At 40.2% G+C, this 60,948-nt stretch overlaps 4 protein-coding genes across 4 annotated transcripts; 1 reads left to right on the top strand and 3 right to left on the bottom strand.

Moving 5' to 3' along the window:
• Window positions 1-1,426: 1,426 nt before the first annotated feature.
• Window positions 1,427-6,634, bottom strand: LOC131262377 (histone-lysine N-methyltransferase E(z)). Its single transcript, XM_058264372.1, has 6 exons — window positions 6,325-6,634; window positions 5,383-6,257; window positions 3,169-3,269; window positions 2,058-2,775; window positions 1,796-1,978; window positions 1,427-1,726 (listed from the first exon to the last, which is right to left on the bottom strand). Exons 1-6 carry the CDS (start codon window positions 6,444-6,446, stop codon window positions 1,500-1,502), a joined length of 2,226 nt encoding a protein of 741 aa, XP_058120355.1. The 5' UTR covers window positions 6,447-6,634; the 3' UTR covers window positions 1,427-1,499.
• Window positions 6,635-10,058: 3,424 nt separating this feature from the next.
• LOC131262383 (protein DPCD) lies at window positions 10,059-10,921 on the bottom strand. The gene is made up of 2 exons (XM_058264379.1): window positions 10,303-10,921; window positions 10,059-10,235 (listed from the first exon to the last, which is right to left on the bottom strand). The coding sequence occupies exons 1-2, from the start codon at window positions 10,804-10,806 to the stop codon at window positions 10,110-10,112; spliced, it is 630 nt and encodes a 209-aa protein (XP_058120362.1). The 5' UTR covers window positions 10,807-10,921; the 3' UTR covers window positions 10,059-10,109.
• A 1,358-nt stretch (window positions 10,922-12,279) lies between these two features.
• On the top strand, window positions 12,280-22,347 carry LOC131264485 (centrosomal protein of 164 kDa). Its single transcript, XM_058266783.1, has 6 exons — window positions 12,280-12,421; window positions 12,524-12,635; window positions 18,323-19,475; window positions 19,524-21,191; window positions 21,371-21,713; window positions 22,064-22,347. The coding sequence occupies exons 1-6, from the start codon at window positions 12,343-12,345 to the stop codon at window positions 22,345-22,347; spliced, it is 3,639 nt and encodes a 1,212-aa protein (XP_058122766.1). The 5' UTR covers window positions 12,280-12,342.
• An 11,379-nt stretch (window positions 22,348-33,726) lies between these two features.
• Window positions 33,727-60,642, bottom strand: LOC131262379 (plexin domain-containing protein 1). Its single transcript, XM_058264375.1, has 8 exons — window positions 60,515-60,642; window positions 38,603-39,288; window positions 36,092-36,284; window positions 35,802-36,020; window positions 35,565-35,719; window positions 34,986-35,058; window positions 34,545-34,921; window positions 33,727-34,229 (listed from the first exon to the last, which is right to left on the bottom strand). Exons 1-8 carry the CDS (start codon window positions 60,603-60,605, stop codon window positions 34,161-34,163), a joined length of 1,863 nt encoding a protein of 620 aa, XP_058120358.1. The 5' UTR covers window positions 60,606-60,642; the 3' UTR covers window positions 33,727-34,160.
• Between the last annotated feature and the right edge of the window lie 306 nt (window positions 60,643-60,948).

A 60,948-nucleotide genomic window follows, 5' to 3' on the forward strand; every position in this document is an offset into this window, starting at 1 on the left:
ACACTAGCGCGATTTGTGTGACAGATTTTTTGTATGGAGTTCGGCCCCCTGTCAGGCGACGTCGCGATTCGTGACGGGACGTCGCGCAGTAGTGTGGACCCCGAGTAACTCGGGTGGGTTCATCCCGAACAAATCGCCTTGATTTTTTTAGAAAAATGAAGGAAAAATTTGACAATCGTTCCGGGTTTTGTTTATGTTTACAATTTGCCATTTGTTGTTTCCAAAGTTCTTTCCGATAGCGTAAGAATGCCGTATTTATCCTGTTCAGCTGTTTTTTCCATAAATAACTCATGGAATGAGAAAAAATGCGATATAATGAAGATATTGTCGTTTTAACAAACACGTTTCTTGTAGCATTGTAGCAACAAAGTGTTAACATATGTACCTTTGTACGACCAACCTCATTTACTACATGACTTTGCAATATATCGTAGATGGAACTGTGTCCTCAGTAAAGTTGTGGCTAATGAGGGCAAAGAATTCCGGTAACCGTATCAACTGGAACCAGCAGCTTGCTAACGCGTCGGTATCCTTTTGTTGGTAAACAAAACCAGGAACGATTGTCAAACATTAATTTCAAAATGGCTGCCACGACCAGGCCTTTGAGCTCACCTCCCTTAACCCCTGGTCACAGCTTTGCGCAACCGCATGCGGTTGCGTTTTTTCCCATGGGAGAGATAGGAGCTGTCATGGGCTGTCACCGCAGACGCAAGACCTTGCGGTTTCTGTACTAAAAAATCAAACGAGTTTGATTCTTGCCGCAGACTCTTGCGTTTTTATATGTCAACTGTTAATATTGTTCCTAGTAGACTTTAATGAGATTGTATGCTCATATAAGTGGTATATTCAAACATTAAAGTATTATTTTTGGCAAAAATCTGTGCTCGTTTGACAAAAACGCAACCGCATGCGGTTGTGGAAAGCTGTGACCACAGGTTGAGCAAGATTTGGTTGCAAATTTTTCCGACAGATGGCGATACCATAAAATCTGCATATTGACAGTGAAAGTTGGTGCCAACATTGGCAATGTGTGCAAGCTTTAAGAGAGGTGAGCTTAAAAGCGCCCTACGCGCGAAAAAATGTTCCACTTGCGTGTATGGGGGCGAAACAAATGTACGACGTTTTCGAGCAATGGTTCTGATTACCATAAAAAACTTTTCGATGTTTGTTTCATGGTAGAACGTTTTTAGGACGATTGCACGAAATCGCCAAGCAGGGTTTTCTAATAAAATCAAGTCGATTTGCCATTTTCCCGTTTTTTCCAAGTGTTGTTTACATTTTGTATAGGACAGCGTCGAGAAAACTAACAGGTGCCGTCGTTTCCATCCCAGCAATCATGATGACCTCAAATAATTGGCAAGAGTTTTCGACACCTGAATCCGGAACAAAAGATACATCTGTAAATTAACTGGATTTTGTTGTGAAATTCTGTATTTTTTGTGAATGATTAAAAGCAATATTAATTACAGTTCAATTTAAAATGCAATCTAAGTACATTTTCACAAAAATTCCATTTCACGCTCGATACCAACAAATTTAAGCTGTTCTGTTGGTCCGTAGCGATAATCAAAGAATAGTTCCTCCCCTGGTTGTATAGCACGTTTTGCAAATATTCCAATGCGATGATCTCCGTTAACCATCATGACCTTTGCGTAGCAGTTGGGATTGATCGAATGGTTAGCGAAGCGAATTTTATTTCCCTTCCGTGTAGCGTCAACAACAAAATCTACAAAACGTGGAATAGAAAATTTGATTAAAAAATGTGAAAAAGGGATTTATGTGAATATTTACTAACCATTGTTCAGATTGAACAGAAAACTGCACATGTACTTGTCGTAAACCTTGCCGCGTCGGTCTGCCTCATCTTGGGATATAATTTCCCCACAATACTCAGAAATGAACTCATTTTTCTGTGCACTTTCTTTAAGGAAAATGCCCCAGCCCGCAACATCCGATGGGGCCATTAAAAGATGTTTATCTGTAAGTTGTATATTTTAGAATTGGTGAAAATGTGTTTCTTCTGGTTCTTGATTTTGAAATACTTATTCTAAACGTACGCAAAGCACGCTGCACGCTGACATTTTTGCATGTAATCTTGTTTATCTCGTAATGATCTGCCCCGCAAGTTTGACATAAATCTGGATCGCACTCACGCACTGCCAAGTAACAGGGGCATTGTTTAGTGTTGCATTGAGCCTTACACCGACACCCTGGGAATCGGTTTTGACACTCGCTGCTGCAGTTGCAAAACTTTTCGCAAAAGTTTTGCGCTCCATAGCATGGACAGTTTGAATCGCACTGCCCGGGATGGTCGCAAGGTGAATAGTTGAACACATGGTTCGAGCTCGACTCCTTGCGCAATTGTATCTTGCGGCAATGCACCGACCATAGCCGATGCTTTTTCTTCTTCTTGCGGGGTGGTGTATTGTCTTTGTTGAGCTCAATTGGCATGAAATCGGCTGCTTCCTGTTGGGCAAATTCGTAGACCTGTTGACATGTTTTTACCAGCATAGCTTCTGCGATGGCGCAAAAATTGTTGAGATACGTTTTTTGCAGTGTGCGGAAGAATGATTTATCGGAACCGTTCCACCCATTATCCGCGGTTTCAAATAGTTCAAGCAAACTCGCTCCATTCCTCATCGCTTTGTTGAACGGGGCATCTTTGCTATAGCGACTGCTATCGTTGCTGTCTTCTGAGCTGGCTTCATTTCCCGAGTCCATCGTTGCAACTGATTTGTTGCTATTGTCCGCAGCCATCTTTTCCTTCATTCCATCCTGAATAAAAAGGAAAACAAACTCATTTATAAGTACTGTTGGCACCAGGGCTTTCTTTTCTTCCACGGTGAAGCTCTAGCTTGCTACTCAATTTCACAATGGCATTTCATTTCAGTGAATATAGCCTCGATTTGATTCTCTTTTGAGCATTACTGTGGGTGATACATCTTCTTCATCTCAAATAGCACACGACATACGGCAGCTTCTAATGCGAACATTAGAATCGTTAAAACTTAAGTTGCTATCAAAGTTGATATGTATGGAACATTTGTGCGACAAAATGCACCTGATAGATTTAGAGATACACAGAAAATAAAATTGAGCAGTCGTAATAACCCTTCGAGTTAAACATATTTTGGAGGCAATCAGTTTGCGTCAATATGTAATACTTACCAGGAGTAGATAACATGTCTCACTGCAAGGTTTGCTTGGAATTTTAAGTTCTGGCCATCGTCGTCTTTGCAAGTTGGGTCCCGGGTGACATGCTTGAAGACCTACAAATACAAATAAAAATTTAAGATAACGAACACATGATGTGGACTACAGGACTACTAAAACAAAGCATCAAAAATCAACAAATCGAATCAAAGTGCGTCATATGAACAATCAATATTAATTTGGCCGCTGAAGGGTTAACATCCATAGCCTGAAGAATACGAGTAGACTTCGTAGTAAAGTGTGAAATTGGATATACTAGATACTGGAATAAACTAGATTGGCTTACTTGACAGTTAAGCTTCCATGCAAAGAAGTTCGTCTAATATTGATCGCAAAGAATCACGTTGCGATCTAACCTTTCTTTAACGAATAAGTTTTTTTTCTGATGAAACATTTCATTTTTTGAGAGCTTGTACTCTTCCGTTAACTCTACGTTATTTACAAATGATCGTCTTGATATACGGATACTTTTATTAGCCAAATTTATAAATTATTAATTATAAACTGGATAGAATAATAAAAATTGTTTAATATGCCCTTTGTGTGGGTTGGCAACAATAAAAAAACCCTATGTAAAATCATTCAACATATAAAATCCTTACAACTGAATTCAAATAAAACACACAGCATAAAATCATGAACCAAAAATTATTTGCAATATCTGTGAAAATCTACAGATATAGGATAAAAAAATTCAATAAAGTCTAGTCTTTTACTTTTGATTCGATTATATTGTACTCTTGATGTAAACGTTTAAAGGATTTAAGAACGTTATGCAGTTATGAATAAAAAAGATGGAAATGGTATGATGCATATGGTGAAACATTCAGTACAGTTGACATGAAGTATTTAAATTACTTATTTTGTGGAAACCAATGTACTAAGAGTAATTTAGTTTTACTTAATTAATACAGCCCGAAGAAACGTGACTATTTATTCGTTGGATGGTAAAAAGATCAGAAGCAATATGAAAAATTAGTTCTATCATTTGAATTCAGATACAAAATAATTAGGCTATAAGCAAAACATGTCTGACTATTAAGCAGCATGTGATATTTTTCTGTGCCACACTAAAGATGGTCACTTTAAACGGACCATGAATATGTGATTTAGTCGGGAGTTTCTTTTGGAAAAAAGTTATGAAGTAAAAAAACGGACTTCAAAACACCCATTGTTTTGTGAAAGGAATCAAGAGGGTAAACCCATACTTAAATGACAAAACATTTATCTTACGATCCTCAGTGGTCTGAAAGCGAGTTGCTCATATTTGGAAGAACAATTACCAATAGTCAAATAAACTTCAGTTTTGCATTTATTCGATCATTCACTATATGGCACGTAACTTCATGTCAACCACACTTAATCATCAGAAATTCGTTTTATTCATTAATCGGAAGTGAACTGCCGATCCGGCGATCCAACAAGCGCCGAAAATATACGTAAAATCTGGGTAGATAAATTAAGTAATCAACTTATTGTGCGTTCACACGAAATATTCGTAATTCAATAATGACACAGGACAATTGTGGTACTAGAATGAAGAATCAAAATTAGGCATTAAGAAAACAAGCTTCATTTATCTTGGCGCACTTTTTAAATCTAGATACGTAAAAGAAAGCGAATGGAGACGAGATATGAATGACGCACGAAATGTGTCGTTTTTTTGTAAAATGAGAACATTAGTACAAGTTTTTGTTTTGGTTCCACCATCCATTAAACAAGCACAACTTACGATTTTGAGGCTGGCCAATAGAAGATGGCAGTCCTGCGGTAGACCACAAAGAAGAAGCAGTAGGTGGTTGTATGACAATTGATCGGTAGATACAATTTAGAATGATCGAAACTACGTGTACCTATGTACCGTTTTACGACAATGTCCCAATATTGCATACATGTTAAGGGTAACTTCCTACACGGAGAAGCACAAAAGTAAGATGAAGAGCTCCTTTCAAATTTTGGATTCTTTACATATGTTTAAAACAACCACAATTTAACCAAAAGAAATGACGAGCCAAGCGAAAGACTAAGATATTCGGGGTCTTTAATGATAATAAAATTAAACTCTTTTCCCAGTTGACAGAAACTAATGCCAATGTGGAGATACTCTATATATGCGTACCTGGTTCTGCATTTAGAAAAATAAAAACAATAGTAACATACGATACTTACGATGTAAAAAGCAGTCGTATTTAAAGCAACGCCGGCAGAACAGTGTATGGTAAGAGTGAAGCGTTTGCTCTCGCGATACCGACTCAGCACGCTGTCCATCGATGTTCGGTGTGCATTCTGGCGGTCTTTCGGGGTCTACACGTTCAGTGAGTTCAATATATTTGTCTCGGAGCTCTTCAGCTGACCCCTGTTCTGGAAATTGAGAACTTATTGCCTGAAATATGATCGGTGCTGGAAACGCCTTTACACTTGGCAGATCATTTCTGCCATCTGTGAAATGCTCAATTTCTTTACAATCATCTCTCTCTGTGCCATCGACGTACGTTTCTGGTTCGTTATTTTTTTCAGTTTTCTTCATTTTACTTTTTCTTATGGATTCGTCTGCTTTTGAGGCATCAATAATTTCACCAGAAGATGACGATCGCGAATGGAGTTTTTTGACGTCCGGCTCCGCTGCATCTTTGGCCATTACTACCATCAACGCGTGGACGAGCTCGACAAACATGGCATCATCTATGAAACTTCCTTCCTTGTCTCCATGCACTTTGCCATCATAATTTTTTATAAGCTCTTCGATGAACGATCCATCTTGATCCAGTACTTCGTCGCCCATGTAGGGTATGTTGTGAAGAACAGTTTCATCTTCCACCATGAAATTTTGCTGCGTCGGTGCCCAGGTATACATCGTCGGTATCGGAGTGACCGCGTTAACGACACGGATCGGTACCGATTGATGGTTTCCATCTTGATCGACAGTTTCGGCTTTCTTCATACATCCGACGTGCGGTAATTGCTCAACGTCGCATTGCGTCCAAGTGGCATTTGTTGACAACCAGGTATCATTTTCCTTAACCAATTGATCCAACAACTTTTGCCTGTGAAAGGTACATCAGGGCGTTATCACAAGAGGAAGCGAGTAGTATCTACTTGCAGAAAAGTTACCTGTTTCGATTCCATGCTGATCTTACGTCGTCCACTTTCTTATGCCTCTTACTTTGACGAATTTTCATGTACTCTGTTTTCACGCGTTTCTTCCATTCTAATGACACTTTATACTTCGACATTTTCAGTGTTGGCACCCGCCGTATAACCGTAAACACTTTACGGATAGTACCAAATTCACAATATTATGGGATTACAAGCACGAAACAGAGAATGGTAGGAAATTAAAGACGCCAAAAGGAGTAGAACGAATGCATCAAAATCTTTTCATCACTAGCGCTTCACAGGAACTGAGCGCGCATTTCTTCTATTTCTGTCATTCTTGTTCTACGGTGTAGTGTGACCAGAATCAGGCTTCCGAAGATCCGCAGATTCAATCCCTAGACGGAATCCAAAGATTTGAATCCCATTTGAAGGATTCTAACACGCTTTCCAGACTACACCGTCGCGTAACGCGACGTCGCCTGACAGGCGCTGAACTCCATGCATAAAAAACCTAGCGCGATTCGCGCGACATCGCGCAAGGTTATTTTTATATGGAGTTCAGCTCCTGTCAGGCGACGTCGCGCTGTAGTGTGGACCCCGAGTAAAGCAAGCCGTACTCGGGGTCCACACTACAGCGCGACGTCCCGTCTCAAAACGCGACGTCGCCTGACAGGCGGCCGAACTCCATACAAAAAAAAATGTCGTACAAATCGCGCTAGTGTAGAAACAGCGAAAAACGCGACATCACGCTAGCTCTTGTCAAATGTCAATTCGAAACGTAAACGAACCGACAGCTGGACAAAACTTAAACAAACCGAATCACAAACGCGAACAAAACGAGCAATATTCTTCACGAAACATCGGATTTTTCGTTGTACTACTTATTTTTAGGCTTCACAAATGTAATTCAGTTATGAAACTCCGTTTTGATTGATATTTTTACCAAAATTTTTTCGGGTGCCGAAACGTAAACAAACTGCTCTTCAATAAGTAGGAAATGATGTGGAAATACACATACTCTCCTACCTCTGTCGCGCTTGGCTTGCGCGATTGTTCTGCCGAAACTGGGCTACTTTTGAAACGGGACGTCGCGCTGCAGTGTGGACCCCGAAGTAGACGTTGCGAACTTGTTCGTGCGAACAATTTGACAACCATGCATTGCCTGTGTTAAGGAAAGGAAAGGAAGATATAACTCGGGGTCCACACTACAGCACGACGTCCCGTTTCAAAAGTAGCCCAGTTTGTTTACGTTTCGGCACCCGAAAAATTTTTGGTAAAAATATCAATTAAAACGGAGTTTGATAACTGAATTACATTTGTGAAGGCTACCCGGTTGACAAAAATTCAAATTTTTTGCAGCTGTCATGTAGTACCAGCAAGTTTTCCATGGCAGATTGCTGGGACTCTTGCTGGAACTACATAGTACCAGCAACAATGTCAATTTCTGTCAACCGGGTAGAAATAAGTAGTACAACGAAAACTCCGATGTTTCGTGAAGAATATTGGTCGTTTTGTTCTTCTTCTTCTTCTTCTTTCGTTATGTGAGTCGGGATATATCCTCCTACGCTAAGTCGAACAATTTGTTCCCTTACTCGGGGTCCACACTACAGCGCGACGTCGCCTGACAGGAGCTGAACTCCATATAAAAAAAAGCTTGCGCGATGTCGCGCGAATCGCGCTAGGTTTTTTTAGAATGGAGTTCTGCGCCTGTCAGGCGACGTCGCGTAACGCGTTACGCGACGGTGCAGTCTGGAAAGCGTGTTACACGTAATCAGAGGCGTACCGACTCTGTCCGAACTCCTATGAAGTGGCTCGTCCTTTAGAACCGGCCATAATAGCCATATGTCCACCCGCCGTCCACGGGAGGGATAATTCCTTCCGTTGTCAGGACACAAAAACTCGTGGTCCGCTTGATTGACTCAAACAGCACGAGATGTGCGGCAGCTAGGATTTGTCTGACCTGAGCTCCAGCTCGGCGTGACCACGCGGTCGTGCCGCAAGCTAACCTTACTTTTCCGCTAACTACTTCACTTGAAACTTGTGCACTGCTAACCTCCGCTCTGATTCACTACCGAACTGGAACTGCTCGTTTTGTTCGCGTTTGTGTTTCGGTTTGTTTACGTTTTGTCCAGCTGTCGGTTTGTTTACGTTTCGAATTGAGATTTGGCAAGAGCTAGCGTGTTGTCGCGTTTTTCGCTGTTTCTACACTAGGCATCGTCTAGCGCGATTTGTGTGACATTTTTTTTTTTATATGGAGCAGCTTCGTTAATTACTCCATCTGATTGTGCAGGCTATATGTGCAATATGTGGTCATATATCACAAAATGCCTCAGAAAGGAAGCAATTATGGAGTAAATATGCACCAAACTAGTGTTGGGTCGCGAGCGAAAGAGCTACCTTAAACGCTCCGCTCACCTTACTGAGCGCGCTCAGCGCGCTCCTTACTTAAAATCAGGCAGCTCCGCAAAGAGCGATTCGCTCTTCAAATATCGCGCTAGCGAAAGAAGCCCACGAACGTAAGGAGCCCGCGAGCGCAAGGAGCCCGCGAACGTAAGGAGCCCGCGAGCGCAAGGAGCCCGCGAGCCCAAGGAGCCCGCGAGCGAAAGGAGCCCGCGAGCGTAAAGAGCACACGAGCACATGAAGTACACGAAGCGATGGGCAAATACATTTTCATCACCGATCACCAGGCGAACCGATACCCGAATACCATTGCATTAATTTAGCATTTCCTTTTCTCGATCGTTTCGTCGTTACCGTTACACGAAAAAAAACCAAGCGTAGATCGATACATGCGCACACGGTGGACAAAAGACTCGAGTAACTCGATACACGCCTACTTCGCCAGTTTATAACGGTACCACGACTGCCGGTGTCTGCAGCATGTTTTTGGCAGAAAGCGCCCGGGCTCCTTTCGCTCGCGGGCTCCTTGCGCTCGCGGGCTCCTTACGCTCGCGGGCTCCTTGCGCTCGCGGGCTCCTTGCGCTCGCCGGCTCCTTGCGCTCGCCGGCTCCTTGCGCTCGCCGGCTCCTTGCGCTCGCCGGCTCCTTGCGCTCGCCGGCTCTTTGAGCTCGCGGGCTCCTTACGCTCGCGCGCTCGTCGAATCGTAATTCGCTCACTATGGAGCTACCCCTCGCTCATCGCTCACCGCGGTGAGCGTGAGCCTTCGCTCCGCTCACTGAAAAGCAATACTTGACCCAACACTACACCAAACCCAATGTACAAATGTAAATAAGAATGTTTTTGAAAAGGCGACTTTTATGAAAATAAATATTAAAGCTCTTTATGGAAATTAATATTTTTATTTACAATTTTCAGAACGAATTTCCCGAGACATTTTAAGGAACTTTCCAGCTAAACAAAAAATATTCGAAAATATTCATACGTAACGGAAAGTTCAAATCACGAAATGAAGCATCCACTTCTACAATCGACTCTTTGAACAAAAGCGCTCACAACAGGCTCGGAAAAATGACTGCCGCTAAAAGGTGCGGCGAACGGTCTAATAGGTGCGGTCAACGCGCAAAGGGTGCTCCCATTATCTTAGAAGGGTCTGTCAACTTCCGAATGCTTTGGATGGAGTTGCAAAACGGCGCTCGCGCTGTCTTAATAGCTCCGGCGGTGGCATTAATGTTTTGGACGGTGTCACTAAACGCCTTGGCCATCGCGCTAAACAGTTGTAAAAGGTGTAATAAAACCTTCATAATTAATCAATCATCAATTTTATTCAAACTATGCCTTTTTCTACGTAAACTATCTCTGCATAATGCAAAAATTATGTTTAGAATATTTTAGGTTAACATTCATTCGGTCATTAAATCGGCAAGAAGTTCTTCACAGCGGAAATTGTCGTACTCCATAGTATCCACGGATTGCAGCTCCTCGAGCACTGCTTTCTCCATTTCTAATAATATTTTTGGTTTTTTATACTGAAAAAATAAACAAAACTATTAAATTGGCCGCTAACAATTATACAATCATGATTAGTTTCCGTACCAAAATGATCAGGGTGCTATTCTGATGTTTTGTAGTGATTTCTTCCTGTTGTGGAGCATAATTGCATCGTTGAAATTCCGGTACGAGTATCTTTTTAAAATATTTCTTATTCGATGTGCGTACAGTTATAGTTTTTTCATTCAGGTCGCAAGTAATACTGTACGTACTCAATGGATATGGAAGATTCCGAATTCTCCATTCAATTGCATTCCGTGTTAATCTTTTGGATAATATAGGCTCGCTAGACGATTCTTTAACAACAAGCTCGTTCTCTTTCAGCCCAACTGGTATTGGATCACCCAACTCGATCTGCCACTCATCCTTTCTCATCAGTTCCGATTTTGTTTTCCAGGCACGCCTTAAAATTACTCCGGTATCCATGCTATACTCTTCGACCATCTCCCGGCCATCTAAGAAGCGATAGTGAACCTTACGTATGTTTCCTTGAACTGCGGAAGTTTTTTCTGCGCTCTTTATCAACACAATCCAACTAGCGAACGACATTTCGTAACTACACCTTAAGCTTTAACTCACAAATGAGATGACTACTGATTTAATGAAAAATGTTGGGTATTTTAACAAACCATGCTGCCATAGAAACAGGTGCCGGGATATAGTGTTTAGTTTTCCATCAGTAAGAATGTTGGTAAACAAACAAAGCGTCATTATTTTTTGGCATTTAAACAAGATGTGTATATACATATGTCTTTAAGGATAGGTGGGATTGATTTGAATTTATCGTTAGCGTGCGGTAAAAATTGTCTTTAACCAAATTAAAATATCTACGGCAGAAAAATAGTTTTCAATACTAATAAAAATTTAAACATTCAATTGCAGATGCAACTGAGGAAATATTCTCAACTAGAAGACATCCCTTCTGGAACCGCAGCTCGTTGTCATGACATCTCGTAACCTCAAACAAATGAAGAAACGCATTTTAATAGATTTTTTAAGAGCCCATATCAAATTGCCAGCGAAGTGCGGCACCTACTGCTCTGTAACGATTAATCTAATAACTTAGCAGGTAATATTGAGCGTTAAAGATAGTGCATTAGTCTACTAGCGTTACAGTTAAATTTAGCGGATCACGTTTCTTTCGGTCATAGTTAGATTAAAATATATGATAAGAATGATATTGGTGTTGTGGCAAAGTGCTTTTGCATTCCTTGCGCTCAGAAAACAATAGTATACGGCTAGTTACTAGTTTCTGGTATGAGCTACCAATTGAAAAGTAGTACACACGAAAAGTACAAAGTTTTGAGCAAAACATAATATTATCAATTAATTGCATGACATTTGTTGCGTCTAGTTACGGATTGTATTGATGATACCGTTCGAAAATCTAGAAAGCATGCGCAATGCATCCCACAATCGAGACCTAGCGTCTCTTTTTATGGGTCACAACAGTGTATTCTGCTTTTGTTGTGATTGTCGGAAGGACATTCTCATCTCAGTCAAACTTCACTCTCTCGAGCTTTTGATTATGCTCACAATCATATTTTCAGGCATGATTTCATTGAGTACCACAGACCATCCCAAGTCTAATTTTTACCACGGTGCTAGCAGGACGAATCTTCCTTATCGTACATCAGGGGCAATAAGATTTCCTGAAAGTTTGCAAGCCATTATTTAAAAGAAATGCCCAAGCCTGAGTAATTTAATCGATGCACCGTACAAGTGAACGTGTGATGTGAATGATTAAAATTGAATGCTTCCTTGCCTAGAGAGAAAACGACTTCAGGTGCCAGAAATAAGAAAAAAAATACATCTGAACCAATAGCTGTGGCTGTGCTGAAGAAAAGTTTCCAGTTTATTTGTTATTAAAGTAAACAGTAAAAACCCCCATAAAAACATATAAAAGGCGACAGTGTACGCTTGCACCAAATCCAAATGAGCGAAATTTTTGGTAAAAGTCCAAATTTGAGCTTTTTCAGATAAGTTGGTTATTTCTGCATACAGTGTAATCTGTAATGTACAAAAGTTTGTGATAGTAACAAAGAATAAGGGTTTGATAATCCGTTGTATTTTCTCTGGAATATCATGAATTCATCATCGTATGGAACCGGCATTGGTCAACAAGAAGAAATCTTCTATTCGACGTATGAACCTACCAAAGAAGGTATGGGAAACCCCTTTTATATATTGTTCTATCTAATCTGGTTTTCTAACCACTTTCCAACTCATCAATTAAAATGCCTTTTGCGCGGTGCATCAATTACAGAAATTTTGGAATATGCTTTAAAAATTGGAATCGATCCCGATAAAGAAACAAATCTCATCTATCTCGCGAGACAAGGGTTGCTGCATCCTTTGCCGGAAAATTGGAAACCATGGTGAGTATATAGCTCGTTCCGTTCGTTGAAAACTCTCTTTCCTATGAATCTTTTGACTATAAGCACCACATCGCTGCATGGAGAAATCAATATAGTTTGGATATTTTGGCCGTACCCACAACGGTTATGAAAGTATGTGTAGAGACCTACATGAAAGTCTGCAGTCAGCTGATGAGAGTGAATGTGTTGGTGCTGAGCAGGAAATCCTTTTGTACGAAAAAAGCTTTTTTTGATAATTTTCATACCACGTATGGCGTGATACAAATGGTAACTATGAAAATGAGTTCATAATTTTAACCAACTTTTAAAGCTGCTTATGCGATGAATGAATAGTTTATCCAAAATAAATAACGAAGCTGCACACTGGGGAATTGGGAACATTTTAATCATGTTGGCCTACTAAGAAGACAGACTTGGACAAACAGGTTTCGCTATGGAGATGTTACTTAACAATTGGGCGAAGTAAGAGTTTGGTCATACTCGTCTGAAAAATTCCAGTCGGACGTCGATTATCCGGGGCCGGATTAACCGGGGGACGGATTATCCTGGTGTCTTGCAACTGACAACTGCACAACCGGGTTGAATTGTTTCCATGAATATCAGAATGGTTCACAACATTTTTTTAGGAATAGTGTCAAAAAAAATTTGTTGGATCGAAGTTGGCAATAAAAATTACTATAAAAAAATAATTCAAACATTTTTTATGATTAATCAACTAACTGGAACTAGTAAAAAATGAACTAGTCAAGACTCAAACCAGGTACAGTCAGTATCCGACTTACGCGGATAATGGGGACCAGAGAAATCCGCGTATCTCGAATATTGCTTGACACATAGCTTATACTAGGAGTTACGAGATCGCGTTCTTGTGTACATGATCATAGAATATAAAAAAAAACTTTTTACGTTAATATGAATGCAATGCAGACGTATTCGAATAAAATAAATTGCAAAAAACGAAATAAAACGCGTAAGTTATGCAAATGTGTAATTTACATATTTATTAGTGTGGTTGTACATCTCAGGAATTTACATCGGTGTTATACCCTTATTAGACGAGGAATATTTCTGTCCGTCGATTTTGGAAGATACAGGTGAACGTCGATTATCCGGGGGTGTCGGCAGAAGCGGATCAATCCGTTCGGAGGCCCCAAGCGGTTGGATAAACGGGGCCCTCCAGACATTTCCATTGCTCTAAATGTTTTCATACTTATGGCCAAAATTAGGCTTACTTTTTACAACAGCAAGCAATCCTTTATATATATTTTCAGGATATAATCTCCATGATTTTTGATAGATTTTTCATTCGTGCTGTTAATTATGACCTCCACATCCTAAACCAACCAGACCTATTGGAAACTAATCATTTTGATATTTTTCTGCGATAAATTCCATGTTTTTCTCTGTTAAGCAAATGAAAATTTAGGTTACTGTTCACTGATGGTTTTTATGTGTGCTAAATCGCAATGGGGGTTTCTAAATTTCTCTTAAATTATCAAATCTTTATATCAATTTTAACAGCGATGATGAAAACAATTTAAAAGGGTAACAATGGAGACTTTTGCTTGTGGGCCGTAAATTGAGAGCATTTTAAGTCAAACGGACAGTATTAGATGAGAAAGAAGATTCATGAAAACATATAATGGCAAGGTTTTAGGTGAAAATTAACTATGGTTAATTAAAGGCAACGTACTAACTTTGGTCACAGTACACTTTATGTACAAAGTATACATATATGTATACCACTGCGAGAATAAATAAAATGGGTAGTTACTTTTGCGATCTGGAGGTTTCATCACGGGGCCCCCTTAAGGTCGGGGCCCCCCGCGGCCGCTCAGTCCGCTCATAGGTAGATCCGCCTCTGGGTGTCGGGACCGGGAGGTCCCCGGATAATCGAATTCCACGGATAATCGAACATATACTAAAATACGTTTTTACCTGGTTTGAGTCTCTGCTAGTTCACTTTTGACCAGTTCCAGTTAGTTGATTAATCATAAAAAATGTTTGAATTATTTTTCTATGATAATTTTTATTGCTATTTTCGATCCGACAAAAATTGTTTGACACATTATTGCTAAGAAACTTTTACAAACTAACCTGAAGTTCATTGAAACATTTCAACAAGGTTGTGCAGTTGTCAGTTGCAAGACCCCCGGATAATCCGCCGCCCGGTTAATCCGGCCCCGGATAATCGACGTCCGACTGTAGTTGCAAATGGCCATTGACAGCAATATTGCAATATTCTTTCGACTAGTATTTTTATGTCAAAGTGGCGATTTGTTTACTTTTTGCTCTGTTGATTGCAACAGATTTTTTTCGTTACTCTAGGTTGAACAATACACTTAATTCAAACATGAAAATGATCAATTAACTAGTGATGAGAATAACAACTCTTTTTAGAGATTTGAATCAGAATGAATAATCATAACGATGATTCGAATCTTTAAGTCACTCTTTTGTGATTTAAAACGTGTAAAATGATTTATTAACCTTCGAGGTGATTTGAAACCTTAACTGGGATTCAAGAGGACATTCAAGAGGACATTCTAGAGGGAGGACTGGCAAGAGGACATTCTAAAGGGACATGCTTGTCACCGCGTGACTACATTAGGCGTACCATACCAAAAACTTGGTACGGTCTAGCTCCAGCGCACCATACCAAATGCAACCCAGCACTTCTGGGTTGGCTGACGATGGTGTGCTCGAAAGAGCTCGATGAAGTGCTCGACTTTTCATATTAGTGAGATTTTGTCGAGCAGTTATCAGTTAACTTGTGGAGAGCATCAACTATTTCGTTTGGTGGTCGCAGTGGTGAGGGTGAGCCAGCCGTTAATTTCGGCTACGCAATCAATCTAGGGGTGTGGTATGATTTCTAAAAATAATAACAAACTTTGCCACCGTTTGAGGTTTGCCACCGTTTGAGGTTTAGCCGAAAGAAGTTATACAGCATTCAATCCGTTGATAAAATTATTCTAATCTTTTCTAAGTCGTGAAACACTGTAGTAAAACGAATCTTATTGATTTTATTTGCCTGTAATTACCATCTGTAACCGTAAACTGCTGGATTCAGTTTGAATACATAAGGTGAGCAGGACAAAGCATAGAGTTAGAGTGAGAGGTTTTGTGACTACACTTGCATCGCTCGATTCTGATAGAAAAATCGGTTTTTGACACTTGGAGCGAACCAGTTTTTTGGTATGGTACGCCTAATGTAGTCACGCGGTCAATGTTGTTAAGCATGTAAAAATGCCTGCACACATTGCCAATGTTGGCGCCAACTTTCACTGCCAATATGCAGACTCTATGGTATCGCCATCTGTCGGAAAAATTTGCAACCAAATCTTGCTCAACCAAAAAATTTTAGTTGCAACCTCGCCAATGTTTGACAATTCAATATTACCTAGTACAGAAATGGTAAACAAACCAGTATACCAAACGTAAACAACCGCATTCGCATTCAAACACAACTGGTGTTGTTTATTTTTAATGTAAAAACGAGTATAGAATGAAATTTAAAACAATGTTGTCGTCGCCAACTCACGTCGACAACTTGCGCTGATACTTCACACATGAGCAATGCCAAGGCAAGCTCATTCTGACCCCAAGGCCATGCCAAGGTATTCTGACAGAAAAACAGAGGTTGTCAAGTATTACCTTGGCAGGCATTGCTCAGGTGTGCAAGAGTTTTAAGTCTTTGATTGAGTTGCCATTTGTGGCCACTATAGTCTCCATGCGCTTGCGGAATGCACTGCAGGTCCTAAAAATGTAGGTTAGATCTAATTCTCTCCAAAAACTGATCAATGTTTTCCGGAGACTTGTCACACTTGGGTGGCGTTTAAAATAAGCCTTGACCTTCATAAAGCGCCATATTGAGAAACCCGGAATCCAGCATGGTTGCCATATATCTTTCGACCAGAACATAAGCTGTTCTTGACTATAGTTTTGGGTGCGTTTCTGGGGTCGGAGGGGATGAGACGGAGCCCCATGGATAGTTATCCAACCTTATCCCTTAGACCTTTTCCCCGGTCCACTGGGATATTCCTATGGCATCGACAATATGTTTTTGCGATAGAAATCGCGAATACGCTGCTACTTGGTCAGGTTTTCCATTCTCTACCTATTTAGGTACAAGTTAAGGATTAAGTGGATGTAAAGAAAGCCAAGGACTTGTATGCCCAGAGAAAACGGGAACTATATTAGTACGATGGTGCAAACATTATCACGCATACGGTATAGCTACTTAAAAATATTCGCTATAATTGAAATGTTGAACTGCTATAGCTACTTAAAAATATTTAAATACATGTTTCTTAAAGCATTCAGGGTGACTTTTAAGATGTTCATAATTTTCTCTTTTTCTTCTTGTTTTGCGTAATAACCGCCTTCGGACATACCTACTGATTAAGGGCAAGGCCTCTCATTTTGTGCGTGGACAGTTAGCCCTCTTATTGGGGAGAGCCCAGTCTTAGTTAGAATTCGAACGCAAATTTCAATATTATATTGATGCCGTGTTATATTTATTTCGATTTATCAAAGTTATACAATTAATTAGGTTTGGGGGTCAACGACAGCCGAGCAGTAGAGCTGGTTAGAAAATCGGCCCATTAGCGACGGGGCTTACCATCTCGAAGCCGTGGGTTCGAATCCCATCCAAGACCGGACCCTCCCCCATACGAGAGGACTGACTATCCACGTACACATAGGGTACAAAGTCTCGTAAGCCCTTAACGGGGCAGGCATGCCAAGAAGAAGAAGGTCGAAGTTTGACTACTAGACAACATGCATTTATCTTAGTAGAATTTTTCCCTATGTGTACTTTGTGTGGGCCGATTTTCTATCCGGCGTAACTGTTCGGCTGTCGCGGACCCCCATTTTTTGCTGTTACTAATGTCTACTTGTTTGGTAATCAAACACGATAAAATTTACTTTATCTAACATTTTTGGGTCATTATACAAACCAAAAAACAGAAAACCCAAAATAATATAGATCGAATTTTCAATCATGTTGTTAATGCTTTGTAAAATCGATTATAGTAAGCATTTTGTACAAGACTTCAGACTTTAGTGGGTGTCTATTATCTTACGATAATACGTATATTACGATTCTGCTCTCTATTATCTTACAATAATACGAATTGTATAAACGGGAAGTATTCTCGGTTTGCTGATATTAGCTGTCCTTTAAATATAATATACTATAATATGCCGTGCCGGCTAAACCTAACAAATCTTTTTACAATTGACTTCAAGCATACATGCATATAATTAACAATGGGATTTTAGCTGAATTCAATTTTTCTCAAGAATGTGTGAAAAACTTACGCGAAAATTTAAAATATTCCTTTAAAAATGATTAGGCCTAAAGTAACATTTTATTGACATTTCCATCCTCATCACAACTTCTAACAACCAATGGCTAGTGAGATTAATTCCCTTTTTAGCGAAATCTTGACCGTATTTTTACATGCACTTTTAACAGCTAGAAGATGTTAAATTTTTCTCGGCTTGCATGTTTTTATTCATGTACAAAAATGATATATATTATTTTTCAAAAAGATCAAGATCAATTTAAAAAAAAATATTCAAAAGTGAGCGGTTTAGGAAAAAGGAACAAATATGTTGGCCAAGAACAAATTTAACCATGGTAATGACGCAATTTAAATTAAACAATACTTTTTTCTTTCCAGTTACAGCAAACAAGTTAAAGCGTACTACTATTACGACAGAATAACGAAAAAGTCTCAATGGGAACATCCGATCGATGTACTGTACCGAGCGAAAGTAGCAGATGCGCGGAAGGCACTGTCCTTAGATCGATCTGACTCTACGTCGTTAGGTGATTCTGGCTTTCGCAGTCTCAAATCCGCGAACAACAAATGCGACCCGTGCGCTAATGTTTACCAACCGGATGCTTCAAATCAGAACCATGAAATCGTTATTCCCCCATCTGTTCATATTTCGACTGATCTCAAAGCAGGTAAGAAGGAAACAGACCAACGATTTGTGCGGGACAAACTAGACACTGCTTTAGAACTGGGTCAAATCGAAGGAACACATTCCGAGCATATGACATCTGGGCAAATCGATGCGGAAGAGGAAGAGGAAAGTGATTCGTACAAAAAGAACAACAGTCAAGAAGCAGTGATAACAAGCACAAAATATTCTGGTGCAAAACAGCGAAATTCCGCCATGACTCTGTCATCGAAGCTATTATTCAACATCAGTAGCAGCGTACGAGAAGGCACGGTCGAAACACATGGACCAAACGAAACACCGGTTTTGAGTGGTAGAATGGGGTTAACTGCTCACGCCCAGAGCTTCACGATCACTGGCACGGGATCGCAATTTTTAAAATCAAATAAAAAGCCAGAATTTGGAGGGTTGGAAATAGGACGTAAACTAGAGCCGGAAGTGAAAGGCATTTTGCGTGACTCGAGTTTGACGTATGTCCGCAACAAAAGCACTCCAAACGAAGATTCTGGCTCGGACGAAAGAAAAAGCGTGCGGTTCGACATCGATCTAAATGCGGAGCTGAAACCGAGTAAGGAAACAGTGCGCGATGATTCTTTGATTAATTTTGAAGAAATTGACGAAGCGTACGATAACGATTCCGATGACAAACGCGACCGGGTGGATGAAGAAGATGGCTACGATGAAGCTGACAACGAATCGGAGGTGCTGGAGAATGTAACGGGAAATAGATATCAAACCGTGTACAAGCAAGCGGACATAGGTCTGGGCGTAGATGATGTTGAGCAACTATCATCATCGGACTCAGACGTACCGGTGGTTACGGATAAAATTGATCGCATGGAGACAAGGCCTGGGCAAACCGTTCCAATTGCGCTATCAGTATCTGAATTGGATAAAGGTGCAGGAAGGCACGACGATGATCGTGGGGTAGATTCTGCACGACTGCTGAAACAAACATTAGACCGCGAACGTACGAGGTACCGGGCGAGGCTAGAGGAAGAACTAAGTGCCCTGGAAACTCTCGAAGAAGCTAACTTACAAAAAGAATTAGCCAAAGTGCACCAACGATACGAGGAGTTGCTAGAAAAGGAAAAGAAAAAACTGGAAGAGCAGCATCAGCAAAATATCAATGAAATCAAAGAATTTTATCAGGTAAAGCTGAACGAAATGAAAGCTGACTACGAAGAAGAAAACGCTAAAGAATATACAGTTTACCGGGAAACTCTACAAGAGGAGTTCGATCGACGTGTTCAGGAGGTTACGGATGAGCATCGAGCTACAATGGCAACGCTTCAAAAAAATCACGACGAAATTGTCGAGGAGCTCGAGCGCGATCTAAAGACCGAGGAGGAACTGCTTAAAAAGGAGCACACCACCAACCTTACGGAAATGAAAATCAAGTTGAGTCATGAACTGGAAGTAGAAAGGCAGCGTATGCGGGAGACGGGTGAAGATCGTTTGTACGAGAAAGTACGCTGTGAAAAGCGCTTGCTGGAGGACAAGTACAAATGTCTGAAGGAAAAGTACACCCGTTTGAAAACGGATGTTCGCATCTCTCTGGAGCGACGTAAGAAACGCCGGGAGCAACAGCAACATAGTTTGCTCAGCAATAGCTATGAAACGGATGATCGTACGAACTCAAAACCACTACCGCCCTATCCGTATGACATTGGGAAGGGTATTTCGGGCCCGTCGTCAGGCCACACAGTGCTGACGTCTGAAAAATCATCCATCAGCACGCCGCCTCCATCGGCCGCTTCCAAGCGCTTCCCGGTCAAAGGCAGTTACCTGTTGGAGGGCAAAAATAAACTCCTTCACTACAACGGTATCAGCGGACCCTCGGACTCGCGAAAACCCCTGATGACGAACCAGAATAACAATAACAACGTAAATAACAACAATAATATTCCCCGTACGATGCAAACCGATGATACGAGCCAGAGCGAGACGACGTATTCGAAGAACTATTTTCAAATACGAAACATATTCGCTAGCGTCCAGCAGTGTGAAGGCAACATCAGCTCGGACTCGGAGTTTGATAAACAGCACCGAGAGAAAGGAGTGCCTATCATGGCTAGTGGCATTCCTCATGCCAAGGTGGAAGCGGCAGCGCGTCCGAAGCGCAAGATCTTTACCAAAACCAAGTCCGCCTCCACGTCGAAACTGAACGCTACCAAACACGAACGGGAAGCAGGAAGCGGTCGACCGTGTACTCCTGTGGAAAACCTTCGCATTCAGCTCAAGAAGCTGGAGGAGTTAGAGGATCAAATTCCAGATTGCAACCTCGACGCTCCATATCATCTGCGGTATCCATTCGTTCATGATCATGTGGAAAATAGCGGAACCGGAAATGTGGATGGTGTCGGAGCTGGAGGCGCCACTGGAACGTGCGGTGCGATAGGATCAAGCAATGGAAGTAGCGAATTAGAATTTTTCAAACATCGCGTTCTACTCGAGCGGGATTCCGTAATGCGCGCCAAAGAGTCCCTACGAGCGCAGAAACACCTATTCAAAACAAAGCAACACGACGTTTCCATCAAACATGCCATGAAGAACAAGCACACCATGGATCAAATATTTAACGTAAGTAATATTCTTAACTGTAGTTATTCTTCTACTGCGGGCTCATTTCTTAAACCTAACACGTTGAAATGTATGTGACTCTACTAACTAACGTATGTAAAAGAATGTACGTTAAAAAATTGTATGTTTTTTGAATTTTTAATTCTCAACACTAACTATTATCTGTTCAATATTTTCAGGAAGAAAAAGAGCTTACCGAAATGGAAGTATCACTGCACCGAACCCGTGCTATACTTGGTGAGAAAGTAATCAGGTTGCGTCACCTTGAGCGCTCTTTGCAGAAACTTTCAGAAAAAGAACGCCCAAAAATGCGATCGGACGGTATCGACCGGGCGCTCCAACCCAAGGAAACGCTAAGCGATTTATCATCCTATTCGAGCTCCGGCTTCAGCAGTAACGAGTTACCAATCGCAGAGCACAATTATGGCCAACTGCGCACAACAATGGCACCGAGCAATGATGATCCCTTTAAATATCTGGAACATCTGCATGCAGAGATTCAGGAAATTTGGAGCCTTCTCAGTAAGTATAAACACAATACTTTTTTAATTAATCCATACATCATTAAAACAAGCCGAACGCCTCCAGATCTATCGATTATAGCTTGTAACATAGTCGATAATAGTTACGATGAAATGCTCAAGCTAGTAATAGAAAAGATGATTCTCTTGCAATAAATATTAAAATCTTTTCAATTGCTTGCTATGTTGTGAATGTGGAACCAAGAAAAAATAATACTAGTGTTCTCGTGAAACTCTTTCGACATGAGAATTCCACTATTAGAAGACAGATTAATGTTAATACGCCAAAAACAAAGCGTCGTCAACATCTAATTAGTTTTCCAATTATAATATCTGTTAATTCTTCTCCAGACCCCGGCACAGGCTCAGTTTCGGTAAGCTTTGACGAAATGGATTTCCTTAACAACACCAACACGATTACAGGTAATCGAATCTGCGATATGGTTCTCCCGCCAACACCGGCTACACCAATCACCACTAAATTGTCATCGGTAGCCCAACCGATGGGTGTCCACTTGCAAAACCAACGTCATCGTTACACAGTAAATCTGCTGGAAAAGACTCGTGATCTGAAAAACTGGCTTCGGAATGCCAAAAGTGAGCATGAAATGTTAAAGAAAAATACATTCGGCTAAACGTCCTTGGTTCTATAGTTACATTCTATAGTTAAATGCCAGTAGCTTTGAGTTTGATGTAGTACGATTTTCGCGACTATCAGAGTACTTAGAAAAAGTGGCCAGACACCATAGTATGTGTTTTCCACTGAGTGATAATTTTTTAACAATGTTTGACGTAAAGAGACAGAATTATGATAGCGTGATAATTTATAATAATTAAATATGGAATAAAACATAAATTAACACACACTATACAATTTGTTTAACAAGAGCGTAGCTGATGGTAATTGATTTCTTTTCAAATGATAAAACTTAAAATTAAAATCCCGCTGTAAGTTCGAAGTTTCCTTCAAAACAATTGTCCGACATTATGTAACCCACTATAGCTGTGTAGTCTCAATTTTAACGTTCAATGAGAAATGGAATGAGCAAAGATTAATGTGCATCTTAAATATGAATAGACATCTTCAAGGAAATTTATAGTGTACGCTTTTGTTAATCACTGCATTGAAGCAATATCATTCTAAAGTATATTTTTATTTGCACATACATTCTTTCCGGCCGAAGCATTCATGCTAGTTATCCTAGAGTGATGCCATCTTTTGTGAGTGGAACGCCAATGTTCAGGAGAAAAATCAAATTACTATTAATTAACAATACCATCCAATATAGTGCAATATGTTATACAAAATCACTTGGCATTAAATTGTTACTATTAAACCAGTAATGTTTAACCAAACCTCAGAATGAAAGTCTCGAATCTATTTGTAAACATAATTTAGTAATTGATAGGTTTTATACATTGTATGGACCTATCCGCTATACCATTCAACACGAGACACACAGTAGTGGGATAAACCAGACCTGTGGACTGATGATAAACCAGAGGCCGATTAGTGGACCGATCAATAATGTATCTGTTACAACTACCATGTAAGAAGCGTTAGCCTGGCAAAACCATTCACTTATCCTATTAATTATAAAATAATGTTTGTTTAAATTACACTTCACATGAGCAGAACACATAGATAATTTGTAAACCTATGTTTCAAAGTCATTAATAATTTTCACCTTGTAAGAACATGCTTACGACGTTATAGGAGAGTATGAGCAATTTGCATACAACACCTTTCGGTAGGAGATGTTTCCAGGAATTATTAAAACATGTAGAATATCGATCGAAACGTAGATAACAATCTAATATAATTAGTAACACTACTGTAACATCCAACTCTGTTTAGCCAAGCACACATAACGGCTCAATATAACAGAACGTAGGGAAAAACAACCACGACAAATTTATTACTCCTCAAGGAAGCGTAAACAAAATATAAACCTTATAATATTCTTCTTTCACAGCCTCTACACAGACTTCGAACGAGTTAATCCGATCGAATCGAGCTATCAATTTTCAAATGACAAAGGAACCGAACCTTTGGCGTGATCCCGCTAGACATTTCCTAACCGTTTCCCTCAAAACCAAGGTGGGTTCTAAGGGAGGTGAGCTCAAAAACCTGGTCGTGGCAGCCATTTTGAAATTAATGTTTGACAATCGTTCCTGGTTTTGTTTACCAACAAAAGGATACCGACGCGTTAGCAAGCTGCTGGTTCCAGTTGATACGGTTACCGGAAGACTGAGACTCTGCCCTCATTAGCCACAACATTACTGAGGACACAGTTCCATCTACGATATATTGCAAAGTCATCTAGTAATAGGTTGGACGATATGGGTAAAGCGGTTTGGTCGTCCAAAGGCACATATGTTAACACTTTGTTGCTACAATGCTACACGAAACGTGTTTGTTAAAACGACGGTATCTTCTTCATTTCGCATTTTTTCCCATTCCATGAGTTATTTTTGCAAAAAACAGCTGAACAGGATAAATACGGCATTTTTACGCTTTCGTAAAGAACTTTGGAAACAACACCTGGCAAATTGTAAACATAAACAAAACCCGGAACGATTGTCAAATTTTTCTTTTATTTTTCTAAAAAAATCAAGGGGATTTGTTAGTGATGAACCCACCTGGATAGTAGTCACTTTGCTCAAAACTCCTCTCCGCCCGCCTCGGCTCATATAAAAATAAGGGAGTTTTTGTTCCCGTTTTGAAGTTTTGAGAGAAACCGTTAGGAAATGTCTAGCGGGATATGTATGAAAATTGACAGATCGATTCGATCGAAGTCCGTGCTGAGACTGTTAATGTTTTTGTGTTTTAAACTCACCTTCTCTGCATACACATATAAATGTTGATGAATCGATGTTTTATTAAAACGGTCCTTCTAGATTTGCTAGGCTCTAGTATAGAAGGACGGCACTGGTCCGGGAAAACAAAGTTGCAATGTCATATATAAAAAAATCAGTTTTTAAATTACTACATATATATTTATTCTAAAATAAAGGTTTGAAACAATAACTTCAAGTTGAAGCATGGACGTTTTGCTTTATTCTAATTCATTATCCACGGTACGGCACAAAGTAAATCAAAGACAATCGACGGTTGATCGAGATACGAATTGTCAGAACGATTTGCCCACGAAAGTCGAAGCAAAATCGAAGTTGCTGCGGCAAAAAATGAAAAACGGAGGTCACTATGAGCATTGCGGGTTGCTTTCGCGTGGCAGAGAGCGTGCTCAACCAAAGCGGGACATTGAAACTTCTTATCGTACTGCGCACTTTGAGGGCTTCACACATGAAGGTTCGTCTAGTCCAGTGATGTCAAACTCGTTTGACCTCGCGGGCCACATTTCCTCCCAAAGTAGGTTTGCGGGCCAAAATGTAAAATTGATGGGATTGATGAAAAATATGTTCTTATCAGTGTGGTTTGATCCAAACAGTCAATCGTGTTTCACACCTTCAAATTTTTAAAATATTATATTACTTTTTATAAAATTTACAATTTTCAGTGAAAGATAAGGTTGCTTTAACACTATTGTGCATTTTGATTTTTAGTAAATTTAACCCGGTTGACAGAAATTGACATTGTTGCTGGTACTATGTAGTTCCAGCAAGAGTCCCAGCAACCTGCCATGGAAAAAATTGCTGGTACTACATGACAGCTGCAAAAAATTTGAATTTTTGTCAACCGAGAAGATATCAAATGAGTAAATGTGCATTATTACTACAGCTAACTTATTGCTCCACATCTGTTATTTTATTTAAAATGCTCTTGTAGTTCATGAAGTTTGTTTTGTATGAACACTACTTATTCACTCGTCTCGAAAATCTGTATGAAATCTTTGTTCTTGTCAACCACAATATATCGGCGTGATGTGGATCAAAGTTGTATATCACTTTCCTATAGAAATTCAATTCACAAAAAAACATTTGGCTATTCAAACAAAAGCTAATACTCAAAGATCCAAACTTTCGATGTATTGCTTCAAAGGGGCCGCGGGCCGGATCCGATGTTCTTGCGGGCCGGATGTGGCCCGCGGGCCGTATGTTTGAAATCCCTGGTCTAGTTAATCACCCATGCGCCTTGTAAAACGCCGTTGATACGAGGCCGACTTTTATTCCAATATTCATATTTCCCTACAAACGCAAGCTTCGGGTTGAGGCTGGAAATCAATGGACAAGAGCGAGGTGATAGCCTTGTCTCTTTTACACCAACGCAGAAATTCCCCCGTCCCGCCACCGCGCCCATCTGCTGCCGCGACAGCCGATCCGAACTGAAAAATCGAGGTTTGTGATTGGCTAGCCGAACCCTCATGTGTGACCACGTGACTACATTAGGCGTACCATACCAAAAACTTGGTACGGTCTAGCTCCAGCGTACCATACCAAATGCAACCCAGCACTTCTGGGTTGGCTGACGATGGTGTGTACGAAAGAGCTCGATGAAGTGCTCGACTTTTCATATTGGTAAGAACTTGTCGAGCAGTTATCAGTTAACTCAGGGCCAAATCCGGCCCGCCAAATGATTTTATCCGGCCCGTAAGAATATTTAGGTGCTTCATACTAAAAACCCATTCCAATGATGATGATAATTGTTTAACGAGGTGTTCCTGTTATATGTTTATGGATAACATATTAAATGTTTTATCTTTTACCACTTTTTATGCAACTTTGCTTTTTAGAAAGTTCCACTCTCCATTACAAAGGGTATTACTTTGAAAACATTGAAGCATCGTTTAAAGTATCCGGCCCGCGCTTTCGGTTTCTCTTCAATCATCTGGCCCTTTTTGAAAAACGTGTGCCAATCCTTGAGTTGACTTGTGAAGAGCATCTCCAAAAAGTTGGGTACATTTTAGAATCATGATGGAATTTAAAACTGTTATTATTATTTTTCCATGCCATAATATTGATGAAACATGACAACTTTACTCCATGGATGAAAATAATGCGCTGCAACTGTCGTTCCAACCAGGCGTTAACAAACAAAAATACTCGTTCTCTTCTCATCGTTTTTCTTCTTTAATAATAATTGATACGATGTACAGTTAGTCCCCGCAATACGCGATACTCGATATACGCGAATCCGCAATACGCGATTTTTTTAGAAATGACAGCTCATAGCGTTTACCGTTGTTGCTTGATTTCTTATTAGTCATTTTTGCTTTGTTTTGGTAGAATGAAGTTTTCAATACACAGTTTTAAACAGCCGTTTAAAGGCCATGACTGCAACGGCCTGAATTTGCAAGGAATTTTCAGTTGTTTTCACAATCAGTACACGTTGGTTCTAGTTTCATAAACCTGTACAGTCTTGAAGCGGTAATATTGAAGCAAGTAATATGGCATCAAAAAATAAAAGTTCTCGTACGAAGTGTGCTATAACTATCACAGAAAAGATAGAAATAGTCCGGATGTTCGAGGAAGGAAAAAGCTATGCAGAAATAGCCCGGCAAACAAAACGGCCTCATTCAACAGTGCGAAGCATCATTCTAACCAAAGATAACCTGCGAAATTCGGCAAAAGGAGTTACAATGGCCACTCGGAAACGTAACGATATTATAGAAGAGATGGAACGCTTATTGATCATATGGATAGAAGATCTGTTAAATAAGCGTATTCCTCTCAGTTTACAAATTATCCAAACCAAGGCAAAATCTTTGTATCAAGATATAGAAAGCTCCACTGGTATTTCGGAGAATAGAGTAAACTCTTTCAAAGCCAGTTCGGGGTGGTTCAACAGATTTAAAAATCGTGCAAACCTGAAGAACATGAAAATTCATGGTGAGGCTGGAAGTGCAGATGAAGTAGCATCAGAGAACTTTCCTGGCTTGTTGAAAAAGCTAATTGAAGAAAAGGGGTTTCTTCCAGAACAAATTATAAACGTTGATGAAACTGCACTTTTTTGGAAAAAAATGCCCACAAAAAGTTATGTTTTCGATGATATGACACGAATGCCTGGATTCAAATCAAACAAGGAAAGAATTACAATCATGGTTGGAAGTAACATGACCGGTGATTTAAAATTAAAACCCTTGGTAGTATACCATTCACAAAAGCCAAGAGCATTTAAGCATATTCAAGTTCAGTCATTACCAGTGGTTTGGAAATCCAACAAAAAAGCATGGGTAACTCGTTCCATTTTTAATGAATGGTTCCTGCAAAACTTTGTGCCAGAGGTAGAGAAGTATTGCAGAGATAAAGGCATTCCATTTAAGGCACTTTTATTACTTGATAATGCTCCAGGCCATCCAATAGAGCTCGACGAACTGCACCCTAATATTGATGTAATTTTCCTGCCACCCAGAACTACATCACTGTTACAGCCTATGGACCAGGGTGTGATTGCAACATTTAAATCGTACTATCTTCGCAGAACATTCAATCTAATTGTTCATACAATAGAGAAAAATCCAACATTCAACATAACTGATGCCTGCAAAAATTACGACATTCTTTCTGCCATCCGTAACATTTCAGCTGCATGGCATGAGGTTAAATCGAGTACCATTAATGCGTGTTGGAAAAAATTATGTCCTGCTTATTTTACACATGATACGGCATCAACTGATGAAGACGAACAAATACAACTTCTAATGAAAGAATGTTTGTCTGCAGCTGATCTGTTACAAGTGGAAATAGACCTTGAAGATATTCAAAACTTTATATATTTTCAAGAAGAACCTCTAACGAACAGGGAGCTTATTCAAGCAGATACTTTAGAAGTGCTGGATGAATACAACGAGGAGTACGATGAGGAAGATCTAGAGCCTATCCAAAAAAGATTCAACTCAAAACGATTGGAGACTGCTTTTGAAAATATAGAAAAAGCATTATCAGAATTTCAAGCGATGGATGAAGACGAAAAAAGGTCAGCCAATGTCAGCGATGGAGTTAGGAAGGAAATAGCGGTTTACAAAAATATTTATAATGAGAAGAAAACCATCAAAAAACAATTATCAATGGATAGTTTTATAAAAAAATTGTAATTTCTCAACACATCACGAAACATTTGTGAAGCAAATATAATGGATTAGGTATGAATTATTATTTCAATGCATTTTTAGTTTACATTTTTTATTGTATGTACGTATTTTGATTTATAATTACGATTGGGCACTATACGTGTGAAAAGAACACCTAGCTTGAGCTGTTTACATAATTTATTCCACCATGTTTATGATTCAACTCTTTATTATGAAGTATAAACGATATGACAGAGGAAATCCGCAATACGCGAAAATTCGATATACGCGATTGCGTTCGGTCCCAAACATTCGCGTACTGCGGGGACCAACTGTATTTGCTTAAAATTTCTACCCGCTCTGTTGATCATAGTTCCTAATCCAACAACTATTTCGTTTTGAAAGAAGTTATACAGCATTCAATCCGTTGATAAAATTATTCTCATGTTTTCTAAGTCGTGAAACAATGTGGTAAAACGAATCTTATTGTTTTTATTTGCCTGTAATTACCATCTGTAACCGTAAACTGCTAGATTCAGTTTGAATATATAAGGTGAGCAGGACAAAGCATAGGGTTAGAGTGAGAGGTTTTGTGACTACACTTGCATCGCTCGATTCTGACGGAAAAATCGGTTTTCGACACTTGGAGCGAACCAGTTTTTTGGTATGGTACGCCTCATGTAGTCACGCGGTGAAGCCCTCAAAGTGCGCAGTACGATCCATAACCCTACCGGCACAAGCTACGGGTCGAGATAGGAAATCAATGGCAAGAGCGAGATGGTGCTATCCTTGTCTCTTTTATACCAACGCAGAAATTCGCTCCGCGAGAGGTTTAAATGGCTAGAGCGGGTTGAGCGTATACCGATGCATTCCCATACAGTCCATACAAACGGCTACGCAGTAGATATATATTGGGCCTTTAACACATCGTTCTCAACAAAGAGCGATGGTCTTGCGGTAGGTGCGCAGAGACCGGAGTAGAAACAACGCGGTTCAAGTCCGCGTAACAGTTCGAAACATGAGAATGTGTAGAAGAGAAGAAAACAAGTGGGAGGGATCCGAAAGAGGCCTCCATTTTTCGTTTTTGTCGTGGCAACTTCGGTTTTTATCTTCGGCTCGAGCTGCATATTACTTGAATATGCACACGAGTATGTGTTAAATATACAGCGTCAGTTCCTATAGCGCTGCGGTCCATGGGATATTACCTGAATATGCACATGAGTATGCGTTGAACATACAGCGTCAGTTCCTATAGCGCTGTGGCCCATGGGTCGATCGCTCGTGCTGGGTCTTCGATTGCTTGCGCTGGGTTTTCGATTGCTCGCGCTGGGTCTTCGAAGACCGCGGTCGATTGCTCGCGCTGGAACAAACCCGAGTGAATTGATGGGCGCGGCAGGGAGAAATTTCTGGTGATGTTGGGATTGGGGAATTTCTGCGTTGGTGTAAAAGAGACAAGGATATCACCATCTCGCTCTTGCCGATTGATTTCCTGTCTCGATCCGAAGCTATGGCTGGTAGGGAGTTTCGCAGATAATAAACACAGTGCAAACGTAATCGCTTTTTTTCATATAGAGTTTTGCGTCGGGCTGCCCAATTCGTGCTGCCTGGGGTCGCAGTCCAAAATGAGTTTGACATCACTGCTTTCGAGACAACAGTTGATGAGCTATTTCAATCCTCAGTGGGTTAGAGCCTGTAAATTGAAAAGAAGTTTACATAACAGGCATATAAACAGCAATAAACCCTGCTTTATGTTTTGGTAGGAAGAATTAATCTTCCTTCCTTAATAACGCACATACTCCGATATCACAGAGCCCTACTAAAAAACATATTTATGATACTTCAATTGAAAATTTCGTAGCTTATCACGAACTGAATGAAAATTTAAAATGCACAGAGAAAGATTTTTAAAAAAGGTATCAAAATTTATTCGTTTCATTTGTAAACCTTTGACGACGGCACTTGTTTTATTTGATAATTAAATTTGTTCTACCAAATACAAATTTTTCTTGGTCCTTCCTAATGGTATGCTTATTACATTATGTAAGGTGATAATCATGGTACTAATTGTTATTTTGAGCAGTGATAAGAATTATAACACAAATGAAGTAATGAAAAAAAATAGGAGAGCTTGTTTTGTAAGCATATAAAAAGAACAACTTCAATTCCGAATGTGGTACCGTATGAAATCAAAGATGGGTCATCCGAAACGGATATTAACCACCATTTTGATAACAGATTTATATAGCCCACACAGATTCAAAATCGAGTTTATCATCGACTACCTACAACAACATCGCCAACACGCCAGGAGGCATAATAAACATAGATATTCTTTTCATATGTATGAAGCTTTAGTTGTCGCTTGCATAAGTGCTTGCATAGTGTACTAAATAATCACCCGGTAACCCTATTTATCCAATACTTTGTATTGTCGCTCGTGTATTATGAAATAAAATCTTTGCACGGATTTGTGCCGACAAGGTGGGTAGTCCCACTAACGTCGTCGAACTTAAGGCTGTGTTCGATACTGTAGCTCATACCGTACTTTTCGCAGGTATGCAGGACTATTCTTTCAACCTAGGTGAGATGGGCCGTCTCGTCTCTCTCCTTAACATACCTCATAGGTAGTATCTTTTGTACTTACGGTATAAGCATTGGTAGGTTCTTTTTCTGAGCTGCATCAATTGCTCCATTATTACTGCATGCACTGTTGTTGCCAACAATGCTGCAATAACCGCTATGTTCATTAAGTTTTTTGTTAAATAGATCGTGTCGAACTTATAACCGTGTGTTTATTAATATTGTCTATGTTAGTTTTAAGGAAATTTCATCTAGCCATTCAGATATACTTTTGCCCGATGGACGGAATATTACAGTAAATTCAATAAAAAATATATATATATTTGATTGTTTTGCACGTTTTATTGCTGATTTCAATAATTAAGACAAACCAGTATTAAACGTATAAACTATCAGAATAGATGACGTGACTTATGAATGCACAGAGTTGAAATTCAATTTTTGAGAAGTAACTGACTGTTGTATATCAAAATAAAAATCTTTGATAACTAGTTATATTTTATAATATCATTTATATCTTCATACATTTGAGATGGAGGAATCATGATGTTATATTTAATTGCAACTTATTTCTGGAAAAATAATGTTTCATGCAACATAGGACGATCAAAGGTTCATTATAATAGGAAGAGCTTCAAGCGAAACATAGAGTATATTGGAAAAAGATTTGTACAATCTTGTAAAACAATTGAAGGTGTCGACGGTACCTGTCAGTGTTCTCGATGCTGTCTCATGCAAAAGATAAACTTTGGAAAAAGCGGAAAATGGCTATCCGCCTTGTTTCGTTTCCGCGCAGAGTCAAGACGTGTAAGTGGCGTCGTTTTGAATCGAGATATCGACTCGGTCAGCCATTTTTTCGCTTTTTTAAAAGGGTGGTTACCCTTTTGTTTGGGACAGCGTGGAGAAAACTGACAGATCCGGACGTTTCCGTTCCTCCAATCATGATGACCTTATTTATTAGAATTTAAAAAAAAATGTGCCAAATAGACCTTTTATAGTTATTCTTATGTTATAAATTATTCTTTCATCGGATATGGTCGGATCACATTTAATAAACTTAAATATTATCGTGTTACAAAACCAGTAGTGCACACACCAGGCATCATCTGAACAGGTATGTTTTTTCTGACAAAAATATTCGGCCAACAAGTGTTTTGAACTTAAATTGTAATTCGACTCTTTTCGAAATGAAACCAATATTGCATGACTTGCAGGAGATGCCGGATAACACAATAAATTGGAGAATTCGATCAAAAAGGTAATCTGTAATTTTTTTCCTTTCTGTCATACATAAAATCCCTTTACTGAATCAAATTAAATTCAATATTCAATATCTGGTAAGCAAAACATACGGATAGCATCAGTAAGTTCGAAAGGAATGAGAATAAAAGAGTAAGAGCGTCCAAATCACTGCGTGGAATGGTTTAGATAAAAAATGTAGATAACTGTTGAACGTGTTTTCAAAAATGGTTAGAAAATAAAAATAATATAGAACTCCGAAATAATATCCTACGAAAACTTTGTTATGTCAATTTCTTTCGAACTTATAGATACAAAACGTATGCTTCGCTTGCCTTATATGGAATATTGAATTTGAATTGAATCAAAAAATAGATTTTTTTACACTTCAGGTTATATATTTTTTTATGTGTTTAGCGAGCAAAATTTATTTAACATATTTATTATTTTTTACGCGGCGTGAACGAAAAGTTTACTGCCAGTCCTTAGGGACTGACGTGGTTCTTAACGTGTTTAACAAAAAACATGATGCAAAATAAGCAATATTATATCGCTCCGGTTCTCGTAGCACGGAAGAGGGTTTTATATTCGTTAGATACAATTTGAGCAAAGTTGAACACATTTCGAGCAATAAATAAGGATCTAAGATTTAATTTTATACTATGATCGTTAAAGACAGTTTTTAAGCTATGGATACTTTAAGATGAGTATTTTGAAACGGTTTTCTGTTCTGTTTTTAGATTTTTACACAACATTTTTTTTCGCCACTTTTTATTTACTCATCATACACAATCACGATTGTTTTGAATATATTCCTGCTTAATGTGCACTACTGTTGGTTAAATTGCTATTTTACGATTTATTACGAAGAACTCAATATAAATGATGATAAAATAAACATTAAATTGTGCATACACTATATGCCAAAATAACGAATTGCTGTATTTCACATTATTTCAACAAATTGATTCCACTTTAAGTATTTGTTAAATATAATGTTTCGGGTTTTAGTAGTACTACAGTTTTATAGCAACAAAGTGATGATGTCTTTCTTGTTTTAGCACTATATAAAATTGACAAAACATTTTATTCGTTACATTGTATTTGAGTTTCGTATTTGTTTTTCCTACAGTCTCTACGTGCACATTTTTTATTATTAAATGTTTTATTCTCGCCTAGACTTTTCAGTTACTTTAAATAAAGTGTTTTCCGTTCGATCATGTCTTTTACTTTATTATGTCTTCTCAATCATTGCACAGTATTTATTGGATATAATGCTTTTTTTTTTGTAAAATGTCACATGCGACATGGGATTTTCAAAATGTATATCACTAGGTAGTCGTAGTGTCATCCGAGTAAAATCAAAACTAAACTGTAGACCAATCTTGATTATCTTCTTACGACACAAGACTATAAATTGCACGCTTTAACATTCTTATAAAACCTGATACATGAAAGGCAACGATGTATAATGTTTCTTTTACCTATTGCAAAATCTCAAAAGAAAAGTCGATACAATACCGACAAACATTTTGTTGACATTGCGGACCTGTGATCGAGCTACACAGGAGATTTCTGATTCACTTTTGCAATTACGGCAAGAAACGATGACCTGGACGGACTGTGATCAGAGCCGCATGGTTGTACAACTTACGATCTTACATATGGATTGTAGCTGCAGTATACCGCGCTTCACCGCGTCGCCACGACCACTTGTTAGGACGGTACTAAAAAAGTAAGAATAAGATTAACAATAAAAAATGTAACCCATGTTATGAGAATTGTTTTTTAAATGTGAAATTATATTATAATACTAACTATAAAAAAGAAATTTGAACTAAATAAACAAAAGGTAAATTAATGTAATGATTTATGAAACGGAGTATACAAACCTTTCGTATTTTGGCAATCTAATTACATATGATGAAACCCATGTCCGTCATTGAAAGGGGAACATATAATAGTCAATATGGATCTTACGCGACTTAGTTATGTCCACCACCCAGAAATACAGTTAAGTAAATTTGTAAATGTATACATACCCTGATCAAAAGTTGACCGCTTTTCGTGTGAGGGTTTCGATATGCGTAAAGCAACCAGCAGGCACAGACAAACAAGATGCCAAAAATAACTAACATCGAAACAAACAGATTGCTGCTAGATGACGCATCATGGACATCTGTATGATAGGCGTGTACTTTGTTAACACTATCATCGGTTCTAACCCCATTAACATTCGTGCGATTAGTTGTTCCATTCGATGTACTATTTGACGATTTATTGTTTATTGCTCCATCCTCACTGAATTTGACATTGTGATTATCCACTGTGCTGGTTTCCACAGACTCACCGTAGTTATTGCCTTTCTGACCAATCGCAGGACAGACAGATTTTTCAAAGATAACGGTTTTGTCGCATCCTGCAAAACGAAAATTGATAAGATTTCTTATTCATATCAACCGATCATCGTACAGTTTACTCACCTTTTTGAATCCAATCTTGACGCTTTCGATCCGTACCGGTAGAGCATCGGTTAATTGTTGGACACCACAAACACTGAAAGTAATGTACACAAAAGTTGTAAAACAAAATATATTTATTAAATATTGAAAATTTTAGGCAGATTATGTTATAATTTAGGCAGATTATGTTGTAAAACCAAACATTATGCGAAAGAACGAACTAAACATGTCTCCCAAATCTTTTATTTCGTTCGGTATGTCTAATCACGGAAACGTTCGTTGACTTGTGTCGAATAGTCTATTAAAAGGCCAACACAATCAATATGGGTCGAGCGGGCAAATAAATTTCGTCAGTCTGAATCCGTAAAAGTTGCTATCCAGGTCGAGAAGCTTCTTATAGAAGCAACATTATCAGAGACGCGTATGAATACTCTCCACCGAACTCGAACTGCACGATTCATTAGTTTTTTCAACGCGATACAGTTTTGATACCGGTTTTGTTTCAGTTCCTGGTACAAGATGTTGATATTAGCACATGACTAGCATGACTTTCATTGGTCTTAGGTTATGTAAAGTAGCAAACTCTCAAGTATATATTACCTTGAAATCAGCACCATCATGAGTAATGCAAGAATCGCAATCTTTAAAGGAAAAACAGGTCGGCAGCGCAGTAAGTGTAATGATTGTACCATTTTGTACATCAGTTTGGCCGAAATTGACGCGATGATACTCGTAGATAGTTTTCTGCTTTGTACCTAAAACAGAAAAAGTATTGAAAATAGTATACTTTACCATAACGTAGATAACACAATACCCGATCAATAAAATAAAACTTACGTATAATTGTCTTATCGATGATGTACGCATCTGACAGACCTATTTTAACTGGGTGCCTTGTTGCAGGATTATCAAAAATTTGCTGAATATCGATAGGAATTTTTTTATAGGCAAACACAATATCCCCGGTTTTTTTCAAAGTTACACTAAAAGTAAATGTGCCATTATTTGGACGATCCTGTAATATAACGTTTTCCCATAACACGGTAAAAGTTTCGCCTGAAATAATAGTAGGCAGAAGTAGAAGTGACTTAAAAATTCCTTTCTGTGGTATCAAATGATGTACTTACCGTCATCGCGATACTTAACGAATGAACTATTGGACAGTGCAGTATCAAAATTTGCCATCAATGGTGCGATGTACTGCGTCGATGCCAACCATGAGTGAACGTAGTCTCCAGTGTAAAGAAATCCCCCGCTGGCAATGGTAATATTTCGGATGGGAAAGCCATAAAACGGAAAATCAAACGACAACAGCATGGTCTAAAAAGAAGAAACGTAGTACCCAAATAAAGTTCGCCTTAAGAGAATTCTTGTTTACAGCCACATTATATTACAACTTGATACCGGATTTTCTATAGATATAGCATCCGCTGAACGTACTGTCAAACGCAATATTGAGCATACAACCAAACTAGTGCTGGATTTTCTTTTAGACCTAATTTAATTTTCCAAACGTAGTTTGATAGCAAAATTATCAGGCAAAACAAATATACATTTTGTTTTTGCGTAACTTGTTTGAATTTTTTATAATAAATAATAAGTGAAAAAGTACTATTTTCATCATCGCATCACAATCTAAGGGCCAAAATGGAATCATATTTTAAAAAACACATTATTCTCTATGACTATGACAAGTGAGGTTTGTATCGTTGTCCTACTGGAGGCAGTAGTCACAAAGTAAGATGATTTTTTTTTTTTATGGCTGTCACAGTCGGTCCTACAGCACGAGCCCCTGTATAGGAGCTCGTGTCAGAGTCGGTATGCCTCTGAGTACGAGTAAGGGAACAAACGTTCGACTTAACGTAGGAGGATATACCCCGACTCGCATAGTGAAAGAAAGAAAAGAAGATGATTTTTTAACAAAAGGTTATTGGTCATGTTTCATATTGTTTAAATAACCCATTTTGGCCATGATGGTTTCGCTAAACTACATAGTTTAAGTTCTTCCACCTGCCATTGAATTTTATAGCAAAACGCTGCCTGTTTGTCTGTTACGGACAAATGGTGAATAGTAATGGAGTAGATCAGTGATGTCAAACTCAATTGACCTCGCGTATTTCCTCCCAAAAAAGATTTGCGGGCTAATAACAAGCATTGATTGGATGCATGAAATTAGGTTCTTATCAGCCATGAGTCAACAATGAATCATGTTTCACACTTTTAAATTTTTGGTTTTGCTATGAATCATATCCAACTTTTCATTAGCTGTATGTTATTTTCTTGAGATAATCATTATACCAGTAATTTCCAATAAAACAATGCGTAATATGGTGATTCAGTATGCCTGACTGCGATTACTTAATGTCGTGTACAATTTCTCTAAGAAAGTCATACTCCTCAGTGGTTCTGTAGTCTTGCGGATATAAAAACCATAGTTCGTGGAGCCATGTTCACAATCAATTATTGCCATTCAAGAAAAGGCCAATAGAGAATTTCAAAGGGGTCGCGTTCCGCATCTAACGTTCTTTTGGGCCGCATGTTTGACATTTCTGAAGAAGATTGATTTAATACTAATCGACTAATAAACAAAAAATTTTATCTGAACTCTTTAGACGTCGCAATATGCTACATTTCCATTCCAAATTGTTTTTTTAAAGTAATTCAACCTCGCAAAGTGTTGACGCAACTTCCCAGATGATGTTAGCACTTACGTACCTTTTCAGAGTGTGAAGTAATTTCTAGACCTGTTTTGGACTTCTTTGTAAGAATTCATTCTTAGTCTTCGAGCAATTCCTCGTTCGTCGACTGTTATAAAAATCAATTTCGTCCTCTGTTGGTAAGGGTTTTAAATGTCTCTATATTTTTCAGTTGTCCACCTCTGACAGTATTGTAGATCATGACCATTTGACAGCTAGTTCTAGTCCTCGTAACTAATTTGTGTGGCAAATACTACCGATATTTTTGGTACATGTTGCAATAGCCGTTTATGTACCATTTGAGTAAAAAAAACATATCAAAGTGCTTAATTTATAGACTGTCCAGGCTCCTAGATGGACAAACTTCTAAGCAAACATTGTTTGACACATGCTAATGCTCCCGAAGTCGAGTTATGCTTAGTAAAGACGAAGGTATATGCTCAATTTTGCGTTGCTTAAACCTGCCTGTTTTCATGAATTATTAAAAAAAATGTTTCTACATCTAGAAAAAAGGCAATTTGTACTTTTCATTTGTACAATAAATAAGATTCAAAAGTAAATTTAAAAGACCGCATTTTGTGGATGTTTCCATGAGTAATGATAGAAAAACCAATTCTCCTTTATATGTATGCTCAATTTTGCGGTTAACTGTATTCTCTTTACTATAAAATTCCATTTCTTTTACGGGATTCATTTCTTTTACGAGAAAATGTGCAGTAGTTGTAAGGGAGAAAAACTTGCCTGAAATAAGCACACTATTTTTAAGTGCTGTTATTATTGCTTATCGAACTTTTCAATTGTTTTGCAACATGTTTTCGCTCCCTGGCAAAAAGTTCAACCATTGAATGTTATCCGCCAGTAATCTTAAATTCCTCCCTGTACTTTTCTTAAGTAGATACCATAGTACATATACTGTCATTAAACTAGGAATATAATACATACCGTAGCGCGCCGATGAGAGTTAGATAACAACCCATTGATTGTTAGATTAGATGTTATTTTTTTCCAAAATTCTTCGCTCATTGCTTTGTCCGTTGACCAGGCACTTTTGTAGTATAAGTGATTATCTTCAAATGTTTTTGTAATGTTATGCTCTTTTAGCGTTGAGTTAAGTTCTGCCTCACTACGTTCCACTGCATCAATGTTGATTGCATCGCTGATAGGATCCCGTGTAGTCACATCAGGAGTAGAATTATTTTTAACCTTCTCTGACGTGCTTGTACTAACATCCACAGTAGGGAGAGTTGAACTGGGAATCACCGTTGTAAGCTCAGCTCTTAGCTTGTTTGGCCCGCTCGTTGGAAGCATTGAACTGTTATTCATGTAATCTTTTCTTTGACCAGTTCCATTGAAACCTAGTAAATGAGTTGCATCCATGCTAAGGTTAACGGATCCAGGCACGAGTAATTGTTGTTTTTTTCCGTTGATATTCTCATTTTGCAGCTTCAACTTTGAAAGACTCATCTTGTTTTCGTTTAGAGGAAGGACAGATCTTGATGTCGACAGCACACCATCTGATTCAGTAATATATGTTTCATTTACGCCTTGAGTTGATGTTGGAAGCACAACAGCGGTTGGTACAGTATCTCCTGGCACTGGCACGTCTGATTGGAGATATTTTCGAGGTACTGTAAGCAAAAAACATATTTTTTTGACCAGTTAGACACATGACCATGCCCACTTCATATCACTGACGGTTTTCCACGTCACCTTGAGCGACATTATTTATAATATAGCCAAAAACGACCGGTAGATACTCCCCAACATACTAGTAGCAAACTACTTACGGTAAGGTTAAACATTTTGTAAGGCTTAACACGTTGACTGCCATGGCTATCATGTTTGATAGCCAGTTTTCATTAGTTCTAAAACGTGTTTGTCGCATAAGTAAATGAAATACAACATAAAAATGATTGTAATATTGAAATCTAATTCTTTGGGAAGCTTAGTCTTTACTTAGCCTTAAAAAATTGTCGGTTTCATACATTATAAAAACAAATTTTGCTTGGCAGTCAACGTGTTAACATCAATTACACTGTTTTTTTTACATTTTTGTATAGTTGTTGCTTTAGAACCGAAGAAAAAATTAAAGTTTTAGAATTTTTGTTGGAATTTTGTTGATTAAATGATAGTCAGTTTACTTGTGTGTTATTTGTTATAGTGCTTAGCAATAATTTGCAGAGAATAAGCGAACACTTGGTTCAATTGCATCGATTAGTGTTCATTATATGAATAAAAGTTAACGAACATGTTTGCACGTGTTTACGAAGCAGGTACACTCGAAATAAACGACGCGCAACGAAAGTAGAAACAAAACATGCGACAAAAAACTGCCAGAGCCAGGCTCGGACAAAGTAGTACAAATTCCAAACTGTGAAGGGGTTTATAAAATTTGTTTATAACATTTATTAAACCAACAAATTTTGAAGGCTAAGCAAAAAATTAGCTTCCCAAAGAAATGATATTAAATATTACTATAATTTTTATGTTGCATTTTCATATATTTATGGGTCAAAAATTTTGTAGAACTGATTTCTACTGTCACTCACTTTTGGGGAAAGGGCAGCCAACGTGTTAACACGTTTTTAGCTCTCTTTTTTAGTACAATCTTTTTTAATAAAATGTGTTTATAAGATTTGTTAAACTGATGGTTTTCGAAAGCAAAACGAAGACTTAGCTTCCCAAAGAACTAGTTTTTAATGATACACATAGTCATAGTCATAGTTTTTATTTTGCATTTTCATTTATTTATGGGACTGACTTTTTAGAACTGCCCATGAAACACTCGGCCACCCATGAAACACTCGGCCACCCATGAAACACTCGACCATATAAAATTGAGTGACATATGGGGCTGAAATTCGGAACCCTATTTGGTACCAAATTCAGCGAAACTCGGCCTCCAAGCTACACCACTCAACTCTCCGGGCCCCATGCTCCAGACCAAAAGAGACGAAAAAAAAGAGCTCGAGGCCGTGTGTGCGAGCTGCGCACTGTACTTTTCGCTTTCACCGATGGCTATGTTTGTCTCGCCTCACACCACATGTGTGCCGGTGTCGTATTTGGTGGTTCTTGTCTGTTCGTCAGTCGTTCCGTGACGCTCCTGTGAGGCGGATGCATGCTGCTCGTCTGATGGGGATTTGCATGCACGTAATTCCCATTCATGGTTTGGCTGGATCGTGTGGCAGGATTGTCAGGGAGTTTCGATGTGGTCTTGTGTTCGTCAAGAATTACGGTCTGCACGTCATACGCGTAAGTCTATTCTTCCTTCGAAAAACAGACACGTTCGTACGCAATAAGTATCGTAGATTTTTAACGCATGTTGGTCATGCGTAATTTTTTTTCTGAAGCCAAAACCAGATTTTTTTGACGATTTTTTTTTATTTTAGAAATGGAATTGGCTTCGTCTAATGACATGCTGATGTCAAAGACTTGGTCGTGACTCATATGGAAACAGTTTTTCGGCGTTTCTGGCCAAACGATAAGAGATAGCGACTTGACGTCTTCGACAAAGTTGTAGAGTAAGTTATAACATTCGTTCTTTAACCACTTTCCCGTACAAGGGTTCCTCGACGATGAAAACAGAGCTAGAACATAAAAATTCTTGAATTTGCTTTTTTTCTATTTGCTGTGTTTGCTTCTTTTTATTAATTTGTAACTTCATGTGCTTTCAACAAATAATTTAAAATCCAAAAAACCTCATGCGAAACAATTTTATCGAAAGAACCATCTTTCTATCGCTTTTGGATGTGTGGAACTGCCTGACCATGTAACCAGTGGTTCACAATCGTTGATTTGTATTATTCAAACCAATTAAAAATTTTCAATGTTTTTTACAAAAGTCAAAGATAAAAAAAGACAAAAAAAGTTTTACAATGTCATAAATATTCTTGTGTGAAGGGCAATAATCATAAGCGTTCAATACCAATAAACTGTGGAAAAATGTCTATCATTTTTTGAGCTTTCGAACCGCTGCGTGAAAGGCAGCACAATGTGTGGTATGGTATGTATGTATGCTACTGCCCAGTGTGGCGGGTACGACGTAAACACCAAGTACACGGGAGAACATTCTCGATGTTTTGCTTTTCGCTGTACGTCGGTGGAACGATCGCTGGATTCTCTTCTACCGATTCTCTCGTTCCATCGATTCCATATGATCCACGCTCCCGAGACTCAACCGGAGTACGGACCCCATGGGCGCGAAAGCGATAGAAGACATCTAAATCACGGCTCAGTATTGCTTGCGCGGTCGCCCCCATTATCAGAGGCGGAGCCCTTTAAAAATTGAGCGAAAACTCTCAAAAATGTTTCATGGGTGGTTACTGCTAGTGTTGAGAAAGGAGCGAAAGAGCTGGCAACCTCGCTCCGCTCCTCGAAAGGAGCGAAAACATCGCTCCTCATTTGTGAGCAAAGCTAGCTCCAAAAAGTGTTGCACGACATTCTCGCTCCTTTCGCTCCTTTCGCTCCATTCGCTCCCTTCGCTCCTTTCGCTCCTTTAGCTCCTTTGGCTCCTTTCACTACTTTCGCTCCTCTCGCTCCATGCGCTCTTTTCATCGCGCTCCCTCTTACCCTCATCCTCATATCGTCAAATTGCTTTGTCTGTGCTGTCCGGTGCCGGTATTGCACACCGTAATCGAATGTCTTGTTCTATTCTTTTGTATGGCCGTTCGTGCCGCATCGTTGTTTTTTATTACTTTTTGCGTTTGAGGGGTCGGAGCTTGCGTTTTGTTCAACATATTCTTGGCGACCAATCTAACCGGTGTCGAGTCAATCGTGGGCACTTGAATGGTTTGTTTTATTCTTTTACATTGTCATGAAGTACGGTACCACTGCTGCCACCGTGGATAACCGTTTTACAGTTATTGCTTTTCATAGATTTTGACTTTACTCACCGAGATAGAATGGCGTTTTTTTCTACCTGTTCATGGTGTAGACTCGATATGGACTTCACTGGTACCCGTTTCAATTGTTATCAGTTTTCACACATTTCGCCTACGCTCTGCAACCAAGTCATAACAGAGCGCATAGGAGCGAAAGGAGCGATAGGAGCAAAAAGGAGCGAAACGAGCGAAAAGGAGCGAAAGGAGCGGAAAGGAGCGATAATGTCGTGCAACATTTTTTGGAGCTACCCAGCTCGCTCCGCTCCTCTAGATGAGCGAAATATGCCCGCTCCGCTCCTCAAAAAGAGCCGATTTTCACAACACTAGTTACTGCTGTCACCCACTTTTGGGTGGCATGGGAGTCAACGTGTTAAACCAGGCATGATGGTACATAATCGATCCGTCATCTGGCTTAAGATGAAATGTTGATGATAATATGACAATATGAGTTGCAATGGATGCATTGACGACATATTTTAAAATTTCGTGTAAAACTAAAAGCTATTAAAAGCTGTTTTTTTTACATTACATTTATCGTAAGTAAAAAGCCTCGATCTTCCTTAAAACTTTGATTTTATCGACATACGCGTTCGGCTATTCCGGTCCCCAAAATTAATTTCGAATCATTTTTCCCTTTCCGAGCATTTCCAACGCGATAAAGTAGGGGTATTTGGTAGGTATTAGAGAAGAAGAAGAGAAATTAAATGAACACTCTGACGTCCGGATACACACATAGATGTAATGGCTCCGTATCAGTTTGCATTCGTTCACATCATTTTGGTGTGCTGTCAACGCACCGTCTCCTGACACGCACCACGAACTACTGGATGTAAACAAATATCAAATGGAAAGTAAACTAATTTCACAGGGCGCGTTGCTGTTCGTACGCAAATTCTAATAAAGATTGAAAAAGAATGAAAGAATGATTGAAAACAAAAAAACAGGGCGGCCAGATATGGAGGAACTAGTGCAAACGCAACGGTCGTAAAGCGTTGCGACACCGTGAATTGTGCGGACGTCAAAGTGTTAACATAAAACAACAAATAGTTAGGAGGGAGTTGTATGAAGTTTCTTACGGCAAAAAAAAACAAAAGAAATGAAATATTTAAAGAACCAGATAATCTAGATTTTCCACGAATGAACTGAGAAAAGGTGTGTTCAACTGTGCAATCACCCACTTTTACGTCAATCAACATAGGCCGCGACAGCCGAACGGTAGCGCCGGTTAGCAAAATCGGCCTAACGGGGCTTACCACCTCGATGGTGTGGGTTCGAATCCCAACCCAGACCGGACTCTCCCCTGTACGAGAGGATTGACTATCCACGTACACATAGGGTAAAAAGTCTCGTAAGCCCTTAACGGGGCAGGCATGAGCAGCAAGGTCGTTAAGAAGAAGAAGAAGAAGTAGATTCCTTGTTTGACAATTCGCTTTTGATAGCATGTGACCAAACAAAACAATCTTGGAATTAAGATGTGGTGATCATTCTTCCAAGTGAAATATTTAAGTTTGAAGAAAACAAGCAGTTCCGGTCATGTGGATTTGGTCATACTCGAATTACTCTCGGAGCCAGGAAGGCGCAGGGATTTGACAACGTTGTATTTTTCCGGAAACCACGGATTCTTAGGTCCATAACCTGTTACCATGAAAATTCGGAGATTGCTAGGGTAAGTGCTCCTATAGTGGTGCTAGTAACAATAGTGGATGTAGTGGAATATATTTCTAGGTCTACGACGAAATAAATATAATGGGATATTTGTTCTTCTATCAAATGTTCTTTGATCTTCTGCGGAGTGTTTAGCAGATAAACCTTCTAATTCCGTAATACAGGCTCCAAAACTAATAATTTCTGAACAGGTTGTACTAATATGCTGGATTTCTTAAGAATTTATCAGGTATGCCAAGATTTTTTTAAGGCTATAAATCTGGTCTGTGAATGGGGTAGGATCCGACACCTCCTGAAGGCTACATAGGCTCTCCTACCCAACTCCTATTCTAGTATGTCCAAGCCACACAGACTGTGTACATGTAGCCCCGCTTATCCGAGCTTGGGTAAACGGGTCCAATCCCACCCCCTTGGGAGGATGGGGCTGCATGGCAAAGGCAGAAGGGGGGTGAGCAGTCCGGGTTGCCGGGCTGCTTGAACGCCTGGGGGGCAACCAGGCGCAACCAAAGCTGCCACTGGGTCGCAGGGCCAGTCACCCGGCCCCAGTAACAAGGACTACGGAAAGGCGAAACAATATACTGAACGGATTTAACGGTAACGGACCTATTCAACGCCCCCGGACAACGATTAAAATGGGCTCATGGAACGTACGCACAATGTATAGAACCGGAGCCTTGAAATTGGACGATGAACTAGCCAAGCTAAACATGGACCTCGTCGCGCTACAAGAGATACGCTGGCTAGGCAGTGGTGTGCAGAATAGGCGTGGCAGTAGCTACGACATCTACTATAGCTGCCACGACCGCCACCACATGCTCGGCACGGGCTTCGCCGTAGGTCAACGTGCGAAGTCCGCAGTCATTGATTTCAAGGCTATAAACGATAGGCTATGCTACCTGCGCATGCGAGACAAATTTTATAATATAAGCCTCATTAACGTTCATGCCCCTACCGAAGACAAAGATGAAGAGGAGAAGGACCTGTTTTACGGCCGCCTCGCGAAACTCTATGAAAGTTGCCCCAGGTATGACCTCAAAATCATCCTGGGGGACTTCAATGCAAAAGTCGGTAGGGAGTCGATGTACCGCCAGTACATCGGAACCCACAGTCTACACGAGCACAGTAATGAAAACGGTAGTAGATTGGTCCAGTTCGCAGCAGCGAGCAATCTGGTCATCGGAAGTACCGGAAGTTTGCGCGACGGGACATTTACAAAATCACGTGGGTATCCCCGGATGGAGCCACTTCCAACCAGATCGACCACGTGTTGATAAATCGCCGCCACCAATCGAGTCTGTTAAACGTCAGAACTTATAGAGGGGCCAACATCGATTCTGATCTTTACCTGGTTGGCTTAATGATAAGATGCAGGATCGCCTGCCCACGAGCCAATGTGGGTAGAAACAACACGCAGACACGATACAACACGGACTCTCTTAAGGACAGTCGAGTCCAACTCTCCTACCAGGGAGCCATAAATGAGTCTCTACTACTGCAACAAGGAGAAACAGATACGAGCGGGAGATGGGATGCTCTAAAAACAACGATCACGAACTGTGCCAAAAACATTTTAGGAGAACGTCGTGGCAACACCAGATCTGGCTGGTACGACGAGGAGTGTAGACTTGTGAATGAACGCAAAAACTGCGCATACCGAGCAATGCAGCAGAAACAAAGAACACGGGCATGCGCAGAAGAATATCACCGGTTCAGACGAGAAGAGAAACGAGTTTTCAAGCGAAAGAAGCAATTGTGGGAGGACGCCAAAATGCGAAAACTCGAGGAAACCAGAGTGCGTTACGGACCCACAAGACAGTTTTACCAAGCGATAGCAGGCCACCGAAGCACCTTTACTCCGAAGGTGACCTGCTGTCGCAGCAAGGATGGAGATCTGATCAGCAACCAGCCAGAGGTCCTCTCGCGGTGGGCTCAGTACTTCGATGAATTACTAAATGATCAGTTTAACGAGCAGCTGGAGGCTCCACCAGCAGATGAAATCATGCTTCAGCCACCTAGCATTGAAGAAACACGAAAGGCTATCCGTCGCCTCAAGAACAACAAGTCGCCTGGCACGGACGGAATAACAGCCGAACTGATCAAAAACGGAGGCGCAAATCTAGAGAACGAAATTCATCGACTGATATCTGAGATATGGGATAGCGAATCGATGCCTTGTGATTGGAATCTTGGTATCATCTACCCCATATACAAAAAGGGAGATAAGTTAGACTGCAGTAACTACAGGGGTATTACGGTGTTGAATACCGCCTACAAAATATTCTCCCTCGTTTTTCAAGAACGACTTGACCCATTCGCTGAATAGATAGTAGGAAACTATCAAAGGGGATTCCGAAGAGGGAGATCAACCACTGATCAGATCTTCACCATGCGGCAAGTCTTGGAGAAGATGGCAGAGTACCAACAAAACACTTTCCATCTCTTCATTGACTTTAAAGCCGCATATGATAGCATAGCCAGGGTAAAACTGTATCAAGCCATGAGCTCATTTGGAATCCCGGCTAAATTAATCAGACTTGTAAGAATGACCATGACCAACGTCACTTGTCAGGTGAAGGTGGATGGAAAACTCTCAAGTTCCTTTGCTACCACCAAGGGACTGCGCCAAGGGGATGGGCTTGCCTGCATACTCTTCAACCTAGCGGTAGAGAGGGCCATCCGAGACTCGGAGGTTGAAACTTCGGGGACCATCTTCTATAAGTCAATCCAGATCCTGGCATACGCTGATGATATTGATATTATTGGTAGAAGACTCTCCTATGTAGCAGAAGCATACCAAAGGATCGAGCAAGCGGCGAATAACCTCGGACTGCAGATAAACGAGGGAAAAACCAAGATGATGGTGGCACCATCAGCGGCCCTGCCAACAATTGCCGAAAGCCTACGCGGGGGTTACGTACAAGTAGGTGAACGCACTTTTGAAGTCGTCCAAAATTTCACCTATCTTGGGTCAAAGGTCAGCACCGACAACAACATTGAAGATGAAATTCGCGCTAGGGTGCTGGCAGCCAACCGGTCATATTACAGTCTGAGAAATCTCTTCCACTCACGATACCTGTCAAGACAGTCGAAGCTGGGACTATACCGAACATACATAGTACCAGTGCTCACATACGCCTCCGAGACATGGACTCTGTCCAAATCTGACGAAACCCTCTTAGCCGTGTTCGAGAGGAAGATGCTCAGGAGGATTTTTGGCCCCGTATGTGAGGAGGGACAATGGAGGAGCCGTTATAACGGCGAGCTCTACGAGCTGTACGGCGACCTTACTGTCGTACAGCGAATTAGACTCGCCAGGCTCCGGTGGGCTGGTCATGTCATGAGAATGGCACCGGACGACCCAGCCCGTAAAGTCCTTTTAGGCTGTCCCCAAGGACAGAGAAGGCGTGGTAGGCCTAAATTGAGGTGGAAGGATGGCGTAGACGAAGTCGCCAATAAATCCGGGATACGGAATTGGACCAACGTGGCGAGCGACCGTGAGCGGTTTCGGATGGAGCTTCGTCAGGCCAAGACCGCTCAGCGGTTGTAGCGCCACTGCCGCATGCCGTCTATGACCAAGACAATGCTTGGGCCTATGAGTATTTTGGGCGTTCTGTTTTAAGTAAGCTTCAAAAATAAGTCACAGTCAAAATATATTCAGCTATTTCCAAGTACTACCACCACTATAGGAACACGACATACCACATCTAGAGGAACCATACCACCATTATAGGAGCAACCAACTCGGAAGAAATATACGCTTTCTTTTGTGTACGCTTGTTTTTGTTCCAGAAGAAAAGTCGCGTTTCGATCATAATTGGTACAAATAGGTAAAATATTGTGTTCTTAAGAGCCACGCTACACGAGCCGCAAACTCAAAAACTTTGCGGCGCAAAAAGGGGAACAGCTGAAAAGTTTACGTCAGAAACTTTTCAGCTCCGTTAGCTGAAAACTGCACCCGCAATGTTTTTGGCAGCTAACCACAAACTCAAATGCGCCAGAAGAAGAAGATGAAGAAGAAATAAATGTAAACATAACAAATCTTAAAAACAAAATAAACGAACATATCGTGAAAAATTTACGTGTTTATTTTGCAGCTACAGTAATATTTTGTCATTTTTTAGCTAGAATATCAATTTTAAATTCACTATAGATCAGGGGTCGGCAAAGTCCGGCCCACCAACTGATTTGATTCAAAAGTTTCAAAAAGTTTAATGATAAAGTTTTAAATATTTTATCCTACCACTTTTTATGTTACTTGAGAACATCAAAATCTTCCTTCTTCATGCGAAGAAAGTGAATTATAGTTTCAATTGCTTGCTCTGCTACAGTACTGTCCAGCAAACGGTTGCCATCTTCTTGCCGTCGGCAAAAATTGGACGCATCCACTACCTACGCACAATACGCCTATTGCGTTGCCTGTTGCGTTGTTGCAAGTTTTGGGTACTCAACTCGATGACCCGCGATAGGGTAGTTAGCCACACTTCACTCATCAATAGATTATCCATATTTTACTTTTTGTGTGAATTGAAATAAGATCTTGTTTGCTTTGAAAGAAGATTTTTGAGTTAACTGAAATATCAAAAACAAAAACAGCAGAGAATGACGCGTGCATAGACTGTCAGGAACTTTGCGCTTGCATTGACTGGCGACAGAATTGGTACCGCAAAACGCGGCTACACGAACCGCAAAGATTTTGACGTAAACTTGTACGGTTTTTGAGTCTGCGGTTGGAGTTTGCGGCTCGTGTAGCAGGCCGGTAACACTTATAAATTACATCGTATATACATTAACATTAGCCCATTTTACGTAAACAACTTTTAGATTTTCATCGAGTACGTTTCTTTACGGTCTTATCACTCGTTCAGGATCAACAATCAATTTGTAAATTTTTAAATGACCACCGTAGAAACTTTGGATATATTTTTAATTGATAAAAATGGTAACTTTGAATAGTTGATAACAAGTTTTATGATTAATTTATTCGTTTGTTTGTTTATTTTTTTGCAGAATTAAATATTCTTTTCGTTTTCGATGCATTCACATAATTACGTCCTGTCCTGAAGTCCTGTCAAACGCAAGATTCAGAACCCGCGCAACCGCTACCTTGACCCGCGCCCGCGCAGACGTCGACCAACGCAACGCAAAACATGAACAAAACAGCGTGTCAGCAAAACCTCCGAACCATCGTGCAGGTATGAAGAAGCACGTGAAGCGCATAATCGTCATAACGGAAGTCGGACCACGCGTCAGCTAAACGCCAAAGGTCACTCTAGCCAAGACGCCGCCGAGTTAGAGATTGCAACGAGTCAGGTTACATCCTGAGCGCATCGCTTGGGCTGAGATTCTGGCTGGACAGGAGAATGCTACTAAACCCAAACCACCTAAGCTAAGACGCCGCCCGAGATAGCGAATGCACGGAACCCCGACAGCGACGATTCGGGTTACTCGGGGTCCACACTACAGCGCGACGTCCCGTCACGAAACGCGACGTCGCCTGACAGGCGCCAGAACTCCATACAAGGTGTATAAATTAGAAGGTGAAATCGTCCAGTGTAAAATGACATTTCATGACTTGACATAACACTTCTGGGGTATTCATATGGATTTTGAGGGGGGGTATCGGAAAAAGATTGGGCTTTTGACGTAACTCTTCTCAAATATGGCACCCCTTCCAAAGCGACATAAAGTCACCTTCTATACCCGACGAACAAAGTTGCGCGACGGCGGGTTTAGGTGCAACTTTTTCCATACAAAACGCCCGGGCGATGAAAGTGCTACCCCAGTGCTCCTCTCCGCGAGTCTATACTTGCAAGCGGTAGCACAACATCGCGAACAAAACACCGCGACGAAGCGATGCATCAGGAGGAATTTCCCCATCCCACCCCTGATGGACCCATACTTGCAGATAGAACTGCAACACGGACAGGTTCGGACCAAGGCGTGTTAAACAGGGTAGGTTTGGTAAATGACGTTAAATATTTCAAACCATAAAAACCCTGAAGTTGAATCGGAGAATTGATTCATATCAAAATTTAACCATGGCTACGATGAAGGCTCTTAAAAAATGAGTTAAATTAAATACCAGTGAAATCAGTTTTCTTAACTGTCAGTATTTTCTATGTATTGCTGCGTTAAACGCAGTAAGGGACTTTCTCTCGCGCATCTCAGGCGAAATCAAACTTCGCAGGAAGTTCTTGAACTTCTTGCTTCAGTAAATATACTCGATCAATAGGTTGAAAATTGGCACTGCACTTGTTTTATCTTGAGCACGGCTTTGTGTGCGGCTTAATTGATTACAGCGAATGCGAAAAACCAAAACAATCGCTATACATCACTCATACCATGATTCATCTTGATTCATAATGTAAAGAAACAAAATATTAAGTCAAAAACATGGGTATTCTACCGAGCTATTACTTTCATTCGTAGAAGTGTGGTGGAGAATTGAAAAACGCTTTTTTGAGTGACTGAAAGTGAAATAAGTGAACCAGATACAAATATTGAGCATCAAAAAGAATCAATGTGTTCAGTTTTATATCAATCATCACTTCAAACACTGCTCATAATTACCAAGCGATGAAGAAAAAATAAAATATTATTTTGACAATCATTTATGAATTTGAACCAAATGTCAACAATCCAAAGTAAACCAACCTACAGCTTTATAGGCCTTGGGCAGTTTTGCCTGTTGTCAACAGAGTTGTTTTGATTTTGCCCCCGCAAGCAGAGTGAAATTGCAGTTCACCAAAAATGTGAAGAAAAGAGTAATATAACGGCAGTTTTCGTTTATATTCGGTAAGTAAACGTTATTGAGATGAATTATAATCAGAAAGAATCCAAACTATATTAATTTTTGTTCATTTTCTCTTCCAAAGTTCAACGTGAGCAGCAGCGGCACCAGAAGCTCAACCGCGGTGTCATCGGTAGAATTAAAGTTTGGTGCAAGGAGATGGCTGATTTTTGCGGTCCCAAGCTTGCGGCTCCAAGTGAACAAACGGTTTGTAAAGTGCTTAAATATATTTGAATAAAAAATGTTCGTTTAATATAAAATTACAACTTGGGAATTTTCCTTTGTATATGATGACAATATGTATATTGAAAACATCGCCTCCATTAAAACATCGCGCATTGTATAAAAAACATCGCGTCACGTCGTTTTTGTCACGCAACCTACATATTTCGCAGGTTCCATCAGGATCCTGATGAAACCATGAAAAACGCCCTTTTCATAGCGCAACATGGATATTCTTGTTACTCGGGTATACACCTTGAACTCCATACAAAAAAAAGTGTCGCACAAATCGCGCTAGTGTAGAAACAGCGAAAAACGCGACGTCGCGCTAGCTCTTGTCAAATGTCAATTCGAAACGTAAACAAACCGACAGCTGGACAAAACATAAACAAACCGAATCACAAACGCGAACAAAACGAGCAATATTCTCCACGAAACATCAGATTTTTCGTTGTACTTCTTATGTTTAGGCTTCACAAATGTAATTCAGTTATGAAACTCCGTTTTGATTGATATTTTTACCAAAGTTTTTTCGGGTGCCGAAACGTAAACAAACTGCTCTTCAACAAGTAGGAGATGATGTGGAAATCTATACTTCCTACGGCGGGTCAAAATATCGTCGTTGTTTGTTTAAGTTTGTTTTCTCAGTGAATTTCGAATGTAGAAGCGCCAAACTCACTCAGGGTGCATAAAATACGTAGCTAAACAAATATCATGCATTACTACCTCAAAATTCAACAAAAAAAAATTTAGCCGAGTTTGCGCCCCAATTTGATACATATTTCCACATACTCCCCTACCTCTGTCGCGCTTGGCTTGCGAGATTGTTCTGCCGAAACTGGGCTACTTTTGAAACGGGACGTCGCGCTGCAGTGTGGACCGGACGAGTTACTATTTCATAAAATGCCCATGAAAACAATGTTTTTAACTGCCAGTATTTTCTATGTATTGCTGCGTTAAACGCAGTAAGGGACTTTCTCTCGCGCTTCTCAGGCGAAATCAAACATCGCAGGAAGTTCTTGGACTGCTTGCTGCAGCGTATATATTCGATCAATAGGTTGAAAATTAGCACTGCACTTGTTTCATCTTGAGCAGTTGCTCTATCGATAACGTAACGCTATTATGTTCTTTGTGTACAGCTGGTCAAAAAGATTGTCTATTGATTACAGCGAATGCGAAAAACCAAAACAATCGCTATACATCTCTCATACCATGATTCATCATGATTCATAATGTAAAGAAACAAAATATTATGTAAAAACTATGCGTCTTCTATCGAGCTATTACTTTTAGTCGTAGAAGTGTAATGGAGAATTAAAAAACACTTTTTTGAGTGAATGAAAGCGAAATAAGTGAACTACATCCAAATATTGCGCAAAATAGAATCAATGAGTTCAGTTTGATATCAATCATCACTTCAAACACTGCTCATACTTGCCAAGCGATGAAGAAAAAATAAAATATTATTTTGACAATTATTTATGAATTTGAACCAAATGTCAACAAGACAAAGTAAACCAACCTACAGCTCTATAAGCCTTGGGCAGTTTTGCCTGCTGTCAGCAGAGTTGTTTTGATTTTGCCACCGCTTGCAGAGCGAAATTGCAGTTCACCAAAAATGTGAAGAAAAGAGTAATAAAACGGCAGTTTTCGTTTATATTCGGTAAGTAAACGTTACTGAGATAAATAAGATTCAGAAAGAATCCAAAACTGTGTTAATTTTTGTTCATTTTCTCTTCCAAAGTTCAACGCAAGCAGCAGCGGCACCAGAAGCTCAAGCGCGGTGTCATCGGTGTAATTCAAGTTTGGTGCAAGCAGATGGCTGATTTATGCGGTCCCAAGTTTGCGGCTCCAAATGAACAAACGGTTTGTAAAGTGGTTAATTGTATTTGAACAAAAAATGTTCTTTTAATATAAAACTACGACTCGGGAATTTTCCTTTGTATGTGATGACAATATGTTGAAAACATCGCCTCCATTAAAACACCGCGCATTGTATAAAACCATCGCGTCACGTCGTTTTAGTCACGCAAACTACATATTTCCCGGGTTCCATCCCCGAGTAACAAAAATAGTCATGTTGCGCTATGAAAAGGGCGCTTTTCATGGTATCATCAGGGTCCCCGACGAACGAAGTTGCGCGACGGCGGGTTTAGGTGCAACTTTTTCCATACAAAACGCCCGGGCGATGAAACTCGAGTTCAGCCGCCTGTCAGGCGACGTCGCGCTGTAGTGTGGACCCCGTGTACGGAGTGATATTTCGTGTTGCGTTTGCCAAAACATTATCTGGCATTTCAGATTTTTTTCCGAGTTTTCAAAAGAGACCAAAGACGCATCCTTCGATCCTTTTGATATGTTCTGAAAACATCGCAGTCGGCGGCGTTTCCGTTCGGCCAGCTTCGTTGGACCGAAACGTTACAGTATCGCTATACAAATTGGAGCAACTAGGTGGTTCCATTAGACAGTACGATTGAGCGAAACGAGCACGTAAGCGAGATGCAGACAATTTCAACAATTTCAACCTTGAGCTTAGATAGCAATAGCACCGTTGAACGAGCGAAGCGAGCGTGAAAGTGAGATGCACAATTCCTACGCTCCGGTTTTCCCACGCACTTTACAGTTTCCCCAGGCGCTATGCTTTTGCTAAGGATACTATGGATGCAGGATGGTAGGGGAAATTTTTCTTGCGCTGAACGAGTTTTTGATGATCGATGGTTACTTTGCCGAAATAAAACAAAGCAAAACGTGAACGTGCTACACAGTTTCATTCAAACTTTGCAGTACGAAGTAAATGAAACATTTTCGAGATTTTAGTGACAATTTTTTCGAAAATTGCATTTACTCTTGGGAAAAGTGGTGCTGCAACGTGATGGAAATAACCAACGCAGAATAAAATTAAGTATAAAACTAAATCCATAAGGTTAGGCCCTAAACACGGGCCCTGTAACCGGGAGCTGTCAACGGGCCTACTTACCGGGCCCTAAAAACGGGCCGTATTACCGGGCCATGTAAACGGGTCCTGTACACGGGCCGTGTTACCAGGGCATGTAAAAGGGACCTGTCAACGGGCCGACTTACCGGGCCATGTAAATTGACCGTGTTACCGGGCCCTGTAACCTGGCCCTAAAAACGGGCACTGTAACCGGGTACTGTAAAATGGGTCCTGTATCTGGGCCGTGTAACCGGGCCGTTTTACCTAGTCCGCTATACAAATTTCAGTAACGTGGTGGTTCCATTAGACAGTACGATCGAGCGAAGCAAACACGCAAGCGAGATGCACAATTTCAACAATTTCGACCTTGAGCTTAGATAGCAATAGCACCGTTGAACGAGCAAAGCGAGCGCAAAAATGAGATGCACAATTAATATGCTCCGGCTTTCCCACGCACTTTGCTGCTGTAGCTAAGGATACTGATGGATGATGGATGGAAGGGATGATGGAAGGGGAAATTTTTCATGCGCTCTGATTGGTTGCACGATTTGATGAACGTCGAACAAATTTTTGAAAATCGATGGTTACTTTGCCGGAAAAAAAACAAAGCAAAGCGGAATGCTGCTACACAGTTTCATTCAAAGTTTGCAGTAGGAGGGAAATAAAAAGGTACGGTCACACGAGATGAACCCTGCTCGAATTTGGACGCTCGGCGAACCTTTTTTTGAATGTGTTAGTGAATCGAGCAGAGTTCGCGAACCTTTTTAGAGCAGAAAAGGTTAGCCGATTTTGGTGGATAGCACGAACCTTTGCCGCGAACCTTTTTGACAACCGTTTTTATCTGTCAACAAAGTTGGACTTTATAAACTCGGAGTTGTGGCTTTCATTTAAGAAAAATAATAAAATTCATTTAATCGTCTTAGAATTTGAAAAATTACAGAAAAATTGGCGGACCTGTCGTCCGACAAAACATCGTGCGACAAAGCACTGACACCAGCCTAACGATTTCGTGATTTTGGGGACAATTTCGAATCGAACATTACATTTACTCTTGGAAAAGGTGGAGCTTCAACGTGATGAAAATAATCAACGTAGAATAAAACCAACAATTAAACTACACTCATAAGGTTAGGCCTTGTAAACGGGCACTGTAAGTGGGCACTGTAACCTGGCCCTGTAAACGGGCCCTGTATCCGGGACCTGTCAACGGGCCCACTTACCGGGCCCTGTATACAGGCTCTGTAAACGGGCTCTGTAACCGGGACCTGAAAATTGGCCGTGTTACCGGGCCCTGTAATCGGGACCAGTCAACGGGCCCTGTAACCCTGACCTGTAAACGGGTCCACTTACCGGGCCCTGTAAATTGGCCGTGTTGCCGGGCCCTGTAAACAGGCGCTGTAAACTGGACATGTAAATGGGCCCTGTAACCGGGCCCTATAAACGGGCCCTGTAACCGAGCCCTGTAATCGGGCTTTGTAACCGGGACCTGAAAATTGGCCGTGTTACCGGGCCCTGTAATCGGGACCAGTCAACGGGCCCTGTAACCGTGACCTGTAAACGGGCACAGTAACCTGGCCCTGTAAATTGGCCGTGTTTCCGGGCCCTGCAAACAGGCACTGTAACTTGGCCCTGTAAACGGGCCCTGTAACTGGGTCCTGTAACTGGGCCGTGTAACCGGACTATTTTACCTAGTTTCGAATGTTTCAAAAATCAACAATCTTGTTCAGAACTTATTCCTCCAGGATGTAGGATAAACTAAAACGTCTATCCGAGATATTTGAAGATGTCGAAGGAAAACATCCGAAGAAAACGACAGATCAGTGGCGGGATTGGTTCTTCCAGGGGACTGGGACCATGACAAAGCACCTGCCCAGAAGCGCTGTCCATAAGGCAGTTTTTGACCAAACATGGCATGACACCGATTTCCCCATCCTGGAGGAACAAATTCTAAACAAAATTGTTGATTTTTGAAACATTTTCGCCCGTTTTTGAAGTTGGGGGCGCCCAGAACGAGGTTGGCCTCAGTTCTCGGCCATCTCACTTTTTTTCACAACAACAAAACTTTGCATACTGATCAAGCGAAGGCTAAGCTTAAAAAATATATATTTCCCCCGCCAACCTTTTCCGCCTCAGCTCAACCTTTACCCCCTCGTACACTGACATTAGGTGGAGTCGCATACGGGTTTTATTAATTCTAACGATGGTTAAAAATAAACGATCGCTAATTTTCATAGCCCAAGGAACTAGAAATTAACCTGAGGGAGTAACGATCGTTTGTGTTTGTACTGATTAAAACGACCATTTATTTCTACGAAAACGATTTATAAATGCATCCAATTCATCGAAAATGAACGTTAGACGGTAAATTAAACGATGATTAAATAAATAAATCCGAATAAATCCGAATAAATAAATTTACAATTTTTAGTAAAAGATAAATTTTCTTTAACACTATTGTGCATTTTGGTAAAGATAAAAAAAAAGTAAATGTGAATTATTACTACAGCTAACTTATTGCTCCACATCTGTTATTTTATTAAGAATGCTCTTGTAGTTCATGACGTTTGTTTTGTATGAACTCTATTTTTTCGCTTGTCTAGAAAATCTGTGTGAAATAGTGATGAGCGGGTCGACCCGAACCTATCGGGTCGGAGCGATCCGTAACCGACCCGGAGCGCTCCGGGTCGAACTCTCGATTCCAACGACTCCGGGTCGACCCGTGGGGGCAACGACTACGGGTCGACCGGTAGGTGCAGCTGCCCATATGCGAGTTCGACCCGTTGGTTAGGGTCGACCCGTAGGTGCAACGAGTTCGGGTCGACCAGTAGGTGCAGCTGCCCATATGCGAGTTCGACCCGTTGGTTCGGGTCGACCCGTAGGTGCAACGAGTTCGAGTCGACCCGTAGGTGCAACGACTCCGGGTCGACCAGTAGGTGCAGCTGTCCATATGCGAGTTCGACCCGTTGGTTCGGGTCGACCCGAACTCGTTGCACCTACGGGTCGGAATCGATTCTTCTAGGGACGGACTCGATTCCGGGTCGATCCACGAAAAGAATCGTAAGACTCATCACTAGTGTGAAATCAACCGTCAATCGCAATATATCGGCGTGATGTGGATCAAAGTTGTATATCACTTTCTTAAAGAAATTTTTGAAATTTACGTTAGTTCAGTTCTCTTGCAATTCATTCAATTCAACAAAAAACATTTTGCTATTCAAACAATAGGTAATACTCAAAGATCCAAACTTTCGATGTATTGCTTCAAAGGGATCGCGGGCCGGATCCGATGTGCTTGCGGGCCGCATGTGGCCCGCGGGCCGTATGTTTGACATCCCTGCCTTAGACCAAAGACTCAAATTCGATGAACAGGTAGAGAAAAAAAAAAATACAAAAAGCCCAAAGCAAACTCAATACAGTCGACTCTCGCTGATTCAAACTATATAATTCGAAGTATATCAGTAGTCCCTTGCAAAACTCTCACTATTTCGAATAAAAACAATACGATTTGGTACACTCGATAAAGCGAAGTAAAATTCGAAGCTAGGTTGCTATCTTCACGCGGTAATTCGAAGCTGTATCCACTCAACTCGCAACAATTCGAAGTTCTGAGCAAGTTGAAACGTGATAGAAAGCGCAATCATATGGAGGTGTCTGTCTCTGTCAACCTGCATAGAACATGCCAGATTGGCAGATATGCATAGAACATTGCCAGTAGATTGCTTCTGAACAAGAGTGAACAGAAAAAGGTCCGCTACTACCCAACGCGCCTTTGACAGCTTATTCAGCAAGGTTCGGCTTTCCCCGGCGGCCCAATTGTACTGTTTAGCCAGTTGTCAAAACGAACAGCCTATGTTTCCCGTGTGTCGATATGTGCACCACACCCAGTTTGTGTGTCTGCTGAAGCTAGAAGAAGCTGCACGGAATTTGCATTCTCGTCTAGCTGTTGGTGTTGTGATAAACAAAGTAAAATATAGTTGAAACTTGTTCAGTACAAAGTTCTTAGTGTACGGTGCGTGTTAAGGAAAGTTTAGGTTTATTGGGAACTGTACAATTGGAACGCAATACGTCCAGTGCAGCATCGACGAAGAAGTTTCATCGTCTCTGTACAAAATATCATCTTCAGCTTATGGAAACTATAAGTACGTATTAATTGTTTAAAACGATTTGTTTGTTAATCTATACTTCTTCAAATCATGTGTCTAATTGTTTATTCATTCTTTTCCGCAGTGCTAATTAGAAATAACAACAAAAGGACCAGCCCCGGATCTAAGCAGGAGGAGCTGGATGGGTGAGATATTTCCTTCCAACGCATACCCGAAGACTGATCCCGTACGAAGTTAAACTCTTCGAAGCAGCTTGATATGGTTGCAGATAAAAAATGGGACCCAAAAACACTAAAATTATGTACAGGCAAAAACTTGTAATAAAATCATCGTGGTAAAAATAAACTCCTGTATTTATTTTTATGAGTTGTATAAACCTTGAAAATAAAATAAATAAAAGGGAAAGGCCTTTTGTAGAGCTCCTTGCGAAGCCTTCGTATAGGTCTTCTTAACAGAAGCCCTAACAGTACACCTTGCAATTGTTCTAAGCGGTGCACTTTTAATGATTTCGCGCCGCCGGGGTTGTGTTTACAGGCCGCTTGCAGCATTCGTGCAGTGTTGTGTCTATCTTTATTTTTATAAATCTCAGTTTCAAAGTCCCGTGATGAGATGAGGCAATAAACCCTACATTTTTACAGTGCACGTGAAGCATGCTTTTTACAATCTGACTCTAAGTGGAAACGGGACTCGAACACGGGTTTACCAAGAGCGAAGTCTTAGTCTTGCCGAGGGACCATAGCACAAGTTAGAAATAGTGAGGAAATATCGCTACTTGAATGGCAAACGTAGATTTTGAAGAAAAATTTTATTTCGTACTATAAAAGATTTTCCCAATCGGGATTCGAACACCAAACCTCTGATGCAAGGCTCGAGCACCACTACCAGTACACCAGTTGTACGAGTGGATAGCATGGGGAAAATTCAGGTATATATGGCTATGTGAATAAATTGAACTAAATTGAAATCTATGTATCAAAATATGATCGGATTTGAAAAAGTACATTAAATATCTAAAAAAAATCATGAAAAAAAAATTTTACAGCCGTCAACAAAAAAGTTTTTCCTAGCCTAGATTTGAACTCCGATCCTCCGGAACAACACCCATGCACTTAGCCCCCTAGACTATTGATGAAAGAAAATTTCCGCGTGATATCACAGCTACTGATATGTATGTAGGCAAACTGAATGTAGCATAGAAAATGAACCAAGAATAAAAACTTCAGTCACATTTTTCCTCCCCGAGCTTCGCCGGGGCTTCGAGCTAGTTGTTAATAAGTTTAATGTTTCAAATTAGTTTGGAAGTTGTTATTTTCATAAGTTCTCGATAGTTTTCGTGTGTAGGAAGTGGAGCATCATCGGCAGCACCGGCGGTATTCTTGATGTTTCAAATAGTGCAACCAGAGTCAATCGGCAAACTGCTTGTTGGTGCTTCCAAGGTATATACAACACTCAGCTAATGTTGACAACATGGATGAATAGGTCTTTCAAATAGTAGATGCATAACCCATTGATGGAGCCTAATTGGGTGGGTCGTTGAGCCACTCATTTACTGGGTGCTTCACAGTTCCTCTGCTCGTTGGGTAGACAGAAAAGATAGTTACAGAAAATCAGGACATATACGAGGTCTATAGAGGTATACGTCTCCAAGCTAGCTTGCGAAGGCCCAAGAATGGTTTCAACAGCCGTACTGAAGCAAATACTCGCCTAAGATGAAGAAGTAAAAAATAACAACTTGATAAACTCTAAGCACGTAGTACATTTCAAACTTTTACTTCTCTGGTTTAACAACCGTCAATAATCATGCTTACTAGACATTTGCATTACGTATGTCATGAAAGTTCGATCTTGATTGGGAATCGAACCCATGCCACCGAAGTAGAATCCTGATACTCATTGGCAAACAGTACTGGACTTTGTATTTGTATGGCGACAGAATTATCAAAATATCCCACGTATATTTTAAACCACGCTTATAAAATTCCCTTAAAACAAATACTTTACAGTACTCTCGTATCACAAAAAAGGAAAGTTACGTAGCAGAAACCTTTTGAATAAAAACCATGAATTCGGCTGAACATAGTTAGTATATAGCACCATGTTAAAGTGAAACACATTCATGATAACTTCAACCTCAAGCTATCACAACACATCATAATACATTAAAACGTCAGCACGTGTATTTACTACCTGTAGACCTGCATTTAAACGAGGGATGATCTTTTAAAAGCTTTCTGCACTACCACTACACTTAATCGAGCTTACCTTTCTCGCAATCCCCATATTGGCAAAGAAACACGTTTAACAGCAACAGCCAACACAGCGACATATGACGGAGAGCATCCATCTTCCCCATTTTCACACTTTTAATTTGCGACGAGCGAATTTTTATCCTACAGAAAATTAGAACGCAAAAGAAAGATATTGGTTGATTCTTTGAATTGAAAACAATTACAAAATCACGGATTTTTCATTGCCCTGAACGGGAGGTGCAAAAGAAACACACACTTCTATAAAGTCGTTCACAATTTACGCAAAATCATACGTAAGCACTACCACTAACGTTTACAATCATCTATCGCACGGCTAACAAATTACTAACAGGTGGCTTGATCATGGACCTATATTATGTAGGAATTACTGATAAAGTACATATCGTAACTCAAACTATTTGAATACACAACAAACGAAACTCTCTA

The sequence above is a fragment of the Anopheles coustani genome, chromosome 2, assembly GCF_943734705.1.
Source record: "Anopheles coustani chromosome 2, idAnoCousDA_361_x.2, whole genome shotgun sequence".
Lineage (NCBI taxonomy): Eukaryota > Metazoa > Arthropoda > Insecta > Diptera > Culicidae > Anopheles > Anopheles coustani.

What these genes read in the sequence shown, in the direction of transcription:
- LOC131262377 (XM_058264372.1), bottom strand. Translation starts at nt 6,446, where the DNA reads ATGTCGAAGTATAAAGTGTCATTAGAATGGAAGAAACGCGTGAAAACA. An exon ending in ATACGACTGCTTTTTACATC is followed by an intron (nt 3,270 to 5,382) that starts GTAAGTATCGTA and finishes TTGTATTTGTAG; the next exon opens with GTCTTCAAGCATGTCACCCG. An exon ending in AGACATGTTATCTACTCCTG is followed by an intron (nt 2,776 to 3,168) that starts GTAAGTATTACA and finishes CTTTTTATTCAG; the next exon opens with GATGGAATGAAGGAAAAGAT.
- LOC131262383 (XM_058264379.1), bottom strand. Translation starts at nt 10,806, where the DNA reads ATGTCGTTCGCTAGTTGGATTGTGTTGATAAAGAGCGCAGAAAAAACT. An exon ending in ATAGCACCCTGATCATTTTG is followed by an intron (nt 10,236 to 10,302) that starts GTACGGAAACTA and finishes TTATTTTTTCAG; the next exon opens with TATAAAAAACCAAAAATATT.
- LOC131262379 (XM_058264375.1), bottom strand. Translation starts at nt 60,605, where the DNA reads ATGGGGAAGATGGATGCTCTCCGTCATATGTCGCTGTGTTGGCTGTTG. An exon ending in ACTCTCATCGGCGCGCTACG is followed by an intron (nt 36,285 to 38,602) that starts GTATGTATTATA and finishes TCTTCTTTTTAG; the next exon opens with ACCATGCTGTTGTCGTTTGA. An exon ending in GCGGTCAACTTTTGATCAGG is followed by an intron (nt 34,230 to 34,544) that starts GTATGTATACAT and finishes TTACTTTTTTAG; the next exon opens with TACCGTCCTAACAAGTGGTC.
- LOC131264485 (XM_058266783.1), top strand. Translation starts at nt 12,343, where the DNA reads ATGAATTCATCATCGTATGGAACCGGCATTGGTCAACAAGAAGAAATC. An exon ending in GTATGAACCTACCAAAGAAG is followed by an intron (nt 12,422 to 12,523) that starts GTATGGGAAACC and finishes CATCAATTACAG; the next exon opens with AAATTTTGGAATATGCTTTA. An exon ending in GGAAATTTGGAGCCTTCTCA is followed by an intron (nt 21,714 to 22,063) that starts GTAAGTATAAAC and finishes ATTCTTCTCCAG; the next exon opens with ACCCCGGCACAGGCTCAGTT.